This window comes from Cavia porcellus, unplaced genomic scaffold (assembly GCF_034190915.1).
Source record: "Cavia porcellus strain 051 isolate PalLab524CR breed Dunkin Hartley unplaced genomic scaffold, mCavPor4.1 scaffold_6, whole genome shotgun sequence".
Lineage (NCBI taxonomy): Eukaryota > Metazoa > Chordata > Mammalia > Rodentia > Caviidae > Cavia > Cavia porcellus.
The window spans coordinates 39,019,428-39,080,683 of NW_026947489.1; the positions used below are offsets into that span (position 1 = coordinate 39,019,428).

General features: G+C 50.7%; 1 protein-coding gene and 1 non-coding gene across 11 annotated transcripts; one reads left to right on the top strand and one right to left on the bottom strand.

Annotated features, from left to right (window-relative positions):
- Positions 1-566: 566 nt before the first annotated feature.
- On the bottom strand, positions 567-703 carry LOC111758553 (small nucleolar RNA SNORA2/SNORA34 family). Its single transcript, XR_002792726.1, has one exon. It is a non-coding gene; the product is annotated as a small nucleolar RNA SNORA2/SNORA34 family (small nucleolar RNA).
- A 7,609-nt stretch (positions 704-8,312) lies between these two features.
- On the top strand, positions 8,313-43,649 carry Mef2d (myocyte enhancer factor 2D). Of its 10 annotated transcripts, none has more exons than XM_013158685.3 (12): positions 8,313-8,617; positions 24,824-25,011; positions 25,472-25,675; positions 26,851-26,985; positions 27,689-27,899; positions 28,095-28,151; positions 29,709-29,899; positions 30,373-30,393; positions 31,498-31,627; positions 35,161-35,404; positions 35,769-36,078; positions 36,345-39,904. In XM_013158685.3, the coding sequence occupies exons 2-12, from the start codon at positions 24,958-24,960 to the stop codon at positions 36,354-36,356; spliced, it is 1,569 nt and encodes a 522-aa protein (XP_013014139.1). In that variant the 5' UTR covers positions 8,313-8,617; positions 24,824-24,957; the 3' UTR covers positions 36,357-39,904. The 10 variants fall into 10 exon arrangements, with proteins under 10 accessions (XP_013014139.1, XP_013014142.1, XP_013014141.1 ...); XM_063250389.1 differs by having other exon boundaries at positions 8,317-8,617; positions 35,188-35,404; XM_005006180.4 differs by lacking the exon at positions 26,851-26,985 and adding an exon at positions 26,661-26,798 and having other exon boundaries at positions 8,319-8,617.
- Positions 43,650-61,256: the final 17,607 nt, after the last annotated feature.

A 61,256-nucleotide genomic window follows, 5' to 3' on the forward strand; every position in this document is an offset into this window, starting at 1 on the left:
TGCCAGTTGCAGGAGAGCTGGCTGGACCCTGCTGATGGGGAGTGGGTTGGATATAAAATCCAATGCTCTTTTTAATTTTTGTTTTAAAGGGGGTAAAATTAAATGCAACAAAACAGAACAAAATAGGACATAAGAAAGGAATGTAAGAGATATAAATTTCAAAGCCAGACAACCTGAGATCTTCATTGTCTATCATATTGTCTCTTGTTTTCTTACAAATAGTTGTCCATGTTTTTGCATACAGAGATTTCATACAAAATAACATACTATAAAACTGATCCAAACAGAATGAGGAAGGCATTTTAGGTCTTCAAAACCAGACAACAGGGAAGTCACTAATGGCTGTGGTACAGTCTCATTCTCTTCAAAATAGCTGTCCATACTTTCATGTATATTGAAGTTCAACAAAACAAAACAGGTAGTGGGGAAGGGTTGCTTGGTTTCCCAGTGCTCCAGGTCCCAGCATGGCGCAGGTTCCAATAAATGTCAGTGGCTCCCATCCTGGGCCGCAGGAGCCTGTCATACTCACAACTGCTCACGCAAGGTGGGGAGGTGCGGTTGCTTCAAGCTGTTTCTTTCTAATGAACTGACCATTTCACTGCCCAAGTTCTGAAATGGCCAACAGACCATAGAAAGACATCTCTTTAGGCTCCTGCTTGAAACCAACAGTGTCAGGAAGCTGCTGACCTTGATTCAGGGCCAGCCAAGGCTCTTTTCACACTCAGACTCCCTTCCCATCTTCTGCCTGGCTGCAGGTTCCCCTCTCAAAGGGCCTGTCACTCCACCTTGTGTGGTTTTTTTGTTTGTTTGTCTTGTACTGGGAATCAAACTCAGGACCTAGTGCTTGCCAGGCTGATGCTTATGTTGCTGGGCTATATTTCCAGCCCTCCATGCTGTACTCTTATGAGTCTGCCCCTTTCTCTCCCTAGGCCTCTGAGGACATTCTTGGTCTCTCATTTGGAGTTCAATGTACTTTCAATGCCTCCTTATCCCTTTGTCTATCCTGAAACTTCTGCTGTATACATATGACCCCCAGGACTGCAAGATTGCTACAATCTGTCTCTTTTGTGGTACTGGGATTTAACCCATAGTTTTCATGCTGAGCCCCATCCCAGCCCTTTTTCATTTTTTTATGTTTGAGGCAGGGTCCCACTAACTCACTAAGTTGCCCAGGCTGGACTTGAACTTGCAATCCTCCTTTGTTGGCCTCTCAGAAAGATGACAGGCCTGCACCACCACATCCAGCTACCCAGCCTGTCTTGTACCTCTTCCTGTCAGATGGTGTAGCTTCCAGTCTCCCCTTCAGGAACATAAGTCCTCTGACTACCTACCTTCAATGCCTGGTCACCACGGCAACCCCATGCTGCCAATACATCTATGCATGACTCCTTCTTCCATCCTTTTGAGGAAAGCCTGGGGTTAAGGGATCACAGAGGAAGCCCCAGGAGAGGACTGCTTTTCTCACTTGCCTGAGCTGGGCTTTGGCTTCAGTGGAAACTGACAATGGACTTGGGACCAATGAAATGAAGATCAAGCCCAGAAAAGACGAAGTCCTCCTGCAGCCTCACCTCCACCCCTTCAGCTACAATAGCAGAGTTCCCAGGAGGCGCTCTGAGTGGCTCAGTGCTGGCAACAGCTGGAAACTGCTTCACTCAGACAGGTCTCTCTGCCTCCAGCAGACAGTGAATGGTTGCCAAGGGCATGGCCTCCATCTCCTTGTCTTTGGGTCCAACTGCCTGTCTTCTGCCACCCCACCTCCCTCAGTTGCTGATACTTGGGTCTGACAGTGCAATCTGTGGGATAAGAGGCTAGAACAAGGGAGCAGGACAGAAAAGGGCAGCTAAGAGGAGGAAAGGAGGGGGCAGCTCCCAGGCCAGTCAGGGGCTGCAGGGACATGGCAGAGGGCCAGACCAGGCTCCAGGAACAGTGGCCTAGAACCTGCCTCCTGCTGAGAAAGCTGGCAGACCAGTGCTGAGGGGACTGTCAGGCTCAAGGCTGGATCAAGTGACCTCACCCAAATCTTGTGGTCCGCTGCTGTTGCAACCTGGCAAGTCTCCAGGCTCTCCTGGGTCCCCAAGTAGGAGAGTTTTTATAGTTCACGCCCCAACTTGAGTTTGAATAATTAAGATGGACATAAATAGTAGCTGGACAGTGAAGGCAGGTTATTTTGGGGTTTTCTGGAACACAGTGCTCCTGGATGTCACCTCACTTTAGAGAGGGTGGAGTCAGCATTAAGGCTGCCTGCAGGGAGATTCCAGTGGGGGAACCCACCCCTACCTCAGAGCGTAGCTACAGGAGCCTCCCTGGACAACTTCTCCATTCTGTCTGAAGACAGGTCTGTCACTGCTCCCTTCTGATACTAGCTACTCCCTGGCAGGAAGAGCCTTGTATTGTCTGTCAGGTCTCCTACTTCAGAGATGGTAACAGATATTGATGGCCAGATCAATAAGCAGTTGTAGGACAGGCTGAACCAAGAGGTGGTCCAGTTCCTCTGGAATCAGGTGACAGGAGGTCACTGGGCAGCTACAGAAGGAGTGGAGGTGGGAGTAGAGGGATACAGAGCTAGGAAGAAGAGAGTAACTGGTGGGAATGAATGGCCGAGGTATCAGAGGAGAAAAGGCCTTAGGTGCATGCATGTCTGGGTAAGAACTTCCGCTCTTCTACTTCTCTATCAGTGTCCTCTGTCCTGAGTTTTCTGGAAACAACCCTCCAATTTCACCTTAGACCAATCACTTGCAGCTTATTCACTCACTACTTTTGGTTCTCCTGCCGGGATGAACCCCAATTACCTTGAGGCTTACTGCAGATTTTTAAAACCTGGGGCACAGAGTGGGTATGGGGATTTGTAATGCTTTCACCCTTTGGCTAACAATCTCAAGATGGGCTTGGAAGTCAGATTTTGGAAAATACTGAAAACATTCATTCATTCATCTTTATTCAACAAGCCAGTTGTGAGCCTCAGATTGGGCTTTGTGCTGGGAAAATATCAGTAAGGCAGGGGCCTTGTTCTTTTTTTTTTTTTTTTTAATCGGTACCGGGGATCGAACTCAGGACCGCCTGCTTGCAAGGCAGGTGCTTATGCCACTGAGCTAAATCCCCAGCCCCAGGGGCCTTGTTCTTAAGACCAAAAATGTGGAGATCCTATGTGCAAATCCACTCCTCACCGCTGCTGGGTGCTTGCTATGCCAATAGATACCACACAGGGGCCTCCCAGAAACTTTTCTACTTAACACTCACAGCAAATATGGGTTAAGTATCACTGGTCCCATGCAGGGGTTATAGTAATAAGACACAGATACATGTTGGAGGTCACTCAACCTGGTAATAGTACAAATGAAGTTGGAACTCAAGCTTATAGATCCCAAGTTGTATTGTTTCAGTCACTGGCCAGAAGTTTCTAACAGAAAAGGAAGAGATTGCCTTTAGCTGAGTGTGTATGCTGCACACGCAGGGTAGGGCAGTCAGGGAAAGTCTCTTAAAGGAGACTTAGACAGGGACTCCAAAGTCTAATACCCTTATTCTGTAAATACTCAAATGAGTACCTACTATATGCTCTGTTCCAGGTGCCAGAGACAAAAGTGAACGAAGTCTTGCATTTGTGGACATGCATGGCAGGAATAAGGAAAAGACAGAAATCGTCAGTCTTAAATACTAAGCTTCCTTTACCTTCAGAATTGCTCTGTTCTTCCCGCGCCAGGTCTCTCTCCCAGACGCAAATATTCAAGCTTCTGAAACGGAATGGAAAGCCCTGGCTTACAACATACCCTGTTGGGAGAAAGGATGTAGTTGGTGGTGGAGTGTGTCTTAGCACTTGCCAAGCGCGCACACATACACGCACACTACTCCTATTCTGAAAGTTCTTCCTAAACTCTACCCAGCATTTCTTCCTGCTTTAACAGATTTTCCCACTCACTATTTTCCTCGCAGTGCTAACCCGCCGGCTGGCAGCGGCTGCCCCTTTAAGGTTACCTTCTTCCCCCCACGTGCCGTCTGGTTGGGCTGGCGACGCTGACGCACGCGTGACGTCAATGGCAGCTGGCGGAGTCCGGGCACGAGGAGCAAAGTTGGAATGGGGGTGGGGAAGCCGGGAAAGAAGGTGGGTTATTTGCATTTAAAGGAGCCACTCCCGAGTTAGCCTCTCAGGGCTTTAAAGAAATTTGTGTTCGGCAAACTTTCTGTCCTGGGCTACAGAAAAAGGCGTGGTGCAGCTGAAGTCGATTGTAAGTCTAGTATGCGCTGTCAATTATGTCCTTCCGCCAGAGAGAGGGAAATAGTCCGCTGGTGCCCAAGCTGGGAGCACGTGACTGGGAGGGGGCAGTGGGGGGGGGAGAGGAGGAGGGAGGAGCTGTGGAGACGACTGTAACGCTGCTTTTCAGCTGCCCCCACCCCCACATCCTGCCCACCCTACTGCAGCTGCCACCACATCCTGCCCAGCTTGGGGCAGAGAGCTCAAGGGGGGGGGATGCACTGACCAAGGACCAGCCTTTGGCACCCTCTCTCAGTCCCCTGAGCTCCGGGGTGGGGCCTCTGCTCTTTGCCCCAGGTCTGGCCCCAGGCACTCTGGCTCCGAGTTGGGTCATGCTCTGCCAGTCCACCCTTGGACGCGCTCTGCCTGATTCTGCCCCTCACCCCCAACCTTGGCCTGAAGTGGAGCTTGTAGTTGTCCCAGATCAAACCCCCATCCATGTATGGGCTAGCACAATTCTCCATAGACATATAGAAGTGTTCAATAAAGTTTTTATAATCACAACGCAGCTGCACATGCACGCTCGCGCTTGAGCGCTCACGGTTGCGCGCGCGCTCGCGCGCGCGTATACACACACACACACACACACACACACGCACGCACACACACGCACGCATACGCGCAGAGATTTCTGCAACACATTTGCTGAGCTCTTTCCGGTCTAGCCCTGAAGAACCTTGAAGACCGAGGTTGAGTCAGTTTGCTGCCCTCTAGGAGCTCAGACTCTGGTCAGGAAGAGTAAACTGAAAACCACAATGTCAGTACACTAACTGTGCTGTGTACTGAGATGATCAACAGAATGGAGTGTGCTTAGGATCAGGCACAGGGTGCCAACCAAGTCCATACAGAATGTGTGCACTGAACTATGGTACAGCTGCCAATGGGTACAGCTCCCTTTATGAGCAAGGGAGCAGATGTACTGAGAGACTTTGGCCTTTGCTGGGATCACTGAAACACTGGAGGATAGAAGGGATGAAGAAGGTGGTGACAGGGGGGTTGGAGATTGTCCAGATGGCAGTGGGGCAGGTTAAGGGAGGCCATGCAGTAGCTCCCTGGATTATGAAACAGCAGGTAGAGAACCGGTTGGGGGGGGGGGTGTCTAGATAAGGAAGAACTTTCCAAATGAAGTTGGATTAAGGAAGTTTAGGAAGGGGCAAATAAAAGCAGCATAGATTGCCTTCAGCCATACAAACTTTACCGTATTACAGAGGTGGACTTTAGTGAACACCAGCTTCTGGATCCTAGGGAATTTTATAGCAACTTTGGGCTTTTAAGTGACTTTTCTCTAGATGGATAGGCAGTCAGAAGTAAAGGAAGAAAATGAAACCCAGGGGTCTGAGCCTACTCAGTCCTTTTAAACCCAGAGGATTCTGGTATGAGAAATCTGGGGACCAGGAGACAAAAGATGTAGTGAGTCACTTTCAGGAACTCATTTCCATCTAACGTCTAGCAACATTACTCCCTAGATCCTTTTAGTCCTCCATGAAATCAAGACTTCATGATGTTTATTACTTTTCCTCTTCATGCAGCTTTCTCTGTATTCCAAATTTTGTGCCATGTTTAGCATCAGCACCTCCTCTGCTGTCTAGTGGAGCTACCACAACAGCATGTCAGGATCCAGGGCACTCCTTCAACTCAGCCTATGAACTTTTCGCTCCACTCCCTTTTCCCTCAGGTTTCGGGCCCTTTAATAACCTCCCCAGGTGATTTACCTTCCTTCCTCATTCCTTTGTGTACAGTACCCAACATTCCAAGGCTGGGAGGACAGCCAGCCAATCAGAACCCTAGCAGGCCTGCTCTAATCGGGAGATTGGATGGAGCTGTGGTTGGCGGGAGGCTCGTGCCATAATGTACTGGAGGATGGGGAGGGGGTTTCTGGGACTCAACCCTGGGAAAGAATTTGTTCTGGGGCTGCTTGTATTTTTGGAGAGAACCCTTCAAATAGAGCAGGGGCCAGAGGGTCTACTAACTTGGAGAATCTCCCAACCGGAGGCAGGTTGAGAACTTAGCTGTCTCAGTCTCTCGGGGGCTAGGCTCTCCCTTGCCCATTCTGTCCTCCCCCCCATGATCTGGGACCCAAGGTCTGAAGGCTGTGTTCCCAAGCCTGTTCCTAAGAAGTCTTTTCCAGCAGCCTTGGATGTCTCAGTCTCAACATTCTGCTTTCCCGACGTCGGAAACAGCCGGAAAATAAACACCCTGATGACTAAACGGTTTCTCCAGCTAGAGCCTGGGGAAGCACTAAAAATAGAGGCCACAAGTGAGGGGAGGTTCCCCATTGGTGGGGGCACTTTCCCATCCTGCGACTGCCACAGCCTCAACTCTTGCACAAAGCTCTGGTTCTCCAAGTCCTTGGGGAAGGAATAAATGGGCTCCTTCTGACTACCCTGAAGTCTTTGGGGCAAGCTAGCCCAGCCTGGCAGGGAGCCCTGATATCCTCTGCTGTTGGCCCATCTCCCATAGCAATGAGGAACTGAGAAGTTGAATTTGGGGACAAAGTGGGACACTAAAATTAAGGCTTCCTGAAAGGGGCCAGGTAGAAGTGCTAGAAACTGAGGCCAAGAAAATAGGAGCCTGTTGGCTTCCTGTCCAAAGAAATACAACATATCTGTAGAACAATCTGTGGAACTTGCCTCCCTCTGGCAAGGCCTAGGGGTCTTTTCAGACTAACCATCAGTCCCATGGTCTAAAGTCAAGTAACGCGGCAAGATGATGCACTGTACCAAGCTGTACTAAGTGGTCCAATTATATGTGCTAACTTAACCTTCACACCACATTTATGAGTTAGGGACTATTATCACCATTCCCATTTTACCCACAAGGATCAAGAGGTGAAGGAAAGTTAAATATGCCTGGGCTCACAGTTCCAGTAAGTGGTGGGGTTTGCACTTGAACCTAGGTGTCTAAGTGACACATGATCAGGGTTCCTAAGCACACTGCTATGCTTCTCTTTCTGCATATGTTGGTCTCTTTAGCACTAAACTAGAATTGAGTCTTTGTCTGGAAAATTAGGTCTTAAACGATAGAAATCAGGGTGTGTGAAGAACTGAGCAGCCTTCTGTTCTTCAATATTCTTTAAGATCTAAGCCAGATTCAAAGGTTTCCCCAAGCTCCAGGTAAAAAGCAGCAGGATTTGTAAGCATCAGGGTTGCTGGTCAGTAAGCCTGACGAGCCAGTTGTAGAAGACCAGGACACCCACACTCGTATGTAAGGCATTTAACATTGGCAGCGACCTGAGGCAACTAGGAATTTTGAAAAAACATTGTTTTAAAAGCCCTGCTTCTTTAATAAGATGCTTCTGTTGTTTCCTGTGAAGCGGTGTGTGTAGGGAGAGGGATAGGATCCCGCCCCTTTAAGTTGCCCCCACCGCCTAGGTGCACTGGGGCCCACAGCGCTGAAGATTAGGTCACCCTAGAACGATGAGCTGTCGCTTTAAATTGCTGGGCGTCTGCCCAGCCGAGCCTAGGAGGGAATGGGCTGTCACCGGTAGAGGCAGCGACAGAACTCCCCAGGTAGCACCTCCCTCCCAGAAAAAACGTGGTCTCTTAAGTGGAGCTTTGTCACACTCTCAAGTGAGGGAGACGCACCCTGTTCGCCACTTACAGTCTTCCCTGCATCCATCTACTTAGACCCCCCACCTCCCAACTCTCTCGGACAGGGGCAGGCGCGGCGCCAGGTCGCATGCGTGTAGCCGCCAGTCTTCCCGGGAAGACCTCCAGGAGCGCGGGGCTGAAGTGCCGGGCCGTCTGGCCAGCTCCTAGAGCCCTGCAGGGGCCGGCCTTTCCAGAGAAGATCTCTAGGTCTCTCCTCACCACCCTCCCTCCCTGCAGGCGGAGGGATCCGCCGCTCCGGGCGCGCCGCGGAAGAAAACGGGAGGCTGCGGGAGGGGTGGGGGCCGGCCCGCCTCAGCTGCCCGGGGAAGCAAGAGGCGGGGCCGCAGTTTGGGTCCGCCCCCGCTCGGGTGCCTCCCCTCCGCCCCCATACCTCATTCCCATTGGCGGCTCCTCTTGTCCATTGCCCTGACGCCCTGCCCCTCAAGCTAGGCTGAGCTGTGCCTACGTCGGCCTCGACTCCCGGGGGCTGGAGGAGTTACCTTTGGAGCCCGAAAGGAGGAAGGAAGCAAAATATCAACAACAGTCGGAGCAACTCGGGCGCCCTGCCTCGGTCTCCCGCTCATCCAGCGCCCGTCCGCCTGCCCCCGCACCCAAGACGGGGGCCCGGACCCCCGGCGCCGCCCAGGGCCCAGGCGGACGTTGGCCTTGTCTGTGATTTCCCCTCTCGGTGCCCGGGTTTCTAGGGGTTGAAGAGCAGCCGGACCCAGGACCAGGGCCACCTGCTCCCTGCCGTGACACCCCATTGCCCTCTGCCGGGCTGGTGAGTAGAAGAAAAATAGGGCGCCTGCCGCTTTAAGAGGCCCCCTCCCCCACCCGTCGTGGGGCCGGGGTGGAGGGGTCTAGACTGTCCCCCGCCGTGGAATGGGCAGCCCGGGCTGAAACTCGCGGCGGGGCGGAAAATCGCGAGGGACTGTGTGTGGGGAGTCGCGGTGGGGTCCTGGCGGGGCTGCAGGTCTCTGGGGCTTACATGCTCTGGGTGGGGCGGCTGGTAGGCTGGGGGCGCGCCGGCTGCGGGCGCCCGGGGTGACGACGGCCTCAGAACGCGCGGGGCAGGGGCGCCGTCCGCGAAGGGGGTCTCCGGTGACAACCAGAGCACTGACATTTTAACAGCCGGTCCTCCCCCATCTCTTCTCGACGCCTGTCCCCTCCTCCTTGGCCCGAAATGGTGCAGAAGGGGGCCTGGGAGGGCGGCGGACGGGTGGGGGCAGGGGCAGCCGCAGCTGTTTGGGAAGCGGGGGAAGGAGGGGGATGTTGTTCAGATGACACCCGGGTAGTGGGTTGGGGTGTGAGCGCGTGTGTCTCAGGGCCGTGCTTTCTCGGTGCCTGCGGAGTTAGGACGCGGAGTAGGACACGCAAGACCCTCCTCGAGATCTCCTAGCCCGCTTCTGAGAGCTTTCATCAGGGTTGTCAGCAACCTCAGCTGGAGAGTTGCCCCCTCCCCGCTGGAAGTTTGCAGCTGTCCAACATCTGGGCAGGAGTTCTTCAGTCCTTTCCCCACCTAAGACAAGCTAGCCTGGGAATGATCCTTGGGGGGTCCCTCAGGAAGAGGGCCAAGCGGACTAAGGTGCACTCAGTCTCTCATCATAATGTCAGCCCTCTTCTCATCTGGTTCGTAGAGACAGGGAAAGAAGCCCGTATCTCTGGAAATTCATGCTGACCTCTTGCACTCTTCCAGGTCCCTCAGAAGAGGTGGGCTCCTAGGTAGGGGCACACGTGGGACTGGGTTATCCTGTGCCTGTCCTTCTGTCTTCCTTACCTCATGCATTGTTGGTGAGCTGGGGGAGGGCACGGAAGGCAGATTCTGAATCCTTGCGCCCAGCTGCCCCCTCCCCCATTTGAGTTGAGAAGCCTGGTTTCTTTGGGCTGGGGAGATGGCTTGTATTCCCCACCCCCATCCCCTCAGTGGGTCTCCATGGCAATTGAGGGACCAGTCTGAATTATGGGAAGTTTGCCGTCTGGGCTGGTGACCTTGGGCTGCTCAGCCCTGGAGATAGGGGAGCTTGGGCCAGAGTGAGATTAGGTGCAGTGGTGTTAGAGAACTGTTCCCTCCTAGGCCCCTCCAAGCCCCTAGCAGGGAAGTCTCAGTAGCTGAGGGGAGTATTGAAAAGGAGTCTGTCTATTCATAGATGTCCACTCACTTGTGGCCATGGGGTCACACTGGCTCCAGGACTTGCCTGGCTGTCCTAGCGCCCATGGCCTGCCTGGGAATGAATTTCCTTCCTGTGGTTTCTCAGTGTGTTGGCAGGAGGTGGGGGTGGGGTGGGATCAGTGTAGGAGTGGCTGAGTACCTTTTCACATGGGGTAACTGGGGAACATTGGAGCTTGTATGTAGCTCTTTTTACACTTGCCACAGGACCAGCATTGGGCCCTTGAATCTCTATGGTGGTATTGTAAGTCCCCTGTTTCCTATCATAGCTTTGTGTGTTTGTGTGTGTGTGTGTGTGTGTGTGTGTGTGTGTGCACATTTGTAAGGAGTTTTTCTGGGTTAGGGAGTTTTCACTCACACTACTGTTATGACCAGAGAGGTTGAGCTTTTTCCTGACTTCACCCAGCAAATCCATGTCAGAGCATTAATTTTTCTGTTCTTTTGGGCCTGCTGCATAGTATAGAGAAGCTCTAGGAAGGAAGACATACAAGCCATGCTATCAGAGGCCTTGGTCCAAGGAGAGACCCAGACAGTGAGCATGACAGCCCCTTTGTTGGGGGAAGGGAATGGGGGATTGGGCCAGATTTCCTGTCGGTTGTACCCAGTGCTTGAAGCTGAGTGGTGAAGGATTTGGAGTGGTAGCAGGTGCTCCCCATTGTCCATTCTACTCTGTGCCTGGTAGCCCTGGGCTTGAGGGCCTAGGCTTCACAGATATGCCCTTCTTGGCTCCTGGCTCTTCTCATAGACTGGAAGATGTGATAGTGTTTCTGACTGCTGTTATATAATCTCTTTCCAACAGAGCCTTTTTTTTTTTTTTTTTTTTTAATCTTTCCTGGGAGGTGTGATGGGGAGGAGAAGGCAGAGAGCAGTTTGCTAGGTGGGGGGGCTGGAGGAGCAGCAGCATAACGTCCGGGGTGCCCTGACCCTTAAGGGTCCTGGGGAGCCAAGGTCTTGGGGTTAGGCCATTATTGATTGTGGCCCAGACCCTCCCACTCTCACTCATCTGATCCTGTCCTGGGAAGGGGCTTCTGCCCTGGATATCTCTGACCCTCTTGCTGCAGAGAGGCCTGGACCTCTGCTCATCCTGCCAGTTTTCTCTTCCTGGTCAGCTGGGCCCTCTGCCCTCCTCCCTGACTGGCACTAGGTCTACAATCCTAGTGCTTGTCTTGGCCTGATGTGGGCCTCTGGTGGATATTTTGCTACCTACCTGTGAGCCTCTCTTGGCAGAAGAGGATGTGCAGATAAGTGGTAGGCCCAGCATTTCTTAGCTGCATTTGAGCCTGCTTCTCAGCCCCTCTGGGCCACACTGGAGGACTTCATGGAGAGAAGGTGTTGGTGGGGTGGGGTATCCTGTTAGACAGTTGTGGTTGCTTTTCACTCAGGTTCTGAAGTAGTGCAGTATCCCATGCAGCCCTAGAACCTGTTGTCATCAAGGGTCACATTCTGAGTCTGTGGCACCATGGTGAAGTTCTCTTTACCCCTTGTGGCCATGGCTGGCCCAGGAGCTCTGAGACCAACTGGTTTGAAGCAATCACCTCCCTTTTACAGGGAAGAAGGAAGGAGGAGATTGTGGCGGGGCTAGCACAGCCTCAGCATCACTGTAATTGCTGGTGGCTTTTATGAGCCTGTCATGGGACCGGAGTCCGGCCAACCTTCTGTCCTTCTGTCCCAGTTTGGTGACTTACTCATGGCAGGGAGAGGGTGGTGTTAGATGCCAAGAGTTCTGTTCTAGAAGCTGGGCAGCTGGTTGTGTTGTGGTAGATGTTGCCTTGTCTGTCCACAATGACAACAGGCTGGATGAAGCTTAGACTTTAGAAAGAACTTCCCAGTGCAGCTCCTTAGGAGGCTAAGAAAGGAGGATTGCAAATTCAAGGCCAGTCTGGGTAACATAGTAAGACCCTATCTCAGATTAAAAAAAAAGAATGAATGAATGATTCGCCAAACATGCACAGAGTCGTAGTTTCAATTGCTAGTACTGTGGGAGTGGGGAGTGGGGGAACTTTCCCAGTAGAGCTGGGTTAAGGAGAGAAAGATAGCCCTTAACAAAAGAGGGGATCTCAAAGCACTTTCTTTCCAGTACTCTGCTGAAAGGTCTTGACCTTTGGCCTGGTGGAGTTGGTGCTGTTTGGTTCCTAGAATATTTATTTTCCTTTCTCTCCCCCTGCTTAGGACAGACAGCATTGTGAAGAGAGTTTGTCCTGGAGCTGGGAGGGCTGGTTTCTGGACTGTGCTCCCCAGCAGGACTAGGTGGGGGTCATGCAGACTGGCAGGCCCAGGTGCACCTGGCATGCCCACGGCGTTTAGTGGCATGCATGCATGAAGGTGTGGGGCACATACTTGGGTGTGTAGACACCCACAGAGCAGCTGCCACCGTGTTGTGGGGTAGGGGTGAGCAAATGGCAAAGATGATTAAAGGATTGGAGAGTGAGGATGGGGTGACAAACCAGAGGCAAGGAGGAAAAGGAAAAGAACTCTGAAGTGAGTGGCATTGGCTGGAGCAAGAGGGACTCAGGTTAGATCACAGACGGGTAGGCAGGGCCTTGTCTGCAAAGTAAAGAGTGTGGCTTCTGAGTTCAGGAGCTCTGGCTGACTTCTGTCCCCCACTGCCGCTCCTCTGTGGTCCCTGAAGACTGGCTGTATGTCCTTGGGTAAGTCACCTCGCAGGGCCTCAGCTTTCCAGGTGTCCAGGCACTCAGTGAGTGCCTGAGTGTTTGGTGGTTTGTCCATGGTCTCTGCTGCCCTCCTCACCCTGATGAGTGAGGCCAGCCTGGGGGCAGGACTGCATTTGAGCCCTCAGGCACTTAGGCACAGAACCTCAGCCTGGGTGATTCCAAGTCCTTTTTACCTGATTTTTTCCTTTTCCTGGGGCCACAGCAGTGCCCTGGAGAGCCACAGCAGGCTTCTGGCCAGCACTGGCAGTTAAAGGCAGTGGGACAGGCGTATGTGTTCACTGATTCTTCATTAGGGCCTTGGTGCCTGCTATCTGGCCATCCTCCTTTCTGCTTGGGCTAGGAGGGAGGGACTTGTCTCAGGCTCTTGCCTGTGGCTGGCCACACCCTGGCGGGACCATATTTACTCATTTAAACGTGCTCTCCCAGGAGGCCCTGTGCCTGAGACCTGGTTACTGGCCTGGGCTTGGTGCCCCTGGCTGGGTGCTCTGGGCCACTACCCATGAGGTAGGCACACAGGCAGGTGTCAGACAAAGAACCTTCCCCTCAGGGATGATCCCACTTGTCCAATTCTCCAGTGTGCAAAGTGTGGACCCCAAGACTGAGAACTCTGGGGCACCTTGGAGATGGAGGCAAGAAGCCCCATTTGTTGCATGCCACACTATGATAGGCACCATGACCTGTGAATGGAGTTGGTCTACACAGCTAATTTTTTTTTTTTGTCTTTTTTGTTTTTTATTGGTACCAGGGATCGAACTCACGACTGCCTGCTTGCAAGACAGGCACTTATGCCACTGAGCTAAATCCCCAGCCCCACAGCTAATTTTTTTTTATAATTGGGGAAACTGAATCTCAGATTTAAATGACTTATTTAAACTGTTCCAGTTTGAGGCGTTAAGAGTTTTTATTTTTTTAATTAAAAGTTTATTATTATTAATATTATTATCATGATAGGGTCTTCTTAGGTAGTCTAGGCTGGCCTTTAAACTCCATATAGCACAGATTTTCCTCAAATTCATGAACTTCCTGCCTTAGCCACCAAAGTGTGGGGATTGCAGGCATGTACCGCCTACCCTGGCAATGGTTTGGTTTTGTTTTCATGGTAGTAGGGATTGAACTCAGGGCCTTGTGTCTACTAGGCAGATGTTTTACCACCAAGCTTTTTGTCTGAGGTTAAAGGAAGGCGCCTGCCTGGTAGGTAGGGTGACAGAAAGGAGGCCTAAGAATTTCCTCAATAAGTTGATCAGGTCCAGCCAAGTAGGCTTTCCTGGCAGAGTACAGAGTTAGGCTTTGATGGCAGTTGAGGGGATGTTGCTTTGACACCCTGAGAAGGCACTGTCTTGGGATTTGAGCCCCATGGGAGAGAGCCCTGAAGCCAGGGTACCTGAGCAGGAGTGAAGGGCACGAAGCCCTGGTATTGGTGCCTCTTAGGACCCCTTCGACTGCCACAAGGAGAGATGAGGAAAAGGCAAAGGTGAGAAGCTTGGATGGCATGGAGGGGCAGTGGTAGGACACATAGAGGAATGAGTTTACCCCAGGGGAAGGGGCCCTCTCTCCCCTCAGCCCAGGTGGTAAGGGAGCACCACCCAGCAGTCAGCCTCCCTCTTCTTATCCCTTGGGCAGGTCTGTGTCCATCTTGCGTGGGTCTCTGTGTCTGAGAAAGGGTGGTTGTGCTGCCTGACTCCCATGGGAAAGGAAGGAGGTTTCTGGGAGAATGTAGGGGGCTGCTCAGACAGTGTCTACACCCTTCTTTCCAGCCCTGCAGCCCAGCCTGGCCCAAGGCCTGCCTGTAAGGCAGTGACCCAGTGCCTCTGGGGCCTGGGCGAGGATTGAGGGGCCTTAAAGGGCCATGCAGGCCCAGGGCTCAGTGTGTGCGGATGTGAGAGGTTGAGCCCAGTGTTGTCCTTGCCATCCAGCTATCTTCTTGACTCAGAACCTGACCTTCCATACCTTGTCCTGTGTCCTCCTAGATGCCCTGACCATGAGCTTACTTATTCCTGGTGATTTCCTCACCCTAACCCACCAGTAGCTCCCTAGAGTTAAGCGTTGGAGAACAAATGAGACCCATTCCCAAGCTGCAGGAGAGGTGTCTGGCAAGCAAGTAGGCAAGATGAAAGGAGAGCTTCACCCTTTTCTGAGGTCTTCCCATTTTAGAGAGAGCAAGGTGGTTAAGGATGCCCTTAAACCTGATATGCTTCCCTCTAGGGCAGGCATGAGTTATGCGGGGTGAGGGATAGGTGATGGTAGGAGCGTCCATCCAAGCTAAAGTTCTTCTTAGCTGGTGCCTCAGATCTTCCTAGAGCTTCTCCCCTTGACCTCTGCATCCCTTTCTGTTAGCCTGAACTCTGCCTGCCTCTGCTGTGACTTCCCCAGTCCGGACCCCACCATAGGCTGAGTGGGGACAGGTGTCCAGGCCCAGCTGCTCCTTTTTGTCTCTTCCACCTGTCAGCCTGTGGGGGGAAGGGGAGTTGAGTAGGGGAGAGAGGAAACCTTCGCCTGTTCCCACGGGCGGGGCTCTGGTTGTAAAATTGAGCAGATAGAGTAGACAACCAGCAGGACTTCTACCTTAGAGCAAGGATAGCCCTGATTGTAGAAATGGAGAGAACTCTTGCTGGGCAGAGGTCCTTCCTAGAGAAAGTCAGAGGGCTCTTTTCACCATGTCTTTATGAAAGGGTGAGAAGCCAGGTATTGGCAGGGGGCACAAATCTGGTGACATGTATTTCCATGGCCTTGTGCAGGTACTGCCCCGAACCCTACTTCAGTCCTCCAAGACCTCTCCACTGCCCGGGCATCTCAGCCTTACCTGGCACCTTCCCTGAAGCAGCAAGCTAATCCTGTAAAAGCTGCCTGGCTGGCCACCTCAGCAGGCCCGCATGGCCTGATGCCTGCCACCCTCCCTGCCATGGGCTTAGAGGACTGTCCTTTGAGTCCAAAGGAGACCTAGACACTGCCCTAGTGGCCCCTTTAAATCCTGGGCAGCTTCTGGAGGGCATGATGTCTCTAGGAGGATTTGCTTCCCTGATTGGATTGGCCTCTTTGAGGTCTCCTGTCCTAGGCATAGGTGAACACTGTGTTCTGCCCTCTACCTCCCTTCCTTTGGAGCTGCTGCTGTTCAGTTAGAGAACCCAGGCTGCAAGCCCTCCCTTTCTCTTTGCCCTCAGGTCCCAGGAGTCCAGGTTCAGGCCTTGTTCATCTGCTTCAGCCAAAGCAGCCCTGCCTCTGTTCTGTGGGTGAGAAGAAAGATCTTGCTGCTTATAGGAGGGGACAGAGCACTGCCCTGGGAAAAAGCACCTTTTTGAGACTGTCGGTCCCTGCTTTCCATTTTTCTCCTCTTCAGCCAGCTTTTCCTTCAACTGGTGACCTGTGCACACATACATGCCCACTCGAATTTCCATGGGAAGACCTTCCCCTGATCCAAGCAGCAGTCTACCTGCTGCAGGGGCAGGTAGCCCAAGTCCAGCTCTAGTGGCATTGTAGTCATCTCAACGGCTTTCAAACTGACCCGCCCCCAAAGCCCCAGCTGCCACTTTCACTTCTGTCTCCTGAGACCCCAGGGGGAAGTAGAGTAGGGAGGTGGAAGGTGACACACTAACTGTCCCAACCGCCCCTACCTCTCTCCATCAAGGCTTCTGATGGCCAAGGGACCCCTGTCCACCTCTCATGTAGATGACTAAAATGGGCTTTGGTGGCAGTGGAAGAGTTGGTGACAGTTGGTGGCTAGATAGCAGGAAGGACTTTCCAAGCTAGGAGACCTCTGTTGGGCTCTTGTTGTTTCAGAGGGTGTGGCTGGACATGTGGGTACTGTAACTGGACAGATGGAGGTCAGACTTCAAGGTAAGAGGGGGCTGAAAGACAGTCAAGCTGGTAGGAGCACAATGCCTGTGCCTCCATGTCCTCCCAAATGTCACCAGCTCCTCATGCTTGCTTGGGTGACTTGTGACAAAGCTCTCGAGACTATTTTGAGTCCAGGTTCAGCCCTGAGAAGTCTTCTCTGTAATTTGACATAGTGCAGCATCTACCTACCTACCGCTCCACCTCAACCCCTCTTTAAAAAAAATTTGAGTTGTAACCTCTGCTGGCTTCAAACTTCTGATCCTCCTGGCTTAGCCTTTTGAGTGCTAGAATGATAGGCATGTGCCATCACACCTGGCTTGACATTTATCTAATTGCTGTAATAGGCCATCTTCTCTCTCTTCACTGTTACAAGTGGGGTCTAGAAATGGGGATTGAAGAAGGACAGCTGTCCCCCTTCCCACTGCAGCTGCCCTATCTATGGCACCAAAGAAGGGAGTGGCATTGTTTTCCTGGGGAGCCACCCATGAGCCTTGTGAAATTCCTCTAAGTTGTAGGCCTTACTACTTACAATTTCACACCCTCACACTACCTGGGCAAGAGTAGAGGACTGAGGACTGAGAACTCTAATCTAAGTTGTTGCATGTATTTATATACTCACGAATGTTTTCAGGTGGGAAAAAGTGGACCTAGGGTGCCAGGACCTTCACCTGGTTTCTCTGAGTATCATAAGATGCTGGGTGAGTGGGCCATCTCCTAGAATGAGAGGGTGGGCCTAAAGGAATAAGGCCCCCCCCCCATGCTATGCAAACACCCATGCAAATGAGCAGTCTTGAGTGACTGCTGCTCTGGCACTAACTGCCAGGGTGGGGCCAGGAGTAGGTACAGGCTCAGATGTCAGAACTGGCCTCACCAGTGATGTGACAGTGACCTTGGGCTAGAACATAATAGTGACTGGTGAGGCCCCCAAACTGTGTTGGGATGCCATATCACTGCCATGAGTGCCTGCCCTAGTGACCATGAGCCTTGTCCTTGGCCTCTTTTGGGTTAATGTTCAGAGCACCTCTTCCTTCATGAGCCCCAGTCCTCTCCCTTCCAACCTCCACATTGCCTTCCCTGCTATTGTGCCTACCTCATTGTCCTCTCCAGAGAGCATAGGAACAGAATGTCTGAGCTGGGAGGATGCTTGGGCTTCTCATCCACTCTCTCTGTCTAGTAGATTAGCCATGGGGTGAAGCCTAAGGGGGCGGTGACTAATTCAAGGTCACACAGTGAGTCAGAGCCAGAGAAAGGACTAGAACCCAAGCATCCAGACCCCTAGCCTGGGCCCCCTATTTTCTTAGGCTTTTCATTGTCTTGCCTCAACTCACCCTTTTTCTGCTAGGACTCAGCCTCCCTCCCGGCTGCCCTAGCCACTTCCCAAAGTCAGCCTGGATGACTCTAGGAACTTCCTGGGGTGGGGTCGCTGGGAGCCAGCCCAGAGGCCAGGAGGGGAATGCCAGAGCTGGAGTGGGAGGAGCTGGCACTACCTCCTATGGGAGCTGTTCGCCTCAGCTACTGCAGGAAGGATGAGAACTAGACTGCAGGAAGGACAAGCTGGAGTGGGGAGGCAGTGGAGGAGGCTGCAGAGTCAGACCCTCACCGGCATCTCCTGGGCAGAGAACAGGATGACCCCATCCCAGGAGAGCTGCCCAGGAGGGAGGGAGAGAGAGAGAGATGAGGTGGGAAGACTGTGGTGGAGCATGGGGGAGTTTTCCGGTGGAAAGCTGGGGGAAAGCTTGAATCCTGCTCCACACCCAGTGCTCCTCAAGTCAGTTCTTGTCCAGTACACAGAGGCTGCAGTGGCCACCCCACATGCATTCCTGGGTTTCCTGGGACCTGAGACCACCCCTGCCTCAGGCCCTACTCTCTTGACTGTCCCCCTAGCCTGCCGCCCCAGGTCCCCTGTCAGTGAGTTAAAATTAGCTCAGTGCCCAGACTAAAAATAGTCCCTGCCCAGCCCTGAGGCTGCTGGGCTGGGGGAGGGGAGTCCCTGCGGGAGGGGAAGATGGTGGGAATTAGGTTTTTGGGTAGTGAGCCTGCCAGGCAGAACCCTGACTTTGAAACCAAACCCTAGAACTCTAGGGTAAAGAAAAGAGCCCTAGATGGGAATGGGTGGGACAGAAGGAGGCCGACAGAATGGAGCTGAAGAGGATGCATGAGAGGTGCCTGTCTAGGGGGTGTGAGAATGGGGCTCTGAGTGGAACAGGGAGAGGGACAGCAGCTACTTCCTTTGTGAGAAAGGACCTGGCATGGGAACCACGGGAAGATAGATGCCCCTGGAGCCCTGGGAAGCCTAGGCTAAAGCCTCCTCCCTTCTTCTAGAGCTTCTTAGCTGGTGTATGTCTGCTTCAGGGTAGGCCCAAGGCTGAATGGGTGAATGACTAGAAAAGTTTCAGGTTGGTGAGGGGTGTCAGAGAGGAATTGGGACAGGAATTGGGTCCTAGGTGTGGACCTCTGCACCCTCCCAGGAGCCTGCCCTTGGGAGACTGGACAAAGCCCACAAGCTCCTTGCCAGGGCCAGAGCCACTGGGGCCTCTGTGGGCCCTTGCCCCTCCCTTTTCTGCCCCCTGGCTGGACTGCAAGTTCTCAGAGGGCAGGGATGGCACCCAGTGCCAATTCCAAGTCAGAGTCCCACAAGCAGTTGCCAAGCTTAACTCTCCGTACTTTTCTAGATCTTTGTTTGGTCTCTGCCTCCCCTCTCTGCTCTAGTTGCCCTCTGCTTTTCTGCCCTATGCTGCCTGCTGACCTCACTGTCTTTCTGTCTCCTTTCCTGTGTGTGCGTCTGTGTGTCCCGTGTCACCCCCCCCCCCCCGCCATGTCTGCCTCACCCACGCCGCCTCCCTCCTTCGTTAGTGAGCAGGCTGCTTGAGGCCGCCTGACTGTGGGGGTGACAGGTGGATTGGATTGTCACCCCCTCCCCCAACGACTGCTGCTTATTTCATGCCCTGCAGCCCAGCCACAGGGAAGGGGCGGGAGGAGGGATGACAGCTGTCTCCAGTGCCTCCTGCCTTTCCCTCCAGTCCACAGCCTGCAGCCTGGAGCGGCCTGGGAGGGAATGATGAAGGCAGCCTAATGAGAGTTCCCTTTCTCACCAGGGAAGAGCAGGTTGAAGCCCATTGCTCTGTAACATAGGGTGCCCAGTCAGTCTTTCTGGACATCTGCTCTGTGTTGACCCACACTGGCAGTAGAGCTTTGAAAGCAGGTACCCTGCAGTTCCTCTGAGAGCCCCAGCCCCTGGAACAGAGGGCCAATAGGGCTGGAAGGCTGTGAGGAGAAGCAGAGGTGTGGATGGAATTGGGTGCTGGAAAACAGGCCTCCTTCGGGCCCCAGGAAGGACAGCCCCACCTTAGCCTGCTGCAGCTGTGTCTCCAGGGGGCTGCCCTGATTGCCCCTCACACAGGAACTGAGATAGCATCATTCTGAAACCCAAGAGTGGTTTGAATATTGCTCAGGTACCAAGAGGTGTTACACTGGGGAGGCCAGGGCCTGTTTCTTCTCCCATGCCTCCTCCAAACCAGTCCCTGTTTATGGTTCCTGTTGCATTTCATTTGTACTTAATTTTCATATAAGCAACCCACAATTCCTATTGGGTCAGTAGCCCAGTTTGAAAAATGACTGCCTGTGGGGTCCTTCTGTATCCCATGTACTCTGGTGTCTTCAGCTAGCTGGACTTGTCTTGCTCTTACCAGCCCCTCCTGTTCTCTGTTTGCAAGACTTCCCTGCAGCTGCCCTTCTCCTCAGACTTGGGCCCAGGCCACCTGCCCTCTACCCATGCTCCTCCTGCACCTCCATCAGAAAGGTCCTGCTTGCCCCACCAGGTCCCGGGAGGTCTATCCTGCCTAGCTTTGCCTTGTTCAGGGAGGCTTTGGAGGGGTACTTGTGTGACATGGGGATGGTGCCAGCTGCAAGAGTCATGGCTATGGCCTGATGTTGGGAGAGGAAAGGTCCTGGAGCCATCAGAGCAGAAAGTGTCTCTCTCTCTCTCTCTTTCTCTCTCTTTTTTTTTTTTTTTTTTTTTTTTTTTTTTGGTCTTTTTCATTTTTATCGGCATCAGGGATCGAACTCACAACTGCCTGCTTGCAAGGCAGGTGCTTATGCCGGTGAGCTAAATCCCCAGCCCCTAGAAAGTGTCTCTTTTACAGTCAAACTTCTCCCAAGCACATGGCTGTGGATACCAGGCAGAGTGAAAGAGAAAGGGTTAGAGAAGAAGCAGCTGAAGGCCACCTCCTGGAGAGGGCTGCCTAGAAGAAGAGACAGGACGAGAGGAGACACAGAATGGGGCCAAGCCAGACTAGGAGAAAGAGTGCACATCTGGAGAACAGATGCCCAGGCCTCTGACTCCTGGCAGCTGGTTAGGTAATTAGACAGAGAGCTAATTAAGGAGGTCCAGGTGTTCATTAAAATCTTTCCAATGAGAGATTAGGAGGGGGGCTTGGATGGGATAGACCTCTACACCTTGGAGGGGGTCAGGTTAGGGTCCTCAATGCCCATCTGGGCCTCAGCTGCTCTTCTTCCAAAGTCATGGTTGAGTTCATGTTCTTGCCTCAGGGCTTCAAAGAACCTGCAGCAATGGGAAGTGGATAACAGTGGGGAAAGAGGTAGTATGGACTGCGCCTGCTTTGTAGGAGGCTGTGGTTAGATAGGACATCTCTAGTGGTGTTCACACAAGAGTGGGAGCAGCAGTAAGGAGCAGCAATAAGGAAAGGGCTCTGGGAAGCGTGGAATTATAGAAAGTACTTTGAGCTCTCTTGGAGGAAGTAGGGATAGATGAGGCCTGGTCTTTTCAGCCTGACTTCCCTCTACCAGTGAATCCTCAGTGGGTCTCTGTGGCTTCCCTGCCTTCTCAGCCCTGATCCCTCTCACATCCCTGCTCCCCCAGCTTGAGGCGGGGGTAGGGGGGTGGTATAGGAGATCAGCCAGGGAGCTGGTTGCCAGGCAACAGTTGCCTAAGCAACTCCATCCTCTCCATCTCCATGTGCTTAGGGCTGCTCCTTAGAAGACTAGAGTCTCACCCTCTGCACCAGCCAAGCTGAGGGTAGGGAAGGTTGAGAACTGGGATGGCAGGGGTGGTGGGAGGGTGGGTGGTATCCAAATAGACAAGTTTCAAGGTCAGCTGGATGAGGAAGAGTTCTGGCCACACAGAGGGCAGGAGCTGATGCCGCAGCAGGCCTGACAAAGGTTAGGCTGTAAGAAGGACTTCTCACAGGAGTCTGAACAGTGAAACTGTCTTTTCTTTCTACAGACAACCCTTGAGCTCCTGTCAGAAAAGAGATGTAGTTCTTGTCCTCATGAAGTTTCAGTATTGTAGGGGAACTAGTGTTAAATAGAAGTACAGAATTGTAATTATATACATTGTGATAAATGCTAGAAACATCACAAGAGTGGCTTTTTGGGATATCACAAGAGCAAGGGGAAGGACTCTTTCTCAGCTTGAAAAAAGTGATGGTACTGACTATAATGGATCAAGAGTCACCTCAGCTGGTCTGCTTCTGTTTTGTTTTGTTTTTTGTCTTTTTCATTTTTATCGGTACCAGGGATCGAACTCACGACCGCCTGCTTGCAAGGCAGGTGCTTATGCCGCTGAGCTAAATCCCCAGCCCCAGCTGGTCTGCTTCTGAACAGAGGTGATGAGGGGAAATAGGAACAGAGATCCTCAGCTTGAGTGCAGTCCTTACAGAGAACCAAGGCCAGAGGACCCAGTATAAAAAGCCAATTCTTCCTGGTGCCCTTACCCTTGAGTGCCCTGCCATTCCACCATGCCACAGCTCTGGAAAGCACAGTCCATGGACTATACTAAGTAGGGGACTGAAATCCTCTGGCTGGAGTCTTTGCAGAGCAGTTTGGCAAAGATGAGGGTGGTAGACAAGGAATGGGGCAGCTGGCAAAGGTTTTGGGCCAAGATGTGTGGTGGACCACTTGGGGCTGCTGTTACTGCTGCTGCCCCAAGATTTGTGTGTAGGGACCTTAGAAGGCCAGGGACCAGGAAGCACCTGGAGGACAGAGGGTCTGAGTTGGTGCTCTAAGGAGAGCAGATAGTAGAAGGTCTTTGGAGGAGGGGCAGGAGTTTCCTTGTTTTCTGTAATTCCCAGGACAGAGTTCCAGCTTCACCAGGGAGCCCTGAGGCTCTGGCCCTGTGATGGGAAAGCAGGCAAGGTTGTCTGGCAGCAGGTTCTATACTCCCATCCTTCTCTTGGCCTCTTTCCTCAATGACAAGGACACTGGGCTAACTTTGGTACCTATTGTGGCACTTGGGGGCAATGTGGAATTAGAAAGGCTCAAAAGAAGCTCAGGAGCCATAGCAGTGTGTGGAGGATGTTCTTTGTCATCTCTACTTCAGGGTGGCTTCACCCAGCTGGTAGGGAGGGTGGACGGAACCCAGGCCTCTCCTCGCTGCACTCTGTAGTAGGGTCTAGAGGTACTGTACAGAGAAGTTCTGTGGGTAGAGCTGAACCTCTCTGTTACACATTTCTTTTTTCTTTTTCTTTTCTTTTTTTTTTTTGTCTTTTTGAGACAGAGTCTCTGTATGCAGTTCAGGCTGGCCTTGAGCTCACTTTGTAGCCTAGGCTTCATTTTGAACTCACAACCATCCTCCTGCCTCAGAGGCCTCCTGAGTGCTGTGATTACAGGTGTGAGCCACCACGACCGGTCTATGTTCCAAAATTCTTGCAGGACCCATCTAGAGTGGCTTTAGAAAGCAAGTCCTAGGGACTGTGATGCATGCCTGTAATCTCAGCAACTCAAGACACTGAGGCAAAAGGATTGCAGGTTCAAGACTGGCCTGGATAAGTTAGTGAACTAGTGTCTCAAAGTTAAATAATAAAAAAGGGTTGATTTCCCTGAAAGCTCCATCTTTGATGTAAGGACTCTTACAAAGATAATGCTGATGTGGCCATCAGATCATATTTGTCCTGCTCTGGGTCCCTCTAGTCCCCAGAAGCTCACACAGCGGGTATGGCCTTGGCCACATATGAGAGCATGCACCTTTCCTAGCTCTGTCCCTGTGTCCTTCCCATCCTGTGGTGTCCTCTGGAGTTGTGCGGGGAAAGGCTTCTATTTCCTACACAGACTGTGGTGCTGACACTGTTCATCCAGTGGGCCAGGGTGGGTTAGGGTGTTTTGAAATGGGGACTGCCGGGTGCCATATGCCCAGGCTGCCAGGGCCCTTGCTAGTGTGCCAGTTGGCTACTCAAGAAGCACTGCTCAGTCATCCTGGCCTCCAGGACTGTGCCCCTTTTTGTACTCACAGTTTTAGTACTCATATCAGGGTTGCTGTCTAATGCTTGTGTGCTATAGTAGCAGAGTTGAGTAGTTGCAGCAGAAAGTGTGACTTGCACATCCTAGAATATTTCATTTGGTCTTTTACAGAAAAAATTTCCCAGGGCTGAAGGGTGGCCCAGTGGGGGTAGAACATATGCCTACTATGCATGGACCCTAGGAGTCCATCCCCAGCACCACAGAAAGAAAAGAGAAAAAAAAAAAAAAAACTCCTGATCTAGAAGAGTAGCTTGTTTGTTCATTTGTTTAAGTAGCTTGTTTCTTCAAACAAATTTTAGGCTTAAGACTATTAGGTAAGACAAATTGCTGTGAAGGATCTCTGGTTGAAAGGAGATGGAAGAGGTCTTTCTTTTTTTTTTGAGACAGGGCCTGACTACGTAGTTCAGGCTGGCCTTGATGTTAAACTCAATTTATAGCCCAGACGGGCCTAAACTCCTGGCAGTCCTCCTGCCTCAGCCTCCCAAGCCCTGGGATTGTAGATATGCACCACTACTCCCAGCAAGATGGAGGTCTCGTAGCTCTCCAGGCTTTGTGAGCTGGTGTGAGCACCACTGCTGTGCTTTTTTTTTTTTTTTTTTTTTTTGTCTTTTTTATCAGTACCAGGGATCAGACTCAGACTGCCTGCTTGCAAGGCAGGCACTTATGCCGCTGAGCTAAATCCCCAGCCCTTTGTGTGTTCTTGATCTAGGGCACCAGAGACCCCTGCCCTGGCACCTGGCATCCTAGGCAGATATTTATCCAGTGTGCTCATAACACCAGACCACAGTGTGGAAACCACTGGCCTGGATCGGAGGGACAAATGGGGTACCCTGACAGGCTCCAGAAGGACTAGGGGCATTCTCTAGACCCATCCAGACCCTCAACAGCCAGGAACTCTATGTCATCTTTTCTGGTTGGGAACCTGAGTGCTCAGCATGGCCTTGCCAAGGAAGCCAATGCAGTGTAGGACTAAGGGTGCTATAAGCTTGGCTTGTGTCCCAGGAATCCAAAAGCTGGGTGGGTGCCAGGACCCTGACAGCCCCCTTATACTTTTCTGTTCCAGGAGACTGCAGAAGGTGTCCTGTAGACCATGAACTGAGTGTGGGTCTCAGACGTTCATGAGCACAGTGTGAGATACACCAAGACCTGCCACCCTACAACCCTTCCCCTCCCCAGCACTGAGAACCTCTGGAGAAGATGGGGAGGAAAAAGATCCAGATCCAGCGAATCACTGATGAGCGGAACCGACAGGTAAGGAAGTCCTAGAGCCCACAGAGTGATAAGGAAGGAGCTCTCCCAGAGGGCTTCCTGGAAGAGGCGGGGCTCTGGAGGCTGTGACAGAAAAGGGTCTGAGTTGAGAGAAGAGCTGTGCTACCCTTGCATCTCTTGAATCTATATCCTAGGGCTAGAGGCTGCTCCACAACTCTGGAGCCACATGCCTTCCTCAGACCACACTGGAGGCTCCCCAGTCCCAGAATGGCTCTTTCCCTCTCCTCACCCCAGGAGCTGTTCTGTTTTTGTCTCTTACCTGCTCCCTCATCACCAGGACATGCTTTCCCTTCCAAGATCTGGCTTTGGCCTTGTCTTGGCCATGTGCTGGCCAGGAGATGCCCGTTCTTTCCCAGACATGAGCTTTGCCGTCACCCTAAGAATGGGGGCTCCCAGGACTCTGCTACTGAGCCAGACCCAACTGTCCATTGCCCTCCTGCAGGTGACCTTTACCAAGCGGAAGTTTGGGCTGATGAAGAAAGCATATGAGCTGAGTGTGCTATGTGACTGTGAGATCGCCCTCATCATCTTCAACCACTCCAACAAGCTGTTTCAGTACGCCAGCACTGACATGGACAAGGTGCTGCTCAAGTACACCGAGTACAACGAGCCACATGAGAGCCGCACCAACGCTGATATTATCGAGGTGGGCCTGCCCTCTTAGCCTCACACCTCTGTGCCACCCAGTAGCCCCTCCTCTCACACAAGTGTCTGGCAGTGCCTGGGCCATCCACCCACCCTCAGGGAAGTCTGTCTCCTGTCTGACAGGCCTGATAAAACACCCCCTGCTGTGTTCTCTCAGTCACTCTCTCGCTACCTTTCCTCTTTCTGCTTCTTTTGGTCTGCCTATGCATGGGACTTGTGGTTTTTTGTCTCACTCTTTATTTTCTTCTTTCCTACTCTGTCTGTCTGTGAGTCCCCATGACTGTATGTTTTGTTTCAAAGAGAGCCGACATTGGGAACTATTGAAGGACACAAGCTGTGGAATTCAGCTCTGGCCATTACCAGCCATGTGGCACTGGGCAGGTGTTTGGCCTTCCTGAGCCATGGTGTCCCCTTCCACAAAACAGGGTCAGTGCCTGCTTTGAAGGACGCACCATGGTTGGCATGAGGTGGCCCAGCTCCTGCATCTCACCCTAGGTGCATGCAGCTTGGGAACAGAACTTGTGTAGTTGAAGAGGGTGTCTGGGAAGCCATATCCTGATTGGAGATTTGCAGGAAACTAATAATCAAAGCAAATATCTGTGGGTTCCACTGCCTTAGGTTGCTGCAGATATCTTTGCTTTCCTACATTTCATCTCTTTCCTGCTCTTATCTCTGTCCCCATTTCTCTGTGCTCATCCTTCAGGGGTCCATGTTTTGGGATGGGCAGAACCTCCCAACCCAGTGAGCCTACTAGCCAGGCCTTTGCAAGGCTATCTTGCACCTACTGTCTGCTGAGCCCTTCCCCATGTCAATGTCCTTGTGCCTAGTGCTCTGCTGGGCTCCCCTGTGGGCCCTCCATTTTCACATCCTAGCACCAAGCGGCCTTCACACAGTTCTTGGGGGAGGAGAGGAGGTACTGAAACTTGGGGACCAGGGAAGGTGGGTGGGGTGACCCTCACTGGCTGATGGTAGTGGTGCGGTTGCAGACCCTGAGGAAGAAGGGTTTCAATGGCTGCGACAGCCCAGAGCCGGACGGGGAGGACTCGCTGGAACAGAGCCCCCTGCTGGAAGACAAGTACCGGCGCGCCAGCGAGGAGCTGGACGGGCTCTTCCGGCGCTATGGGGTGAGCCCTACTCACTGTCTCTCTGTTGGCCCCTCCTGGCCCCTTCCCCCAGGCGCTGCACAAGAAGCACAGGGAGTGTGAGAGTCCTGAGGTGGACGAGGTGTTTGCCCTGACCCCCCAGACGGAAGAGAAATATAAAAAGATAGACGAGGAGTTTGATAAAATGATGCAGAGTTATAGACTGGCCGTGAGTAGTTGCGTGGAGAGCGCCTCCCGTGGTGCATGGTGTGGCTTTGCGCCCCGCCCCAGCCCTCTGCTGCCTCTGATGCGTGTCCGCTCTGAGCCATGCTGGGGCTAGGAGTGACCACGGAGGGCCCTGTGACTCATCTCAGTGGAGCGGAGCTGGAGGGGTATGGTGTACCCTTCTCTAATAGGAAGTATGTAGTGACACTTACAGGACCTCAAGAGGACAGAAAGGTGGAAGGCAGTCATCCTGAGGAGAGGACTCTGTCTAAGGCAGAGGGGACTGAGCTCCCTCTATACCAGGCCAGTGGACCACAAGCAGAGCCAGGTCCTGACCCATGGCACAGGCCTTAACAGCTGTGTGTGTGAATTCAGGTCCGCACTTGGCCTCTAACCTGCTCCCGGTGTGTCCTGCCTGGCTGAGGACTAACCTTCCTGACCAGGGGGTGTCCCTGATTCTGCTACAGTGAGCAGAGCCTCATTCTCATCCTGTGGGCCAGAGCTAGACCCCAGAGCACCCTCCTAATGTTCCTTGGTGGGAGTGACAAGCGGAACTGCAATAGGATCAAGAGCAGACTGCTCAACCTGCTGGCTCTAGAATGCATAGCTGAGAACCCTGAAGAATCCTTGCCTGCCCTCCAAGGCAATGTGGGTCCAGGGGCAGGGGCTGACCTAGCCTGACTCTGCTCTTCTATGTTTCTGTCTAGTCAGCTGTCCCGGCCCCAAACTTTGCCATGCCTGTCACGGTGCCCGTGTCCAATCAGAGCTCACTGCAGTTCACCAATCCCAGCGGCTCCTTGGTCACCCCTTCCCTGGTGACATCATCCCTCACAGACCCGCGGCTCCTGTCCCCCCAGCAGCCAGCACTACAGAGGAACAGTGTGTCTCCAGGCCTGCCCCAGCGGCCAGCTAGTGCAGGTGAGTAGGCCACTGGAGTTGATATGATTTGAGGTTCCATCTTGCATAGTGAGTCATCTAGCACAAGATTCCCACAGTCTTGTGGCTGCTGAAGGAGAGGCTTAGGTCTTAGGGTCCCCTCTTTCTGTTCTACCTCCAAGACTCATTTGGAAAGGTGGAGTATCATCAGCTTATAAAAGTTCTGCTTTTCCCCAGGAGCCATGCTGGGAGGTGACCTCACCAGTGCTAATGGAGCCTGCCCTAGCCCTGTTGGTGAGTGCAGCTGCCCTTCTGTCAGGTGGACCTAAAGTAGAGAAGAGGATAATCCCAGTGCCCGACCAGATGGAGAGTCAGACTCTCTAAGCCCTTGGTGCCTGGTGTGTATGACAGTGGTTGGTGTGGATGGTCCACAGAGATCTGTGTTTGGTGAAGGCTGGGCAGGCTGTGAGAGCGGACTTTTTTTGGAGCAGTAGATCTGGGTGTTTCAGGTTGAGTAGGGCATCCTGGTTGGGACCTGGAGAAGAGAGCACTTAGAGCAGTGAAGGTGAACCTTTTACAGTTTCAGTGATAAAAAAATCTGCTGTGCATGCATGCCATAGGTTTACCTCCACTGGCTTAGAAGAACAATAGGTACACACTTGTACATCCACACAAATTGTCTCATACTCCGCAACAGCCAGATTCGTAATGTGTACTTTTGAGCACATAAGCTACAGGAGAAAGACTGCCCTCTGCCCTCTGCCCCAGCAGCTGACAGACTCTCCTGCCCTGTGCCATTGTCCAGAAGGGTGATTGACTTCTAATGTCATCATTTACGTCACTCCTATGTTCTTGCCGTTCCCAGAGTGATCTGAGAATCGGGATGGAGGCAGCCACAGACTGTCAGGGCACAGTATGCTCTTAGGGAACAGAACTACCTGACAGCAATTGTGTATCAGTCAGGAAAAAGGTGTGGTATGTGAATGCCTCTTTCTGTCTGAGAAGAGGGCCAAGATACGTTTGTGGACTTCAGAGAAGTAGTGATGCAGAGGGAACTGGGAGTACAGCATGTGGGGAGCGTAAGGGAGCCCTCCAACCAGCTTTGTGGCCTGGGATAAGTCTTTGTACCTCTCCCATCCAGGCTTGAGACCCTCTTCCGTAAACAGGGCTAATAATACGTGTCCTGTCCATCTTGCAGGGTAAATGTGAGGATTAAATGAGATAATATGTGTGTGAAAGGCCTGTGGATGTTGTGTGGTATAGACCAGATGGGAAAGGTAGTTATTATTCCTGTTGTTACCAGTCTAATTATGGTGGTGGCTATGTCATTCATTCCCCAGTGCCAGCCGTACCATCAGTTCTAGTGAATGGCTTGTCTCCTACAGGCCAGTACAAATCCTAGTGTTCCCCACTCATGGCACAGGGAGCAGTCTGAGTGAGTGGGGGTAGGCACTGGTGATCAGGCTCCAGGCTACCAACCCTTTGCTACCTTGGTAACTGTGCATCCTGTCTATCATGGGTTGTGGGATTTGGAGACAATGAAGAAAGCATGTGCGGAGAGGCCTGGTCTCAGATCTGTTGTCTGCTGTGAGGCAGAGGCAATGGTTGCCTTAGCACTTTTCTCTCATGTCACTTGGAAGCCAGATGCAAACCCAGTGGTATAGGAGCAAGAGCCTTCTCTCATGCCCAAGATGGGAAGGAAGGCTTTAGAGATAATCAGACAGCTCAGCACCTACACAGAGACACAGTTGCTTGAGAGATTCTGGGTGGCATGGGTATTGGCAGAGTGACATTAGCATGGCCGAGGGGTGGCACATACTTTCCCTTCTCCTCATCTCCTTTCTTCTCTAGGGAATGGCTATGTTAGTGCCCGGGCTTCCCCTGGCCTCCTCCCTGTGGCCAATGGTAACAGTCTGAACAAGGTCATCCCTGCCAAGTCTCCACCCCCGCCCACCCACAGTGCCCAGCTTGGAGCCCCCAGCCGCAAGCCTGACCTGCGGGTCATCACCTCCCAGGGAGGAAAGGGATTAATGCACCACTTGGTGAGTGAATGTCTGGGCCTTGGCTCAGGAACAGGATGGGGGAAGAGGAAGAACCAGGCTTCTGGTGGGAGAAGTACAGCCAGCCTACCTGGGACTTCCAAGGGAGATCATGGAAGCATGGCTCTTGATGAGGGCTTTTTCTCCAAAGACCTTTTCTCCAAGGTCTTTTGAAAGGCTGGAACATAGAAATACTAACTAGCTCAAGGGCAGTAGAATGGGACCAAGGTGGGGAGAGCATTCTATGATGGGAGGGTAATAGGAAGGACTACATTGTCATGACTGGAGGGTGACGGTAGGCACCAGAAACTTAAGGATTGTGATAATGTCTCCCCAGTGGAGGTGGGGTATGGTGTCTTCTAGAAATCAGTTGGCTAGGGAGAGTTCTTGCTGTAGGGCAGAAAGTTGGGCAGTTGGCTATGGGGTGGGAAGAGGCCAGAGACTAAGCCACCACTTGATTCTATTTCTGCTCCCAGACTGAGGACCATTTAGATCTGGTAAGTGATGCTGTGAGACATTTGCTGTGCCTCTGAATTCCGGGTCAGCTGCTGCTCTGCAGTCCCCAGCATGATGGTGTGTCCTCCTGTCCTTCTGCCTGCATGTAGCGTGTGCGGCATTGACTTGGGTATTTTCTAAGAGCTGTGCCCGTGCTGGGGTGACTGAGGGATGAGGACTGAACATGCATGCCAAGTACTATGTGCTTGTGGTTATCTTCATGTGGTGTTGCATTCATCCAGGCATGTATCTGTATGTGTGTATATATGTGCAACGAGGAGTAAAGCCATCCCCAAGCCTCAGAGGTCCCAACCCTGATGCCTGGGTTAGGCCTATGGATCTCACCAGCATACCAACTCCACTGAGGTCCACATAGCACTCTTGGAACCCAGGGCAGGGAATTCCTTAGTGAGAATGCCAGCTGGACAGTAACAGTGCTGTGTCAGGGGTAGATGAAGTCCAAGCCAAGGGCCTGTGTCACACACGCTTGCACACACACTCTCATACACACACACACCCTCAGCTAGAAATGAGGCAGGGGATCCTCCCTTCCCAGCTCCCTGATGGGAGGCCAGAGAGACTGGAAAAGGCAGGCTAGCTTTGGCGGCCAACACAGTGGCAGTTTCGGCCCCAGCGTGGATTTGGAATAAATAAGTGACTCAGCAGCAGATGGAGCTGACAGCTCCACACACACGTGCGCGTATAGGCAGGCACATGACATGCCGTCCCCATGGTCTCCTCCAGGACACCAGCACATCTCTCTAGGGTTATGTGCTGTGGTGCAGTGATGCAGGATGGCTTCTGGGGACCTGGCCAGAACAAAAAGCCATGGCCTGGGAGCTTGGGCCCAGCATGGTACTGGTTGGCATTTATGCCTTCCTTTCGGTGCATATTTAGATGCCAAGGGACCAGTGTGAGTGAGCATGATTTTCTTTGTGGTCACTGTCTGTGTGGGCAGCCGGTGTTCATTTGTCTACATGGTCTCCATGCTGACATGCCTCCTCTGGCCTTGGGATTTAAGGCCTGCAGCCTGGCCTTTGGCATGGAGGGCCTGCCCAAGGAAGCCCCCCATCTACTACCTCCTGACAGACAGTTTTCTCCTGCAGAACAATGCCCAGCGCCTTGGGGTCTCCCAGTCTACCCACTCGCTCACCACCCCAGTGGTCTCCGTGGCAACACCGAGTTTACTCAGCCAGGGCCTTCCCTTTTCTTCCATGCCCACTGCCTACAACACAGGTGAGTGCATCTGGACTGGGGCAGGTGAGTGGGCCACAGGGGAGCAACAAGGTACCCTAGAAGTATAAAGACTTAGGAAGGCCATTGATTTGGGAGAGTCCCCATCTAATTATGGTTGCTAAATCTGAATTGCAGCATGCCCTTTTTTAGTTTTATTCCAAAGACCTTTTTTTGCTAAAGCGTTTACCAAAGACACTTAATGCTAAAAATACTGTGTTTTTGTTTTAGTTTTTTAAGCAGTAGCCTAGTTTATTGGAGAAAGTAAAAGTGAAGAGTGGGAGAGAAACTGCTCTATAGAGGGAGCTTGGGCTAAGTAAAGAGAAAAAGAGAGTAAAAGCCTGTACTGCATCTGGGAAACATACCTTTGGCTATTACGAGAAGTTATGATAGCCATGCATAGCTTTATCTGAAACTCTTAACTTGCCTAGGCACTCTTTATCTTTAATGTAGATAGTGGCTGGGGATATAGCTCAGTAGCGTTACGCCTTCCTGGTAAGAACGAGATCATAAGTTCAATTCTCAGTACCAAAAAACAAAATAAAACAAAACATAGAGCCTAGTGGAAGGGAGGTGCTGTCCACAGGGAGCCTCATTGGAGGGAGATGAGATGGAGATAGGCATAGCAAGTGATTCAGGCTGCCAGGCCCTGGATGCCAGGTGTAGAGAATGAGCGGGCAGACATAGTCAGTGCTGAAAAGGCTTCCCCGAGGAAAATGAAGGCATGAGGAGAGAAGAGGCAGGCTGAGGAGGCCCAGACAGCAGCATGGACAGGTAGATTTGCTGGCTTCCTGGGCCGAGGGCAAAGGTGGGAGAAGGGTCTCTCTCTCATGTTGACTTAGTGAGGGAATCATTAGGGGAGAAGAGGCAGAAGAAAACTGATGAAGGTTGAGGAGGTGAATCTGAAGAAGAAGCACTTGGGCACTTGGAAGAGACCTCTGGGCAGAATTCAGACAGGACACCCAGTGCCCGGCCCACCCTGAGTAGCTGGGTCACCCACTCACACCTACACCTGCTGGTACACTCTGTCACAGTCTCACCCAGGCTGTGTCAGGAAGGACTTCCCAGTGAGCGAAATGCATGTTGCCTGGTGTCCCATTTCATACCTGGCTGGAGAAACTGGGTTCTTACTGCTGAGGGGTCTTCTTCCTCCCCCCAGTTCTCACATGAGTGGCTTACATTAGGGCTGTTCCTATGACAAGGGTAGACTAGATCAGAAGATTCCAAGACTGCTGCCATGGTAGCCTGTATCCCCGAACTGAAGTAGGTGAGACACTAGGTGCCAGTACAGACCACATAGATCTGTGTCTCCCTCCCAGCCATGTGCATGCAAGGCTTTTCTGGTGAAAAACAAGGGAGCGAGAGGACCTGATTTATGCTGAGGGGACAGACTGTGGCATGGTCTGTGAGCTTCTTGTCCCTTGGCTGTACACATCCACGCCCACATTCTTAAGTCTTTAGCCTCAGTCTGGCACTCTGTGAGCTGAAACTTGCTCCTCAGAGCAGTGGGTGACCAAGGCTTGGGGCGGGACGGGGAGCAGTGAGAAAGGTTGGCTCTCAGTGCTGGGCCAGGCGGTATGGTTGGTGGACAGCAATCCAGACCACTTTTTAGAAACTGCTCATGAGGTGGGAATCCTCCATGGTAGCTTTCCATGGTCTTCTGATCCAGCAGCCTATGAAGCCAGTTGCTACTGATAGACCTGAGATAGGTGCTCAGTGGCCCAGCCTTCAGGACTCTTCTTTCTCACACCCACTTGAGAGGAGATGGCAGTAGCTAAGCAGACCTACGGGTAGACAGCAGGTGTTTTTAGGTGACCCTAGGTGTATAAACAAAGTCCAGTAAGCACATTGCTGTTTATAGTCTCGGTGTCAGTTCAAGTTCCAGCTGGGGTGATCTGGCGGCAGTAATGTCTTGGGCAAGAGGTAGCCCTGGCTCCTTGTTGATACTGGCTACACAGTTTGACTGGTGGCTCTGCGAGGGCAGATGCTGCTTGTGGCCTGGGGCCACACCTATGGCCTTCAGGAGCCAAGCTTCCTTTGGTAGATTCCACCTGGAGTCTGGTTGGCAGAGGCAGGACTGGGTCTGTACTGTCCACTCCCTCAGTACTACCTCAGTACAGCACTCTTTGTCTTGGGCCTGGCTTCTTTCTTTGCAAATAAGTTAGAAATCTGAATCCTGGGCCTATTTTTGATCTTGTTCAGCTTCTTAAATATAAGCATCTCAGAACTCACAGCCAACATCAGGAAATGAGTTGCAAGCATGGGCCACCTCTGGTATGATGTTTAGAGGTCAAAATGTCCTGGGGCTCCTCTGAGCCCTGCCACGGGCTCCATGACATAGGCGGATCCTCATTCCTGAGGCTGCAGCTGCTTCGCCAGTAAAGTATTACTAGGAAACCCTGAGCCAGACAGTGTTCTGCATGCCTCCATGTGGAGCTCCTTGTGTCCTGCCAGCAGCTGTGCCTGTAGGGAGGATCTGCCCCTGTCTCCCTGGAGCAGAGCGTAAGCAGCTTGCCTCAGGTCATGTGACATTGGCCTCGAAGCTCAGCACTTTAACTTTGCTGCTGCACTGTGCGTGTCCCTCCTGTCTTCCTTATATAGACAGAGCACTGAAGCCCATGCCTCTGGACTAGTAGTAGTGCAGTGTAAGTGGGAATGCTGAGGTTGTGCCCCTTTCCGGCATGCCCTCTGTTGTCACAGTTGAAGCTGTGGCCCTCAGGGAAGGCATCTGCTCCACTGCACAAGATGCACTGTGCGGGGCGAGGGAGCCATGCCTACTGTGAAGCTGTCATGGCTCTGTTCTGCAGCAGTGCAGGCATCAACAGTGCCCTCTTTGGATAGACAATTTAGAAAGGAATGAATATCCTCCTGGGGCGTCTCCAAGAACCTTAGTTTATGTGCTTCAGTCTGGGCCCAAGAAGCCCTGCATGTCTTCTTTTCTGTGGGCACAGTGCCTTGAGCCCCTTGCTTAGTTTATTGGTAGTCTCAAGACATTTGGAATGGTAGTCGCATAGTTGCTTCCTGGATCCTCTTGCCTGTTGATCCCATGGCTCCAACTGCCTCAGAAAGACTTGGCAGGTGAAGGATGACAGATGTAATTAGACTTTCCCTACTATCATTTTCATCCCATTTTCTTTTTTGTAATTGTCACTATTTTTTTCCCCAGACAAGGGTCTTGCTGTATAGTTTAGGCTGGCCTTGGACTCCCTGTGTAGCCCAGGCTAACCTCAAACTCTCAGTAACCCTCTTGCCTTGGCCTCCTGAGTGTTGGGATTACAGGCATGCTTACTGTATCCTGCAATAATTGTCATTGTAAAAGTGATACCTACACATGATATTTTTTGAAGTTCAGCACTGTTTTAAAAACCACCTCTCTTCATCCTGTTGAAAGTACAGCACCTCCTGTTATTATGACTTGCATTTTTCTCAGTGCCATCTTCACTGAATTTTTATGGGTTTCTTGAATGTCTCACATCTGTCATTAAACACCACCTGTCCCATCATCTCTGTGGGCCTCTTAATGGCTCCCTCTCTAGGCTCCACCTCGCCTTCTTCCGCTGCAGATTACCAGTTGACGAGTGCAGAGCTATCCTCCTTACCGGCCTTCAGCTCACCAGGGGGGCTGTCACTAGGCAACGTTACCGCCTGGCAGCAGCCCCAGCAGCCCCAACAGCCTCCACAACCACAGCCACAGCCACAGCAGCCTCCGCAGCCTCAGCAGCCACCTCAGCCACCTCAGCAGCAGCCCCACCTGGTCCCCGTGTCTCTCAGCAACCTCATGTGAGTCCTTGGGAGGTTTCCCATGGGTGGGTGCAGTGGGGAGAAGTGGGCAGAGGACCGTGAGGCTGTATGGCACTAAGTGGCAGCCCTGAGTTCCTTATTTCGGCCCAGAGGACTCACTGGGGCCTCTGCCCATCCACCCCAGAGTGTGGGATGGTGTGGACCTGGGCTGTAGAGGGTGACCGGGATAGAACTAGAACTAATGCCACTTCTTTCTCTTGTCTGCCCATTTGTGTGTCTCCCTCTTCCGTCTCATCCCTGCCCCACTGTCTGTTCTCTCTTACTTTGTGGCTTTTCCTCACTTTTTCTGTCACCCAACCCTTTCTTTCTGTCCTTGTCACCTATCCCCATTGCCTGTCTCCAGCCCGGGCAGCCCCTTGCCCCATGTGGGAGCTGCCCTCACCGTCACCACCCACCCACACATCAGCATCAAGTCAGAACCGGTGTCCCCAAGCCGAGAGCGCAGCCCTGCGCCTCCCCCTCCAGCTGCAGTGTTCCCGGCTGCCCGCCCAGAGCCCGGTGATGGTCTCAGTAGCCCTGCAGGAGGATCCTATGAGACGGGAGACCGGGATGATGGCCGGGGGGACTTCGGGCCCACACTGGGCCTGCTGCGCCCAGCCCCGGAATCGGAGGCTGAGGGCTCAGCTGTGAAGAGGATGCGGCTGGACACCTGGGTACTGTAGTGCCACCCCGGCCTGCCAGTGTCTGCTGCACCCAGGGCCGCCCCGTGTGCCCCAGCCTGTTTCTCTCCTGAGAGACCCGTGGTCAGCCAGCCCTCCCTTGGTCCGTTTGTCACCTCATAAGAGGTCCATCTGCCCCAGCACTGGTCTGCTCAATGCCCCACAGCTGGCCTGCCCCTAGCATCCATGGGAGAGGGGAGTGGGGTGCCCCAGCAGTTGGGGTCCCCCTCACCCCCTTTCTCCATCTCCTCTCTTCACAGACATTAAAGTGACGTTCCCACTCCCTTCCCAGATGAAGAGTTGACAATCTCACCGCCCCCCCACCCCCACCCCCATCCTGGGCTTTTCCCGCTTGACCCCCACTTCCTTTCTTGTGCTTTATGTCCTGTTGATGGTTACATTTGTGTATAATTATTATTATATTATTATTATTATTATTATATTTTTTTTAATTTGGATTCTTGCTTTAGAGAGATGGATGCTTTCATCCCCTCTCTTACCCCCACCATTTTCACTGGTTGGAGGCTTTTTTTTTTTTTTTTTTTTTTTGCGGGAAGGGGGGGACACTTTGCACGTTGTACACATATGCTGCAGGAAGGGTGGGGGCCTGGTAGGCCTTAGGGAAAGGACACTTTGCTGAGCTCTGCATGTGGAGCCCTCTTGCCCCATCTCCCAGACAGAGAAAAGGAACCAAAAAAACTACCAAGCAACAAAAACCCCTCCAGTAGACAAACCCCAAAAGTGACTTGGTGGGTGGTTTATAGTCAAGGGAATGGGAGCAGGTAGAGGGTCTCCATTTCTAGGCTACTCAAACAGCACATGGGCCAGACAGACACACCCAGCCCCTGTGTGCCCCGTACACTCATGTGACACACACTCGCTGGCGCTGTGCGTTGCACCCCCAAGGTGTATGGGTGCTGGCTGAGCTTCCGGGCTGGGAAGGTTGCCTGGGAATCTGAGGCTGGGGCAAGGCTTTGAGGGTATCCTCTCTGGAAGCACATTTGGGGAGAAAGATGATGAGGCACTAGGAGAGCAGAAGGGCTTGGTAAGGGTGAGCCAGGCCCCTCTGTCTCCAGCTTTTTCTCTAGGATACACAGTGCAATAGTGCCCCAGCCTCAGTGGACCAGCTCTGTCAAGCTGGCCCTGCCGGGAGCTCCAGGGAGGTGTTCTGGGACTGGGCACAAAGAGCAGATATGGGAGGGCTTCCTCTGCCTTGCATGCACGCTGCCCTGCCCTGGGGAGTGGGCCAGGCTGGTGGGGCAGGGCCATCCAGTTCCCTGCTCATCACCTCCTGGCATCTGCTCCTAGCCCTGCTCTCTCTGGCGCCCTCACTGTCAGCTACCTCCTGTCCCACCACCTCCAGGCCACATCCCACCGCCCCTCTTGGCTACTGTAATTGTAAATAGTGACCTTTGGAAAATGTTAGCGGTATAACAGTCCAGGAAACTGTTGTGGTGTTTGTTGTTGTTGTTGTTGTTGTTGTATTGATATGAAATGAGATTCTATTTTTGTCAAAGTATATTGTAATAATAATGACTCAAATGGCCTGTACTGTACAGATGAGATTCTTCTGATATTCTTCCTCCCCTCCACTGTCTCTACCATGAGTAGTACAGTGGCCCAGGAGGCAGTCAAGCATGGGTCATGTGATGTGGGATGGATCAGAGAGGGTAGAACCCCATTGTGCTCTCCTCCCCTCACCCTGGCCTGGCAGGGAGGGGGGTGACAAGGGCTGGCTGGCAGGACTCTGGCCACTCTTCCACACAAGCTTAGCTGCCTGGCCCTAGGGGCAGTGCCCTTGCGCTGCTCCTGCTGGAGATTAGTTAGACCAAGCCGCATGTTGCAGTACTGTGCCCAGTGCTGACCCATCCTCACAGTATTCTGGCACTTGACACAGGGAAGGAACCAGAGCCAGAGAGATGTGTGAGACCACACACATGCCCAGGCATATCCAAGAGGGCTCTGGTGTTTCTGAATCCCAGTGTACCTTTGTGTTTGTGTGTGTGCGTGCATGCGTGTGCGCACATGTGCTCAGTGTAGCTTTGTGTCCCTCTGAGCCTAGTAGGGAGGATTCATGAACCTTGGTGGAACAGGAGCTCTGTATCTGTATGGTCAGGTATGTTTCCAAAAAGACAACTCTTAGGCTCCACTGCCCTGGCTTCCAGCTCTGTGTCCCTGGCTCCCTTTTTCTCTGCTCCTTCCCTAGGCTCTGGCTGCCATCCTGCAGTCAAAGGAAGTTGGCACTTGGCCCTGTTTGCTTTTCCCTGTCCCCTACTCTGCCAGGGCTGCCTTCCTATGGGACCATGGCCTCTCCACACTTGTCCACTGGGCCCCCACACTTGACACACAGTGCCCTTTCCCAGAGCACCTCCTCCTGCTTTCAGAGCAGAACTCAAATTCCTCTTTCCCCAAGTCTTCTTACTCCGCCAGGCAGTGGTCCTTGCTTACCGCTTCAGACTCAAGGGGCTGCCGGCAGGGACACAGACTATCCGGCCTTTCCACAGGTTCCTAGGGCCATTTCAGGAATTGATGGACTTGACCAGGGTGTTGCAGGCAGGCGATTGGCCTGGCACATAGTAGGCATTCAGTAATGCTGAATGGCTGAGTGATAGGTGCTCACTAAGTGTTGCGTGACCGGCCTTCTCTTCTCAGGCTATTCCTCCCGTCCCCAGCTGCCCACCTTCTAGTGGAACTTGGCCACCATGACCCCAGGGTAGGGGTGAGGCCCTGCAGTTCACGGTGCAATATTTGCCAGTTTTGCCCTCTGCTCGGAAGGGCAGACCTGGCTTCTGATTACCCTGTGTGGATGTGTATGTATGTGTGTCCTTTCTTCTCTGTCCCTGGCAGCAGGGAGTAAATAGTCTGTGAATGAATATGGGACATTTCTGCAGTTAAGTAAGTATCCCAAGGTTTCTCTTTGGGGCAGGGAATCCTGGCTAGCCCAGACCTCAAGTGGGGACTTCTTTTTTTCTTTTTACAAGCCAAATTTGTTTTTACCCACTCCCTCTGAAGGACTGGGCAGTCGCCAAAGTAACCACTGGAGTCATCCATGCCCCTCTCCAGGTTCCCACAGCTTTCAGGGACAGCGGGCTAGAGGGCCGCCTGCCTCTATACAACACATGCTTCCCTCCCCACAGTGCAGCAAGGAGCAGACTGACCCAGTCTTGCCCAGCCCCCACCCCAGACAGGAAGGAAGTAATGCACCTTCTTTTGCTGATTATTTATTTGTTTGGAGAGACAGAAATGATGTAAAAGTGTATCTAGAAATATCTATATCTCTATATATTTTTAACTAACTCTTTGGAATCCCAGGAGGTAGGGAAGTTAGGTGTTTGTGGAGGGGAGACTTGGAACCTGGGAATTCCTTGATCTCCCCTCTTTGGCCTTGCCCCACCCCTAAACTGTTGGTAGAAGGACTGGGATTTGTTTGGGGGCAGGAGGCTGGGATGACCTGTGGAGAATCTGGATTCTCTGCTGTCCCCATCCAAATCCCAGAGGAAGGGTGGGAGGGAGGCAGGGAGGGGTGGGGAAGGGAGGGGGAAAGGGGTGGGCAGGCTGAGGAGGTGACCCACCCCCCAAGCCCGACAATCACCCACACTCCTGGGGCGCCTGGGTCCTGGGCAGGGCGAGTCCAAGTGTGTGGCTGCTGATTTGTTTTAACTATTTCTTTTCGTGCTGTATGGTGATGCTTTCTTAGTATTCTACACAATAAGAAAAGACAAAGTCCTCGAGATTCTTATGAGTTTTGTTTGAAAACTCTTTCACTATATTTGTTGTAAAGAGGTTTACTATTAAAAGAAAAGAACACACGTTTCTGATACTTCGGTGTGGGCTTTGGTTTTTTCGGTGCGGCAAAGGAGGGGTAGGAAGGCCTGGAGTGGCTTGCCCAGATGCAGGCCAGTGCTTGGCCCTGGCAGGGAAGGGTGGTGGTTGGTGATAGGCCTTGTGTCCATGTGTCTTGGTGGGAGTTTCTTCCAGGTGCTGTGTCAGAAGAAGGCAGCCTTAGACTGAGAGGTTGTCCAGTGAGAAGCCCCAAGTGGGCCTGGGCATGGTAGGGCATACTTTTAACCCCAGCATTCTGTGAAGCTGAGACAAGAGGATCTCAAGTTCAAGCCCAGCCTGGGAAACTTAAGAGATTCAGCAAGACGCTGTCTCAGAATAAAAGTAAAAAAATTAAGGATGGAGGATATAACTACTTGCAGGGTTTGGCCACTCCTCTGAACTGACCATGTCAGGCTGCAAAGGCAAAGCAGCTTTGTATGCCAGCCAAGGCTGCTTGTAAATGACTAAAGTCCACCCTGTAGGTTAAAGGCTGTGGTTGCTGCATGTTCTGCCTGCTGCAAGAGCACAGAGGGGCCAGGGAAGTCACAGAGAATCCTAAAGTCTTAGACATCGTCCTCTGCAAGATGCTACCATCTGTGTTAGGGTGAGAAGCTCCCCATAATACCTTCAGAGATGGCCTCCACCTATCCCTGCCTAGCATTCCTATCTTATGCCCACCCACTTCAAGTCAGGGTTGTTCCATGGGACCAGTGAATAAGGTGAAAGTGATGGCAAGGCTAAGTAGGCTTCCACCTAGCTCTGAGTTTGATCATTTGCCGTGGGAGAAGCTAGATGCCATGTTGGGAACAGCCCTATGGAGAGGCCCATGTGGCAAGGAACTGAGACCTGCTAGCTGCCATTTGAGTGAAGTCATTTTGTCCTCTGTCCTTACAGACAATTTCCTGGACATTGCTACAGTTGAGACCCCACTGAAGATTGTGTCTGTGAAACAACCTACTCTACCCTGACTGATGAGGACCCTTCCCACATGATACCCCCTTCACAGGCACACAGCATCACCCAAAATTGGTGGTATGGTACAAAGAGTTCCAAAATTAGGTTTTTGTGATGCCTGTGAACCCAGCACTCTGGGAGGCTGAGGCAGGATTGTAAATTTGAACCTGGCTGGTCAATTTATCAAAACCGTGTCTCCAATAAAAAGGGTGGGATAGGTGGGGAGGTAGTTCAGTGTGAAGGTCCTGGGTTTAATCCCTCGGACTCCAGAGAAAAATTTCTCTAGGTTTGGCATGGTCCAGAATGAGTTCAGCACCTAGGTCTACTGCTGATGGTGTGTGGCCTTGGCTTGTCACCATTTCCCTGGCATCTGTTTCTGTACAACAGAGCTGAGAGCTACTTGCTTGCTTCCTCAAACCTCTGCCTGTTCTCTCCAATTAACACCCTCATTTTTGCCCCAGCTCTGATAAATGAACAGTTGGTGGTCCTTCACTGCTCACAGTAGAAAGCACAAGTCTTTGGCCTGGTTCCCAAGGCCTTCAGAGAGCTAGCATAAACCCCTTTGAGGCTTAGCCCATGCCATTCCCTGGGCCTCCCTTGGATGCTAGGCAAGCTGTATGGTCACTCCATGCCTTGACAATCCCTTTTCTGCTCATGTCACCCTTCTATCTGAAATGCCACAAGCATTATTTTATTGTATTGTATTTTTGGTACTGGGAATTAAACTCAGGACCTTGTGCTTACCAAGCAGGCACTTACGCCGCTGACCTATATCCCTGGCCCAAGCATTTATTTTCTGCGTATTTGTTTCTGTGCTGGGGACTGAACCTAGGGCCTCAGGCATGCTACCCACACACTGTAATGCTAAGCTACATCCACAGCTTTTAAAAATTTTTTTAGAAAGGATCTCACTAAATTGTTCAGTCTGCCCTTGAATTTGTGATCCTCCTATCTTGGCCCCCAGAGTAACAGGATTATAGGTTTCCCCCATCACACCCAATGCAACAAACATTTATTAAGCGACAACACTGCATGATATATTAGGAATTAGGCTACAGAAGGGTCAGGAGATAAGTGAAGCAAGTGGGCTTCAGAGGTGAGAGATGAGGCACATCCAGTCCAAATTAGTGAGCTGAATTTTAAGACATGTAGGAAGTCCCTGGGCAAATGAGGACAGAGAACGCATCCCTTAACAGGAACAGTATGTCAAGGGGGCCCTTAGGAAACCATATGCTGTGAGGTCGATAAAGCAGCACTCATAAAGCTGAAGATAGGCAAAGACCTTGAATGGAAGATATTGATTGCCAAGGCATGGAGTCCGCAAAAGACATTTGGTCATCAAAAGATTTCCAGTAGAGAAACTGGAGTGTGGCTTAGTGGTGGAACACTGCCTCAGATGTGAGACACTCGGTTTGTTTTGTTTTGTTTTGAGACAGGCTCTTCCTATGTAGCCCAGGTTGGCCTTGAACTCATAGCAGTCCTCTTGCCTCAGCCTCTTGCATACTGGGATTACAGGCAAGCAACACCATGCCAGGTTCTGAGTTGGATCTCCCGCACCTTAGACACATAAAAACTTTGTGAGGAGGGATTTGGTCAGATCTATTTTTTTTTTTTTTGTCTTTTTCGTTTTTATTGGTACCAGAGATCGAACTCACGACTGCCTGCTTGCAAGGCAGACACTTATGCCGCTGAGCTAAATCCCCAGCCCCATCAGATCTATATTTCAAAAAGCTGCTGCCAGTAAGGGTAATCCTGAGTAATGCTGAAAAATCAACTGGACAAATGCAGCTTTGGGGCGAAGTAGGCAGGTCAAGATCTTCAACAAACAGAACTAACAAGGAATAAGAACAAGGCAGGATAGAGACGTGGAAAGGGGAGGATGAATGTGGTAGATTTTTACCAAGTAGTACTACTGTTTGTCAAAGACATGAAAACAGATGAGTTTACTTGGCTCAGAAGTACTACGAACAACAAAAAGCTCTGCTACTATTTTTTTTGAGGTTTTTTGTTTTGTTTTTATTTTTTTTGAGAGCTTAGCTATATTTCGCATAACCCCAAACTCACAACGATCCTCTTGCCTCAGCCTCCCAGTGCTAGGAGTACAGATGTGTGCCACACTCCTGGCTTGCAACCACCCCTATGTATTTATTATTTTTTTCCCCTTTTTTTGGACTTTTTGAGACAGAGTCTCACTATGCAGTTCAGGCTGGTCTTGAGCTCACTTTGTAACTCTTCGTTACACTTTGGACTGACTACTCAGGCTGGTCTCAAACTCCCAATGATTCTCCTGCCTCAGCTTCCCTAATGCTGGGATTATAGGTGTGTGTGCCAGGCCCAGCTCCCTATTTCTATTTTTAAACCCCTTCCTATCATTTCAGGTTTTATTCCTATAATTTTCTGTTAAACTTTCTTTCCCTCCACAGTCCTGCTCAGCTGGGTGTGATTTCCTCTAATGAAGTGTTTTAGGAAAGGAATCTGTCCCTTCTTTATAGTATCTACTGTATTTTACTCTACCTGGAAATGTTACACAATGGGTTCTATTTTCTATTCACAACTGGACTGAAAATTTTGGGGGCTGGAGTGAGGGGATGATAGTAGGGACTGAATCAGGGTCTAACCCACATTCCCCTCTCTCCCTAAATTGCCTAGCAAAGATTCAGACTTTCCGTTCTGTCTCAGCCTCCCAGACTGCTAGGATTACAGGCATGCACCACCACACCCAGCCTAAAGGTTTCTTTCTTTTTTATTTTCCTTTTTAAAGTTTCTTATTAAATGCACTCACTGCCTCATCCATTTGTGTCTGGCGCAGAGCCTGGTATACACTTATGTGTTCAGGGAGACTAAAGTGAGATAATGCATGTGAAAGTGCACTTGAAAACCATGAATCCCAGGAATCTGTTTAAAATTTACGTAAGGTGTGGTAATTTTTTGCAGCTTGTCTACTTTCCTGCCGCAGAAAGAACCAATGGGAAGGAATGTCAGCTAGAATGGGGTGAAGGTCCTTTTTCTGGGGCCCAAGCTATTAATTCACAAAAGAGTTAGCACTCCCTGGGCTCCTCCCCCAAAGATGTGGCTCTGAGGAAGCACCGGGTGGTATCTGATTGTGTCGGCCAGGGAGATCAGGCCAGTTCATTTCTCCTTAGCTTGTTCTCTTCTGACTCACCCTTTGGTCCCAGGGGCTGAGTAACTTTCCAGCTTTGTGATGGTGGAAACTTGTTTCAGGAACAGTGGATGCTGAAGGGACATAGGGCGACCCCACCCCAGGCTCCAGAGTGGCTTTTACTGGAGCCAAGATCCTTGCTCCTGTGTGCAGTCTTAAATCACTGAGTGTCCCTGGGCGGCCAAGAAGCACGTCCAGTCCTCTACCCTCTCACAGCTGGCTAACCAAAGTCCCAAGGGAAGAGGTGTCTATCATTGCTCTCACTGCCTTCAGCAGCTTCTTTCCACCCACTCTTTCAAGGCCGGTCGCGATCAGCCGGGGGCCCAGGATTTCACTCCCACTGGGCCAATTCACTTTGACCCTTTTGCTTTCTGCCTGCACCCACGCGATTACAATTCCAGGGCCTGGCTCCAAATGGTCCGCGCCTTCGCAGGGGGCCGCCCACAGACCCTCCTGTTTACTGCGCTTTGGCCACCACGTGCCCAATTAGTGCCCAATTACGCCGCGACACAGAGGCGGGTCACGAGCCCGCTGGGCCCCGCCCCTGGCCACTCCCGCCGTGGAGGAGCCGCCAGGGCGGGCAGAGGAGTGATTCCGGGTTCAGAGAGAACATCTCCATCTAAGGCGAAAAGGCGGGAGGGCGGTAGGAAGGGGGCGACAGCCGCTTGTCTTTAATCTCTACAGGAAGCCCAGGGCGGACTGCTCACCGCATGCCAGCTCTCGGGCTCTACCTGGCACACGGGAGGCGCTTAGTAAGTGCTGGACTGGACACACCGCGCCAGTCTTCCTTACTCCGAGCTGTCTTTCTCCTCCCAACAGGGCAGAAATGGCACTGGTTGGGCAGCGGGGCTACCCCACCCCCACAGCACCTGCGGTCCAAGGAATAGGTCCACACTCACCCATGGGTGTGGACAAAGACCCCAAACTACTCCAATATCCCTCTACTAGCCGTTGGGGGTAGTGGCTCCGGGGGACTCACTTCATTGGTTCCTCACGTGCCATATAGGGCCACCAGCCAACTGTAGTCCAAGTAGAACGCATGCGTACACAAGGTTTAGCGCCCTTAAGGGGGGAAACAGTGGCCCTAGGAGCCAATTTAGGGCCGGGCTCTGGGGCTGCTAGGCAGAGGTGTGCTTGTGTGAGTCCTCTGGTCTCCAGCAGATGGCTAGAGCAGGGAGGGTTTTAGAAATTTGTCCGGGCAGTGGTGTCTCCCGGCCCCCATCAGCGCCATATCTGGACCTGGCTGCTGTGAAGATATGAGAGAAGCCAAGCAGCTCCCTGGGCCTCTGCGCTGGGAGTGACACAGCTATCCCCATACACAGCCAGCAAAGTCCTGAACTTCTTTGCAGCGGCCTAGCAGTGGTGTGGTCCCTAATTTGGGAGCACACATGATTTCTGTTTGCAGGGACTTTCTCTCCATATGGCATTGGACGCAGAGGAATGCTGAGGTGTGGGAAGGTGATGTTGGAGGATATGACCTGTGTGTGACCTACAGGCCACATCCCATGTGGCTGTGTCTTGTTGGAGTGATGACACTGACCTTAAGGGAAGGCACAGGTGTGAATTAACCAGAAAGCATATATTAAGATGCATTCCAGCTGGAGGTTTAGCTCAACAGCAAAAGTGCCTGCCTGGCAAGTGTGAGGTCATCCCCTGTGAGTTTGATCCCCTGTACCAAAAAAAAAAAAAAGAAAAGAAAAGAAAAACAAAAAAGCATTTCAGAATGGGAGCAGTCACTGTTTCCTGTGATCTGAGACTGCTGGGGGCGTGGTGGTGCAGGCCTATATTCCCAGCACTCTAAAAGGCCAGGCAAGAAAACGGCAAGCTTGAATCCACCATGGGCAACTTAGCAATTTTGGGAGACCCTGTCGCAGAAAGGCAGGCAGTTGGGATGTAGCAAAACCAGGGTATCATTTCCCACAAACAAACAAACAAACATCCACATAATTGAACTGTATAAGTTTTAAGAACATAATGAATGAAAAAAATCCTAAAACACCGCAAACATTTGAAACCATTTGTTTATCTTTGAGACAGGGTGTGACTTTGTACTGTAGTCTGGCCTTGAATGCACTACATGACCTGGCCTTGAACTTCTAGCAGTCCTCCTGCTTCAGCCTCCCAAATGCTGGGTTTATAGGCTGGAGCCACAATACCTGGCTGAAACCATTTTTATACAGTTGAAAACTACTAAAGTAGGAGGTGGGCATAGTGGCATATACCTGTAATCCCCATCAGTCAGGAGGCTGAGGCAGGAGGATTGCAGTGAGTTCCAGGCCAGACTGGAACTCATAGTAAGGCTACATGATGAGACCTTGTCTCAAAATATATAAGAAAAAAAAAAAAAAGCAAAAGTTTCTGAAGACCAAAAGAATGTTAGACACAAAGAGTTGCTTGGGGACAGACTGGGGTGGGCTAGGAAAATGCACACCAGAGATTGTAGAAGAGCCTTCTCTATTGTCCCAATGCCTGTCCCAGCCCTTCCTGGCCCCTTACTCCTGCCTTCAGCTTCTCCTGTCCATAGCACTTCCCCTGCCTGAAGTCTGACAACATACCCCTCTCTAGACCCTAAAATACTGCTTTGTTATCCTGTGCTCCCTTGCAGGCACCATCTTGAAAGTACTTTGTTTTTTTCTCTTCTTCAGATATATTGACAGAGTCAACCATGTTTGCTCTTTCCTCTCCCACTCACTGTGGCACGCCTCAGCCCTCCTTACTCCCCAGGAGCCATTTTCAGCAGAGCAAAGAGCTCTGTTGTTGTATACATTGACACTGCCCCAACTACATTAAAGCTGTCTCTCTCTCTCTCTCTCTCTCTCTCTGGGTGTTTTTTTTTTTTTTAGACAGGGTCTCACTATGTACTTTGGGCTCTCCTTGAGCTTACTTTCTAGCCCAGGCTAAAACTTGCAAAGGTCTTCCTGCCTCAGCTTCCCAAGTGCTGGGATTATAGGCATGAGCCACCATGCTTGGCTTAAGTCCTTCTCTAAGAAGTCACATGTTAAGGCTTTTAAAAAAATTTTAGCACCCTCCTGAAATAAATAAAAATAATGTTGTTCAGTGTTTATTGAATCAAAGGGATGGGGTGTACACATCATCAAACTTGTTAAAAAAGACCAAAGATTGATGGCCAGATGAAACCTGTACATTGCAAAATAATGGCTTGTCAGTGTAGGGGAACTGAAAGGCAGTGCTGTGGTATGGAAGGGAAGGGCCTTGGAGCTGTGTCACTGTAGACTACAAACTGGAAGAGTTGGCTCTACAGGAGAAGATGTCCAGGATGGGCTGTCTCTGCCCTCTCTTCTTTTCAGGGTAATACTGTCCATCACCTCCTGAAGTGGAGATGCCCCCTGATCTATGTCTGTAGCTGGATCCATCCTGAGCATCAGCCTGAGTCCAGCCACATGTGACACAACCAGGGTGTTTTTCTAGCCAAGTGCAACAAGCATGTACCATTGTTAGCCCTGCAAAGATGGATTTCTCCACTGTTCCTTATCCTAGCTACTGGTTACACTACTGTTTCTATTCAGGCTGAGTTCCTATTGCTTTCCCTCCCCTCAATATGTGTATGCATCTGTGCATGGAGACAGGTAGACTTTGAGAACAGGAATATACTTCTATTTTCACTCCCCTTTTTACTTACTAATGTCTTTTTTTTTTTTTTTTTTTTTTTTTTTTTTGTCTTTTTCCTTTTTATCGGTACCGGGGATCGAACTCACAACTGCCTGCTTGTAAGGCAGGTGCTTATGCTGCTGAGCTAAATGCCCAGCCCCCTTACTAATGTCTTGATCATTTTATCACATCAAAGACTTTCTAGCCAGGATGTGATGGTTCATGCATGTAATCCTAGCATTTGGGATGCTGAAGCAGGAGGATCGAAGCAAATTCAAGATCAACTTGAACTGCACAGTAAAATCATGTCTCAAAACACAACCAAAAAGACTTTTTCTTCATTTTAGTGACTGCACAGCCATCCTCTATTCACCTGCTGTATTCTACTCTCTTAAAGAAAATTGAGTTTGTTTCCTTTCATTTACTGTTAGAATAACACTGAACATATATATTTTTCTACTTATTTGCCTTTTTTTTTTTTAATCGGTACCAGGGATCTAACTCACAACCGCTGAGCTAAATCCCAGTCCCTCTTTTGTCTATTTAGATTGAATACTTAGAGCTGAACATGAGGGCTGCGAAGTATTACACACACTTGAAAAGACTCTAAGGTATATGGTCAGGTTGACCTTCCAGAAAAATGATGCCAGCAGTACATAGCACCATCCATTTGCCTGTGCTTTAATCAATTTGTTTTTAACTTTTGCCAATTTACTAGATTAGGTCTGACCCTCCAACTCTCAGCCCCTGTATGTACCCTGGACCCTCGATTATTGCCTTCAGAATAAGCTCACAACTGTCATGAGACTCACAGCTTACTTGAAAGGCAGGGAGGGAGGTGGCACAGTGTCCTCTAGGGGTAATTCTTAGTCTTCTCCACTTGCTTTATGCCTTGACTCTCCCTGTGCTGTGGTTATCCACTGTGGTTTCTAGTCTATCCTGTGTGTGGTTCCAGAATCATCTGGACTCCAGTATCTTCTCCTTTCCCTGTTTTCCTAAATTCCTCTCTCTGAGCCTCTGTCAGACCAATGATCCCTAACACTTTTGTTCTTCTCTTCCCCCCAGAAATTTTGCCTTATGTCAGCACTTCTGTTAATACTCATTTCCTCCCTCTGCCAAATGTACATAATTCTTTCTTGAACTGAGCATGGTGGCACATGGCTGCAATCAGCACTCTGGGAGGCTGAGGCAGGAGGATCCCAAATTCGAGCCCAGGCTGGCAGCTTAGTGATTTAGTGATACACTGCTTCAAAAAATTTTTAAAAGGGCTGGGGATGTAGCTCCGTGTGAAGGCCTTTGATTCAATCCCCAGTACTACAATAAATATTTTATTTTAGTCTTTTTTGAGACAAAGTCTCAAAGCTCAGACTGGCCTTGAAGTCATGCTGTAGCCCCGGCTGGCCCTGAACTCACAGTGATCCACCTGCGTCAGTCTCCTGAGTGCTGGGATTACAAATATGTGCCATCACATCTGGCTAAATAAATATTTGAAAAATTAAACGTCTCCTATACAAGAAAAAAGATTGCCTATCATCACTTATTTGATTCCCAGCACTGAGAAGAAATGAATTAATTTCATCATTCTTTTTACCCTCCAGACGACTGTGTTCTTTCTTCCTCTATAACAATCAGGTAAAGAAGTGGTTTATTTTTTTTTTTAAAAAGTGTAAATGTAGTGTGGTGATACACACTAATTCTAGCGCTTAGGAGACTGAGGCAGGAAAATTGCAAGTTCCAGGCTGGCCTGGGCTACATAGTGAGACTCTGTCTTTAAATGTTTAAAAAAATGTCTGTTGCTCTCATTTGCCTCTGGGCCTCTTGAATTATGGGTCTAGCCTTGCCTTCTGCTTAGAATGCCTGCTTCTTCCAGCTGCTGACACCACCTTCTCTCCATGAGCACCTGTGGCCTATGTGCCCTCTCTGCGTGTCCACACTTGTCTCTCTGGTTCTCATCTACTTCTGTGACTTCAGTGATTTCCTTTACACTGAGGGTTCATAGCCTTCTCTCTTGGTTGCAGACGTAATTATTCAGATGTCCGTTGGAAGTGCAACCTGGAGATGAGTCCTGAATCCCCCAAGTCCTTAAGTGAATCTGTTAGCCAGCTACACACACACACGTGTGCATCCACACGCATGCATCCACATACACACTCACACACAGAGGCACACAGAGGCAGAGAAGACCCGCTCCTCTCGCTGTCTCCCAACTCGGTTAGTATCATCTCCTACTTATCATCATCATGCTCAAAACCTTCACATTTGCACTGTGCCTCATAAATACGTACAATGATTCTGGGTCAATTTAGGAATGAATACTGCCCAAACACCATAAATATACAGTACTGTTTACCATGAATCAGGCCCTGCTATGGCCAGGTGCTTTGCATACAAAATCAGATTTCATCTTCCCGCAATAATCATGTAAACCTGGTTTACTGTTCCCATTTTTATCGATGAGGAAACTGCAGTGCTCAGGAAATCTCACAGTGTTTTGGGCAGTGTTTCACTGCCTAGTCCCTTGCTTCTTCCAAAAACCGTATCGAGTCAGTTTCCTGATTGCCTGCCCTGCCGGCACACTATGGTTGCTCTCTCTGCCTACCACTGACTTCTTAGGTCAGCCGCAGTCCTGTACCTGGAACTAACAAACCTTCTCCACTAGCATTGGCAGATTTCTTTAAAAGCATAGTTTTTGTTTTTGACACAGAGCGTCACTATGTAGCCCAGACTGCATGAAACTCATAGCAATCCCTGCATGCCAGCCTCCTAAGTGCTGGGATTATAAGCATGCACCACCACACCCACCTATGAAAGCACAGTTTTAAATATTCCTAAACTGGAGGTGTTAGTGCATGTCTATAATCCCAGCCCCTGGAGATTGTTGAGAGCTTGAGGTCAGCCTAGGCTACATAATGAATTTAAGGCCTGCCTCAACTGCATAGTGAAACCCTGTCTCAAAAAGACACACACACACACACACACACACACACACACACACACACACACAAAGACATACACAAAAATTATATATATCATTATATATGGTTCCTAGCTATAAGAACCCTAAATGGCTCCTTGTTGTAGTCAAGGATTATGAGGAGAATAATTTAGAATCAGAACATAGAATTTATAATATTTTATGATGAGCACCCAGAGTTTAACACAAGAAAGTGCAGGAAATCAATTCACAATGCTAAAGACCTGGAATATTTAGCCAAGGGCTTGAATCCCACAGTAATGTCCACATGAGTCTAGATGAAAACCTAGAGCCCATGACAATGCCTCCCACGAGTCCAACTGGAGGTCTAGAGCCCAAACGAAGGACTCACACCAGTCTGTTTTACAGATCCATTCTGGGAAGGCCCAAAAGTCTATGCCAGGGGGATGAAGGAGCTGTGCTGGTAGATTGAGGGTTCTATACTAGAGCTGAGAAGTCACTCATAACAAAGATCAGGGCTGTCCTGAAAAGCACCACAGCCATCCTCAGTGACACAGAGGTCCCGAGCTCCTGCACTGCTAAGAATAGTCGAGTACATGCCAGAAAGCCAACATGACAAGTTTGTCCTGGAAATTAAGTGGCACACATCTTCCCCTCTGGAGCCAGGAAGAGATGCTCGATATAAGGACCAGAGCTCCCCCAAAGTGAACCACAGGCACTCTCACCAACAAGGTCTCCAGCTCCTCTGATGACAATAGTGGAACTCACACTGGGGAAGCTAGTCATGACGAACTCCTCCAAGAGAACCACAACTCAACAACACATAGAATCCACAATGCCTCACTCATCTTCTCCATGTCTCTATTTATGCTGGCAATTTTCCTCAGGTGGACCATCTATGCTCAGCACCATGCTGATTTAATCCAGCTGGTGTTAAATTGATGACCAGTTTTTAATCCATAACACTCCTATTGCCGAATGAGGTTCTAATCCTTTGGTTTAGCATCCAAAGTGCTCACCATCCTTCTAGCCTAGGGCTGAGATATGGCTCTGGTAAAGTGCTTGCCCATTGTCTAGCAAGTCCTGGATTCCCAGCACCTCTGTGTGTGTGTGTGTGTGTGTGTGTGTGTGTGTGTGTGTGTGTGTGTGTAGCTTTACAGCCTACCACTTTTGTGAAATTTCTAGTCTATCTAGCTGAGACCATGAACCTTCCACACACCCTATAAGTTCTCAGTTTTGCTGTTGCCCACCTTCACCTTTTTAATTTCCAGTGCTGGGGTTCAAACCCAGGATGTTATGCCTGCTACGCAAGTCCTCTATCACTGAGCCCTATCCCCAGTCCCCTTTTAAGTTTTTATTTTTTATTTTTATTTTTTACAGTTCTGGGGACGAAATCTAAGGCCTTGTGCCAGGCATGCACCAGGAAAATGCTCTACCACTGAACTATCTCCTTAGTTTTTGTTTTTATTTTGAGACAGGATCTCACTAAATTGATCATCATGGCTTCCAATTTATAATCCTCCTGCCTCAGCCTTCCAAGTAGTTGGGATTACAGATGTGCACTAAGCTTGACTATTGCTTCTCTCTTTGCTTCCTCTTTGATTCCCCACCTAATTCCCTAGCTCAGACATTTGTTGAACTCCTACCCACACTTAAAGTCCAATTCAGATGTCACAGGTGCCATCTTTCCATAAAGACCTTTTGAATCCTCCAAGGCAGCCATCCCCTACTTTTTGGCACCACGGGCTATTTTTATGAAAGACAATTTTCCCACAGATATGGGTGTGGGGAAGGTTTCAGGATGGTTCAAAGGAGCCCCTACCTAGATCCCTGCGTGGCAGTTCACGGTAGGGTTTGAGCTGTCTGAGAATCTCATCACTTCGGATCTGACAGGAGGCAGAGCTCGGGCATGGCGAGTGTGAGGTGGGCAGTGGCTGTCATTGCAGAGCTTCCCTCACTGAACAGAAACCCTTATCTAGCAGAATGAAGCTGCTGTCAGCTTATTTTTTTAAGCATTTTTTTTTTGTCTTTTTCATTTTTATCGGTACCGGGGATTGAACTCACGACCGCCTGCTTGCAAGGCAGGTGCTTATGCCGCTGAGCTAAATACCCAGCCCCTAGCACCCTTATTTTTGCCTTTATAACATTTTTCATCTCTGAGGGGTTTTTTGATTGTTGTTGTTTTTTGTTTGTTTGTTTTGAGATAAATTCTTGCCATGTAGCCCAGCCTGGCACTGAACTCATAGCAGCCCTCCTGCCTCAGCCTCCCGAGTGCTGGGATTCCAGTGGATTCTGACATAAATTAACACAGTAGGTTCTGTCCTGAATGCTGGATAAGGAGAAGAAGAATCTGATGTGAGGTCGGGGTCTGGCTCAAGCTCTGGCCCACCTGGCAAACTGTGACTTGGGGATAGTTGCTTGGCCTCTCTAGAGTCTCTGCAATTGTGCTCTGTAAAGCTGTGAGGATTAAATAGAAGGCAAGAAAAGAGCCTGAGACCATGGGGAGTGTGAGGTGGGCAGTGGCTGTGACTTGGGGATAGTTGCCTGGCAAAGACTTAATATTATTAGGGTTCATCACTGTCATAGACATAAATAAATAAATAAATAAATAAATAAATAAATAAATAAAACACACGCTCACTGTGCTTTCTGCACTTATGCTCAGGGGCTCATGGTGAATGCGTCTGCCCTTCTGGAATTTGCAAATTGAACGACTCCGCTTCCAGAATGCGCCCCAGCCCCAGCCCCAGCCCCGGCCCGGCCCGGCCCCAGCCCATTCTGGTCGGAGAAGATGACGCCGCGGCTCAGCGCGGCCACCAGGGGGCGCGTGCGCACAGGAGATCCAAGTGAGGATCCCACGCCGCCGCCTGTCCCCACGCGGAGTACGCCAGCTTGGGTCTCCACGCTTTCCTCAGACCAGCCCTAAAGGAGCGGACTCCGATGAGCGTCAGGAAGTGGTGACCACTCCAATTTTGCCCACCCTCTCCTGTCAGCTGCTCGACTGCTTTCAAAGCTGGGGACGCTGACACCTGCCCCGTGAGCCCAGTCAGGGACTGTGAACCTTTCCTGACGCTGTGGACTCTTAAACGTGAGCTGTTGTCGACTTGTTTGATGTCATACTGAGTCTTCCTCCTTTTTTGATGAACGCCTCTTGATGGAGGGGGAGAGTATTAGGCCAGCTCCTGGGGTTTGAACCCAGAGCCTATACACTGAGCTACAACTCCCAACAGCACTTCCTTCCCTTTAAATTTTTCAAGGCCTCATAAAGGCGCTAGTTATCCAGGTGAGACTCCAAGTGGCGACTGACCGTCCTGCCTCAGCTTCCCAAAGCAAAGAAATCAAGAGAAGGTGCCGCCACCCTGGGCTCCTGCCACTTTCTCAGGGACATTCTCCACTCCATCAGCCCACTCAGAGTGGAAACGTATTGTTGAACAGCAATTATAAAGCACCTCATCTTCTCTACCTGGGATAAAGGGGTAACTGCACCGTAACAAGAGATTTTAGGATAAGTCTACCAGGAACACTGATCAAAAAAGGCTGGAAGATGTCAAGGGAGTGCTCTAGAGTGCCTGGGATTCCAGAACAAGTGGTCTAGGAATTCCTAGAACAAGCGGGGTCATTCAGCCGCAGATTCTCTAGCTGGCCAGAGAAAGGGTTTACTCTAATTTTCTGAGAGACTGAATTAGGAAAGAAAGAAAAAATGAATGAACGAATAAGAATGGATGAATGAATGGAGTGAAATACTGTCCCCACTTAGAGGCCACTAGATGGCAGCACAAGGCAACAAACCAAGAGCAGGCCTCCATGCTGCGCCCGGTGGCCTCAGGGTCCGGGCGGCACCACGCCTGCTCTCCCGGAGTGGAGCCTCCTGTCTCTCTCCGTATTTTTCTTTCCATTAGAGACTCCAGCAGGGCAAGGGAAAGGAAACTTGAAGCCAAACGCATTACCGAAGGCTCCTTTCAGATTCCTCCCGAAACGATAGAAACTGTATGGGGAGTGGATAAAGCTGGAGTTCTCCAGCTCTTAGAGGACCCAAGAAGCTGGGTGTAAGCGTGTACACTTGTAGTCCCTGGCACTGGGGAGGCCGAGGCCGGAGGATAGCAAATTTAAGACCGACTTAAAAAGAGTCTGTAAAAACAGAAACAAAACACATACAAATAGAACTGGGCATGGCAATGCACACCTGAAATCCCAGCACTGGGGAGACTAAGGTAGGATTGTCATGAGTTTGACATGTAGACTACACAGTGAGTTCAAGGCCAGCCTGAACTACATAGCAAGACTCTGTTTCAAAAAAATAATCCACCAACTAGTAGAGCAGGGGATGCAGCTCAGTGTGAAAGGCCTCAGGCTCAGTCCTCAGTGTAGGGCTGCTGTGGTATTAGTCAGCTTCTAAGAGTTGATCAGGACACCTTGGCCTCCAGATAGAGGCTTCTATACCATAATCCAGGGTCAGTGGCAAGATGCTGTCTCCTTAGCTTCAATCTGCCAGTTTCATAACTAGACAAAGTCCCCTTCCTGGCTCATTTCAGTCCTAATGCTGCTCTATTCCACACCCAGCTCTTCTAAGCAGCCACGGAAGGTCAGGCTGTGAGTTAGGCCCTCTCCTGGGTGCCTATAACACAAAAACACAGTCAGCCTTCCTGCTTTCTGTCCTGTCCTTTGTTCTGCAGGTTGTGATTCTGGGTCTGCCCAGCTCCCAGAAGGCCTCAGTCCTTCCCATGATGGAGGCCAGAACAAAGGAGCACTGTGCTGCTTGTTTCATGAGCCCAATATGTGTCAGTGATTACCATCATCTCTTAGAACTATCTTTGGTGCTCTAAGGTTCACAAGGAGTTTGACACTTATCTTCTCTTTCCAGCCATCCATAATGCATACCTTACCTGTCCCATCATGGGCCAGCTCTCTGCTGCTGCCTAATAGAGAAGTGAACATGACATGATCTGGCCCTTCACAGAATGTTCAAGAAAGCTGGTGATTTGTCATCACTTCCCCAAACCAGAAGTGCCTTCTTCTATCTCTGGTGGCCATCTTTTCTGATAATTCATGTGTGTTTTTCTTTATGCCCAGTCAATACTGTCTCCTTGACATTTCTTGTCATAGATTCTTCTCCTGTACCATTAAAAACCTGCTCCTCTTCTACCCAGATAGTTGTCAAATCTTTAAAGACAGATACCAGGTCTCCAGAATTGTTTTGTTTTGTTTGTCACAATTCTTCACTTATGAAAACTTCCTTTTTCAGTCAAGAATCATTGTAAGTGTTGCACCTGTAGTCCAGGCCCTCTGGTCTGCATATTCATCCTCACAACAGCTGTCACCAGCGTGTAATGGGCCTGCATATAATTCTGTCCCTCAAAGAGCCAGGGGCACGTTGGTTGTCTGCAGTTATATCACACCGATGGCTCAGAGGGGACATATGTTTCCTCCAATGTTCAGGTCCTTCAGATCTGCATGACACTAAAGCACAGCCTCTCATTTTCTCTGTCCCTCCCATGGTCCTTATCCTCATCCTTCAAAGATACCACCCAGCTCATGCCACCTCTTAGAAACCTTTTCTGAGACCTTGCTACTTCAGCTAAACTTGAGGTCTTTCTCCCTCCATAAAATTTCTGTCTGTCTGTCTGTCTGTCTGTCTGTATTTATTTATTTGTTTATTTATATGAGACAGGGTCTTGCAATGAAGTAAAGGACAGCCTTGAGCTTGCTATGTAGCAACCTATTCCTGCTGGTCTTAAACTTGTGATCCTTCTGTCTCAGCCTCCAAGTGCTGAGATTATAGGTGTGCACAAAAATTCTTGACCTATGCAATAATATGTGTCCTTGTATTCACTCAGGAACCAGGATATATGTCCTTTTTCCCTTTATGACCCTTACTGCCCTGTAGGGATATCCAGCGAACATTAGTCAAAGGAACAAGTCTGGTAACTGGGAAATTCACATTTTGTCTCCCAATGCAATGCTTTACACATAACTGTCACATGCCTTGTGTAGCGTTTTGCCTAGCATGCCAGGAGCTGCGTGTTCACTTCTAGCACTCCTGTGAACTGGGCATGCTCTCTACCAAGAAGAGACAGGAAAGCAGTTGCTGGGGGAAGCAGTACCCCAGGATCACATAGCTGTAAGAAAGTGGGTTCACACTGAGACTTTGCCTCCTGATTTCTATGCCAAGTCTCTGGTTCTAGCATCCTGTGCTGACTTCCTAAAATCAAAGGTGTCCTTTCTGAGAGTCAGTTGTCTGGGGCAGATACTCCAGACAGTCTTTGGCAGAGTTGGGGAGACTATCTGTGCAGATTGTCCTGCAAAGGGTAAGACAGTTTGCTGGAATTCCTTTAGATCCTTGGGCAGATGAGAAAAAGCTAAACTAGGGGTGTAGCTCAGTGGTGTAAGAGCACTCACAGAGCATGCTTAATGTTCTGAGTTCTTCCAGTCTCCTGGCACACAAAGAAAGAAGAGACAGAGAAGAGGATAAGAAAGAGATGAGGGAAGGTGGAGGAGGAAACAAGGAATCAGCCAACAACAGTGAGGGTTGAGGACAGACTAGGGGAGAAGCTTTGGAGCCGGACAGAAGCTGTGGGAAGAAGCTGGTACGTGGACCTCTCCTCCTCCTGTTTCCTCAGGAAAGACTCTCACCTCCCTTAAGTCTGCTCAAATGCCACCTCTTCTCTCCCGCATGATGTTTTCTAGTATTTCACTTATTTTCCATGGCAGTTGTCGTCTTTGGTGTAGAACATGTAGAACGTGCACTTCTCACCGCCCACGCGAAGCCAAAGCCGGTGTGAGCATCCTCACTCACTTCCAGTCCCCACTTCCCGGGAGACCTCGGTTAGAAGCCGCCCTCACCCCACATCTCCTACCTATGCTCTTTTTTCTTCACATTTTTTGAAGCCACTTTTCACAACAACAGAATAATAAGGGAACAAGTAAAAAAACAAAAACAAAAACAAAAACCATAGGATGAATGACTTTTATATGAAATCCAGTTAACGTTTATGCAGACTTTAGTGTCCTTTTTCTCACAGTTTTGGGCCAAGGGAGGGATGAAAGTTCGATTTCAAAAATTCTTTCCTAACAGTCACAGGTGGGAGAAACTAAAAAAGACTAGAAAGAGACCAAAAATGGACGAGGGGTTAAGGTGGCCTCAGGGCAGGGACAGCAGGAGTAAGGGGCACTAAACAGCTCGTCCAGCACCTCCACAGGGGGCTGATCCCAGAGACCCCCAGAGCCCCGGGCCCGCCCCGCTCCCCGATTCCCATCGTCGCAGGCTCCCAAGAAGAATGCAGGTCAGGAACGTAAGTGACCTTTCACACCTCAGACAAGCTAAGTTTGTTTTCTCCTTTTCTGTCCAGCCCGCAGCAGGAGGGAGGGGGAAATGGGATGGGCCTTGTCGAACTTTCTCCCACTACAATACCCTAGCGGAGCTGAAGTGGAGGGAGTAAAGGATCTATTTATTTTGGCTCAGGAGGGACAATGTAAGCAGATGGTCTTTGATGGGATTAGCGGCGTAATCTCTAAGACCCTGGTAAATTGGAAAATGATCCATTATATTCCACAAACCTTTAGCGGCTTCAACTTCTGGGGGAGGGAGGGGCAGGGCCTGGGGGCACCTTGTTAGAAAGGACCCCCTCTGGGAGCAGCCGAATCCCGCACAGAGAATTTGGGCAGAAGTTCGTTAGCTGTGCTGCGCCAGCGCCTCTCCTCTCCTCTTAAGAGAGCAGAGAAGTAAGATTTCTCCCTGGGTTCTCTCGGATACTCATTTTTCTTTTCTCCTCCCCCGTTTTGGATGTGTTGGGATGTCTTCCCTACCGTCCCCGACAGCAGCCTTTCCATTCTCAAGATGTTCCGGGAACCTCTAGGGAGAAAATGTTATTGGAAGGGCAGAAAATTCTTCAAATCCAAATTCTGTCCATTCCACTACAATCTCCATCTATTTCCCATCCCCTTACCTCACTGCTAGAGTCTGGGCGGCTTTTTCCAGTCTCCCCAGACCCACCCATGGGGAATGGGGAGCAGGCTACAAGGCAAGGGGAATAGGATGGTCAAGCTATGTGACTGGGGAGGCAAAGTAATCTGAACTGCTCTGCCCAACTCTGAGCTCACCTCCACCTCTCAGAGGTCAAGCTCCCAGGCTCAGGCTCCCCTCGGCTGGCCAGCCGCCGAGAGCCAGCCGCAGAGAGGCTCAGGATGGTACGTTGGGGCACTGATGTGGATTGGTTCCATTTGTCCTTTACAGATGTCTCTTATAGTACTTTGTGGTTTTTAAAAGAAACTTTTACATTCAGAATTTCATTCGCATCTGGTAACAACTGAGCGAGCACGGGCAGATGTTCAGAAAACTGGAAGACCGGTTTAGTAAGGGTAGGTTTTTTGTTTAAGGTTACCCAGTTTAGTAAATGACAGAGTTAGGACTGAAGCGTATCTTTTTATAACTCCTAGTTCAGGGCTATCTCCTCTCTCCTGTCTGCTGACTTCCCCTGCCTGTGTCCTGAAATCAGATGTAAGCACACATATGCACATGCACACACATGCACACAAATCCTTGTTTTGACTCTTTCTGCTTCTTGCCCAAATGTGTACTATGAATGCTATGCATATATTTCATGTTTATAATCTGCACATACAGGATAGCTTCATTTATCTTATTCAACTTTTAACCTTTTCACCCAACATTATAAGGTCTATTCATGTTGATAAAATAGCCTAAAATTTCCCCTTATTGTGTAACATTTTATTTATCCATTTCAGCATGCCAGTCACTTTTCAAGCTTAATTGTTATAATCACTCCTATACAGGTATCTCACTGGAATCGCATTAAATTTATAGACTTAACTTGGCATAGTAAACCCAGAACACAACCAAACTATGCATTTTTCCATGTACAGACTCTCCACAATTCTCTAAAAATAAGTGCACAAATGAAAAAAGAGGTGTGAACAAATATAAAGGCAGTACAAATAGGTGACTCAATTCCAAATAAAAATCCTAGCACTTGTGGGCTGAGGGTAGTTCAATAGAACACTTGCCCAGCTTATGTGAAGCTCTTAGTTCAATCCCCAGCACAGAAAAAAGAGAAAAGAAAAGAAAAAGAAATTTCAACACTTTTGAGACCATTAACTTTAAGTATGCAGCCCCAGGAGTGATTTGACTCAGACAATGCATTTAGGAATGTTTTTGTTTTATTTTAGTGTCATTTTTAAAAAAGAGCAACAATATTTATTCAAGATAATCTGAAGCTGATACAGGATTCCAAGAGTGGTTATACCAAGAAGGCAAATGATAAGGGAGACAGCCAAAGGAGGCTTCTCCACTCACTCCATCCCTCCCCAGCCCAAACAGGAAAACTCCACAGTCCAGGTGACAATTCCTGAACTGGAGAAGAGCTCCTATTGTCCTGAGTGTTCAAGAAGAGCAAAGCAGGCAGACACAAGGCGGGTTAATTCGCTGAATTCCTTTTGGCAGCCTGGGACTGTTTTCCCTCCACTGTACCCGTGCAGAAGGAGCATCTGAGGGCTGAGCGCCACAGCCAGTGCAGAGGTAGGACCACTTGCCCTCCTAGACTCAGCACCTGCACCCTCCCTCCAGCTCTCTGGCATTCTGACCCCTCTCTTCTGCCAGGCAAGGCACCTAGGAATTATTCCCCTGCCGGAAGCCCTCGGCCTCTGCTCGCCCGTGTTTCTTGCAAGAAGTTGGCCACTTGTTTTCCCTCAGGTTGGCCCACACTCAGTCACAAAATTAACATTTAATACCCAATAAGGTATTGATTGTCCCGACTTCGAGGTCCAAAATGTTCTGGGGTGAAGGAGGTTGACCCACCACATCGCTCTTGGTCTCTGACCCTCCAGTCCCACTCACTCATAGCCTGATCATTTTTCTATGGAAGGAGAAAACAGTGGAAAAAGAGAATAGGCTAAGGCTACAGGGAAGTTCATAGCAGTTCCTTTATCCACCAATTCAACTGGGTGTGAAGCAGGAGGCTGGGAGGTGTTTTGCAGGCTTTTGAGAGCACAGTGACCTCCCCCTATCTGATCCTCCTGAAATCAGCTAGAGTTTATCAGGACGAGCGATACTAGGGGCCACTGGGCCCTTCCTTCTCCGGGGCCCTTTTTCTGCCCCACAGTTCCTCCACCTCTTTTGCCTGCTTCTCTGAAAGCCACAGACAGGGGCGGTGGAGGGCTACACGTCCCTAAATCTTTGGATGCTGGCCCTAGGGGCAGCATTGGACAGCCTGGAAGAAAGCGAAGGCAGCTGCCGGTTTCAGGCACGCGGGGGCGGGGAGATGCGGGCGCCTCTGGCCAAACTCCTCGGCCTTTTCCACCACCCTATCCACCTCTATCGCTCTCCATTCCTCTTCTCGCGGCCACCTTCAGCCTCCTGTTCCTTAACCTGCATCCCGGCTTCCCTCTCGCTCGCGGCCTCTGGCTGTGGACAGCTCAGCCGGCCCCGCACGCCACGCGAAGCGCGCACAGAGGGCACCACGCCGGCCCCAGCCTGGAGCCCCGCGCTCAGGCCGCAGGGGAGCCGGAGGCGGGCGAGCCCCCAGCCGCCTCCTCCCCGTCCCGCACTCCGCCCGCCCGGGCTGACCCGAGACGCCCCTCGGGCCGCCGCGAAGCCGGCCGGCGTCTACCGGGCCTAGCGGCCCAGAGCTCGAGTCCCGAGGAGAGCTGACCGTGCAGCGGCGGGCGGGCTTTGCTCGG

Excerpts from the sequence above, each read along its gene's own strand:
- Mef2d (XM_005006180.4), top strand. The coding sequence starts at position 24,958 with ATGGGGAGGAAAAAGATCCAGATCCAGCGAATCACTGATGAGCGGAAC. Across the intron at positions 26,799-27,688 it reads GGCTCTTCCGGCGCTATGGG|TCAGCTGTCCCGGCCCCAAA; the intron begins GTGAGCCCTACT and ends GTTTCTGTCTAG. Across the intron at positions 27,900-28,094 it reads CCAGCGGCCAGCTAGTGCAG|GAGCCATGCTGGGAGGTGAC; the intron begins GTGAGTAGGCCA and ends GCTTTTCCCCAG.